General features: G+C 47.9%; 1 long non-coding RNA gene across 1 annotated transcript; it reads right to left on the bottom strand.

Moving 5' to 3' along the window:
* Positions 1–37948: 37948 nt before the first annotated feature.
* Positions 37949–54011, bottom strand: LOC125947021 (uncharacterized). The gene is made up of 5 exons (XR_007468076.1): positions 53984–54011; positions 50033–50059; positions 44324–44415; positions 40450–40545; positions 37949–38324 (listed from the first exon to the last, which is right to left on the bottom strand). It is a non-coding gene; the product is annotated as an uncharacterized LOC125947021 (long non-coding RNA).
* Positions 54012–72089: the final 18078 nt, after the last annotated feature.

The raw sequence follows: 72089 nt of genomic DNA on the forward strand, positions 1-72089 counted from the left end.
CATTCCTGCTAACCTCCAGGCCGTCGACCACACATTACGATCAATACGCTGTATTTCTAGGGCTTGATTGAATCATGAAACTTATAGGCGACCTTTGTTTATTTCTTTAAATTCTGATGCATTACGTGGTAAAGCAACGATATGATTATGAAACACGCCGTAGTGGGAATCTCCGGATTAATTTTTACCCCCTGAGATTCTTTAAGTTACACCTGATGCACGGTACATGTACGTTCTTCCATTTTCTTCCCATAAAGATGCAGCCGCCAGGGTCGATATTCGGTTCGACGCACTAGGAATTAGCAGTGCAAAGCCAAACCACTTTATACCACGTCAGCGTGTATTATCAACACCAAATATACTCTCGCCCCTTAGCGCCCGGCCCGAGAACCAGCCGATCTAGTTTAAGCCACAGATTCTCATATTACAGCGCGCGCTGAAACGCTGCCTCGCAGTCCTCAAATCGTCATGATGCTGCCGCGCTCAAGCCCGACAGAGAGAGAGAGAAAGAAAAAGCGCATGTTCAAAGAATTTAGCTCGGTACCATTATTGGTGTCATCGCACTGCAAACACAACAATTCATAATTTCATAATTTCCCCAAAGCCGTAGACGACGCGCAACGGAGAACCACATGCATAAGAAACTTGAGCATGGGGCAAAATGTGACTGACACTATGGTGGTATGTTCGAAAAAATTTTCCCGGGACGACTTCTTTATTCCCGGCGAGTAGACCACGGCTTTATTTTGATGTATTTTAAGTATGTTACTGGCACTTAAAATCGTGGAGTGTACTTTCTTTGGAGTGTAATTGATGATGATGAATTTGGTGGTTTGTGGAGCAAGGGCAAAGGAAAGCCAAAGGGCGCCAAGCTGGTTTTTATGAGTTGGCAATGTGGAGAATAAGTTAGTGATCAACGCTTAAGCATAATTTGGTATGGTCAGTTTAGTTTTCTGCCCCAGCATTAGCGTTACTAAGGCCTTAAACAGCAGCAATATTCTCGCTAATGCCCTTTTGTCCGCAGGCACCGGTAGCAGGATGATAACCAGCTCGGAACGTCTGAAGTAGAACGTGGAACAAATTATGCGGCGAGGTGACGTATAGTTTTAATTGCATGCTTTAGTTTAACGGTGTAGGCAGAATATGCTGTTTTCTCATACAGCGCGTTGAGTTGTCAGTTTATTTGCTCGCAATAAATATAGAAGGAACTGAAACTAGCGGTAGTTCCACATTTGGAGCATTCGGCCTGGCCACAGAGCCGCTAGCTTGCTTCCCGACAGTGTGCAAACAGGCAAATTCCACAGGCTCAATCTATTTCAAATTATATTCAAATTTCACACTGTATTAAAATTCCATTCGTTTCCAAGTCATTCATTTACACTGATACCATTGACATTGCTCAAAGAAAAACCTTCCCTAAATTTCGCAAACCTGTTGGATGAAACGCAACTTGGTCTGATTGGTTGTTATTTACTTCTTACGTTTCACTGGCGTTTGAGAATTCTTACGGGGTCAAAGAGTGTCTGCTGTGTTCCCAAGCCTGAACGCCACCTCGAACACTGCTTTCCCCGAACATGAACAAGCGTCAGTCACCAGACGCAGACTACACCTTATAACACGGAACTATAAAGAAAAAGGTGCACCCCGACTCACAAACGGAACTCTCATTTGTGTTTCTACGTAGACACACTGACCGGGTAACTTAACCGCTTTCAGCCTCCATCTATCAACGCACAATATCCGTATTTACCGTTTGCTAGAACGACAGACGTTACGTGCTGCCTATAGTCAATCGCGTGATGCTATGTGATACACTGCCACGCGAGTCACAGTGCGAAGTTGCCTGTGAAGATCGAAAGAGTCAAGTATCTTTCCTGTAGCAGTGGAATGACGCCACGAGCAAGTGCTTGCACCTTTTGGAGGCCCGCTACGCACAAACACTTCGCTTTTTATAACCTCCGGCTCGCTTGAAAGACAGTTTGACTTTAAAAAAGCACGGTGAGGCTCGCTAAGTATGCCGTAAGTTTGTACGCACAGCGTCACGATTTTCATGGTTTATTTGATGATATATTTTATACCGATCAAAATAAGGTAATCAGCAGCAACGGCTCTTTCGGCTTCGATGAAACACCTCCATTCTACGCCACAAAATCGTGGACACAGAATGGCGGAAGTGGTCTTGAAAGTTGGCAGCCAAGTGCGGGGTAATTGAAAGCGTAAATAGACAAACAGAAGTCATCAGAAAGATAGTGAGAGAATAACACACATCAAATTGGATGCAAAGAACGGAAACAAAAAAGCACCATGGAGATTTACACGAATGAGAAGAAAGAAATTAGAATTGAAAATGTGTACGATAATTTAAATGGCGGTGTCTTGGTATTTGAGGCTCGAGCTGGTTGCCTCATGACAAAAACATGCCGGAGCAAATACTGGCCACAAGATCAGGCATCTGTATGCTGCAGCAAAAATCCGGAGACCACTCAGCACATATTAATGAAATGCGAAGGTATTCACCCAGTGAGACCCATAGTAACGTATACCTTGCAGAGACGCTTGGATTTAATATGGACAGAAGCACCAGCCTGTCAGCAGTGGCGATAATCAGGATACGCTTAAAGTATTCGTGAAAAAAAAGAAACAGGAACGATATTGATACGACCGGATCCGTTACAGGCATATGTAGCGGCAGAAGGTAGATAGCGATGTTTTGAGGAACAAAAAAGCAAGATCAAGGAGATGCACACAATAATGCTATAATGAAAAACACGTATAGCGTACCTGATCATATCAAGCAGGCTAGGTAACTATTTGCAACCGTTCCACTTCAAATGGGTTGCCAAGAAAACATCATCATCATCGTTCGGTCTCCCACAGACGTGGCTGATGCAGTACAACAAGGCCATTTGTGGGGCGCCCGATACTGCGCCTAGAAATCTTATAGCGTCCTCTTTTGCGGTCAGAAACGTAGTTTGTTTTGATTGTTGCGCACATATAATGGCGGTCTAAGCAAACCTCAACCAAGCAATGCGTCCTGTAAAGCCAGATACCTGGCTGGCGGGCTGCTCGTACCCTTACTATAATTTGTTAGGTGTGTGGCGAGTGTGATCAAACCACACATCTTTCGTCGGCAAGCAGGGTGCCCATTGGATGTCGATTCGACAATAAGTAACGCGCAACATCCTATGGACCGATAAATTATGGGCGTTATGTTAAGACGCCGTTAGGCATGGGTGTGCATTAAAGTGCAAGCGGTTGTAGTGAACTAGTAGTTTCGTTATACCTAATAATGAATAGGGAATGCAACGGCCATCTTATAGAGTTCTAGAATGTATTCCAGGGGAAGCGAAGCGCCCTTGATGACTCTAGAGAAATAGTAGGTTTGATGAAATAACAAAATTTGCAGCCATTTATGCTTGTGTCCGATGTGGAATACACGGTAATTGATGATAGCGGAGAATATAACTTTTCCTGCCGTGGAAGGAAATAGGCTGATGGTGCTTAGGGCAATGGGGACAGTGTTCTGTGTTTGTTGGAAATGTTAGTTCTTGCTTTTTTTAATCGTTTCCCTACGTTAGCGCAATTGCTCTACAAAACGCGTCGTTGCAATGCACTTGATATATATTGAAAATTGTAATAAATATTCTACATAGAAAATGCGCGTAAATTATTTCGTAAGAAGGCCTTCCCAGTACTCTTATTTCAAGTAAACAAGATGATGGAGCTCACGGTATTGGCACTGTTCAAGATGAAAGGTTTGCATCGAAATTTAGGATGACGTGAGTAATGGAGGTTGGCAGCTGTGGAATGAGTCAGCATTGCACTAACGCCTTATTTACAATTCTATGATGGCATGCGCCACCTCAAGAGAAATCCAACAAGCGTCCTATGCTTAGATACAAACAATGTCCCAAGACGGCAGAGCCTTCGAAGCACAAATATTTGTCAATTTGTATCAATAACGCAGGTGCCAATGGTTGTATGCAAGCTCAGACAAAAAATAACAAATAATAAACGCTTTCACTCTTATTGATTATTAGCAGTGAAAACGGCCAAGTCCGCTGTTCTGTCTAAAATCATAATTGGAAGAATACGAGCACTGTAAGAATTTACACTGTGTCGCTCGTAACTTAAGCCAAACTTTGAATAATGCTAATGCAACGTAGCTAGACAGAACCAAGGTAGTGTTGTTTGCCGTCGTTTGTAGATACTTCGATTTTTTTTGCATTCCACCTAATTACATATGTAGTCTCAATTATTTAATAAACTTGTCAAATATTATAATTAGATGAAGAGTGTCAATGAGAAAATTGTAGAGCAACACCAAAATGACACGATAATGTTTTCTGTTGCTGAATACGTTCAACATAAGAGCGCTTTAACGAGCGTGAAAGAAGTCTGCGAATATAAGCAAAATTGCCACGCGACTGGCCTCTCGAGGCACCTTACGTGTATTCGTGGGTTTCTTTCCCGATCGGAGAAACACTTTTATGGAGCACGTATTGAGCAACAAAAAGTTACATCGGGAATTTTTCATGTTACTCCATACTTTTCTCATTGACACTCATCTAATTATAATATTTGAGAAGCTTATAGAATAATTGAGACTAATTATGTATGTATGCACAATGCAAAAAATAATATTAGTATCGCCAACATACGGAAAGCATTACCTTGGTTCTGTTCAGCTACGTAGCATTTGCATAATTTAAAGTTTGGCTAAAGTTACGTTGGACATCCTGTACACACACCTCATACATGTGCATTCAGTCAGTGTGCCACCTAGCATATGTGTCTGCCACGGCGAGGGTAGTAAAGTTAATGATGTCCTGGAGACCACAAAAGAAAGGCATTGTTATCAGAATATTGCGCTGCCCCTATGTACTGGCAAAAAAGCAGCGTCGTATCTATCAGAACTTCGCTAAATTGTTGTTATCAACTGGTGAGAAATGTACCAGTCCTCTCGCCCCTGTGCTTTAATTCCAGCAAGTTGCACACCTATCAATCCAAGCCCTTGATTTTGCTTCGCTTTCCGTCCATTCAACGGAAAAACAAGTGGAGTGCTTCGATGCTTCTGAGGGATTGCAACACGCTTGTTGCGTTCAAAAACAATTGTGATGGCGACACTCAGAACCGTGACCTTTCCTTTCTTTTTCAAGCAGCTGATAGCAGGTTATGTGAACGCGGTAGAGATAAGGATAGAATGTGCTGTCCACATGTGCAGTGCACGCACGTCTACATGACCCTGGCCTGTTCACGTGCTTCTCCCCCTGCGCTATCATAAATGTGACCTCTGATACAGAAGCATACACAAATCTGTGACGTGAAATATTGGCAAATGAGGCACCGCCAGGAAATTAGCATACGTTGGTCGGTACAGATGAAAGGCTCCACGAAAGCAAAGCGTACAGTGGAACGCGCGGCACATGAAATGGCGTACATATGCACCCGTTCTTGTGTAGAAATTGATGAATTCATTTATTTCCTCAGTTGTTCGATTCTTGAGATCATGAGGTGATTTTTTTTGAAGCAGGAATGTTTACTCGCATTAGTTCGCACAGTTCATGGCTTGCCTATACCATGAGCTTAACCTTACAATTGCACGCAGGAAATATTCGATCTAAAACCTTTTCCTATCAAGAGCTAGCGGAACCCATCTCAGGATGACTGTCGAAGGTAATGCGTCTAGCATTGACTCAATATAGCTACGTAGCCTATTGCCACAGCCCAAACAAATGCCGCGGAGGTTTCTCTTTGGCGCTTCCCTAAGAATACTCGTCGGCACCCTGCGGCTGGCCTCCGAAATACGTGACGCGCTGGTCGTGCGAACGCTGAGAAACGTGTCCTGCGGCAACCGCGCTCCTCTTTCGCGGTATTTTCTCGACACGCACAGAGATCTAGTGGCGCTGCTGACAAGTCCAGGCGTGGCCTCCGAGACGAGGGACGCTGCTTGCCGGTGTCTGCGAACGCTGAGACTTCTTCGCTCGCTTGACGCAGACTCAGTGGCATATACACAGTAACCCAAGTTGGCGACAGGTTCATTCAAAAGTAGCACATACCCTGTGCATTTGTGACGCTGGGTGCGAATGCGCCTGGTTACTTTTCTGGAGGAAACCATGAGACATCGGTTCGATTTCACTAAGCATTGCAAAAATTTAGGGCATTTTTATTTGTATAGCGGCATGTTTTGGCGTCAAATACGTTCATTGAAGAGCTGCAAACACCACCTGGCACATACCGAGTGACCCAAGTTGGCATCAACGATGTCCATTGATGGCCCGCACATACCTAGTGGCACCCACTGCTCCAAGTTAGCGTCAAAGACTTTCTTCGAACAGCGGTACCTACCCACTCCCACATCTACAGTGACCCATGCCGGCGTGAACGACGTTCATTGAAGAGCGGCCCATATGTAAACATTGCCGAATGTTCTGTATCCCAATTTTGTCCGATGATTGTTTTCGAACCTTGTTGTCACAGCACATCAGCCCGATGCGCTACCAACTCGACCAAGGACGACCCAGTGACCCAGCTAGGCCAAAAAACAGGTGGATACACATATTGCCACATCCAATGTGCGGCGCATGAACGAAGAAGAAGCTCTCGTGTAGCTAGAGAGAAGACGGCGAAACCGCATGTCTTTTTTAGCCTTAAGTCTTGTTTTCTTAAAAGTGAGCTTCCCCCTATTCTTGATTTGTGCTGTCCCTGCATCGCGACACTGGTGGAGGTGCTGGGTAAATGCTCGGAATACCTGTCAGCAACCACCCGTCAAGTCCACAAAGACTTCGACGCGTGGGAACACCCGTTCACCGCGTGAGTCGCCGCCGGCGAGGCCTGAGCCCAGAGTGCGGTCCCCTACCAGCCAGTGCATCCGTGACCGAGAGGCAGGCCCAAAACATGGCAAACTCAAGCGTGACACAGGTGACCCTTGTGAAACCGCTAACTCCTGTGCCCTTTCATGGCAAAGCCTATGAGGACGCAGAACACTGGCTCGAGTGGTTCGCGCGCGTAACCAATGTTAATGAATGGAGCACCAGCGACGGACAGAGGTTAGTCAACGTTTGCTTCGCTTTCCAACCGAGCTCGAACGTGGTTCACAAGCCGCGAAGGAAACTGGACACCTTGGGACGGGTTCCGCCGAAAGTTCCTTGGTATGTTCGGAACCACCGAAAGCCGAGAACATGCACAGCGACTCCTGAAATCACGGATTCAGAAGCCTAATAAAACTCTTGTTATGTTCGCTGAAGGCATGATGCGCCTATTTCGTTGAACCGATCCCGATATGTTGGAGGCTGGTCTTCACTGGTCTTGTGCGAAGCCTGCCAACAGCGACTGACGAGGGTTCCTTACGCTAGATGATACGCGAAATCTTGCAAGAAGATGTCAACAAGCTCATCGGCACGCCTACTGAATGCGCAATCGCGTCCGTCACTGAAGTTGTGCGCCAGGAGCTAACGCAAGCGCTCTCGCCGCCGCCTGAACCGAACATCGGAACCCGCCAGCCCAGTTATGCAGATATGGTCCGTCGACCACCACCTATCGCGCCGACACCTCAGTACTACCAGCGACAACTGCTGACAGCGCCCTGGTACTACAGGGAAATGCCGACGCGACCACCACTTCGCAAGGCCGACATATGGCGCACATCTGGCTACAGGCCCCTGTGCTTCAATTGTGGCGAAGCCAGACATAGTTGTCGTCATTGTGCTAATCGCGTAGCAGGGTACCAGGGGTTTCATCTTCTGCTCCTCATAGTCTAAACGCTCCACCCAATGTCGATGCGAATATGCCTAGCTGGCGTGAAGATTCCTATGGTTTCCGGTCTCGCTCCCCTTCTCCTGGACGTTATTCTCCGGCAGCTCAACGCAGTACCACTGACGTGGCCAGAGGGAGGTCTCCCAGCCCACGCCGGGGAAACTAAAAGCAGCGACCTTAAGGGAGAAGGTTGCAAATCGCCGAAGAGGCGAAAATCCCCCATCACCATCGAACGAAGAGCCGTTAAGCTGCAATAATTTGACGAAAGACTAACTTGTTAGCGCCGAAATCAGCATTACCATCGATGGTCACGACGTGAAAGCACTGGTCGACACTGGTGCTGATTTTTCAATTAAAAGCATCAACCTAGTTGGGGAGCTGAAAAGGTTATAATGGAATGAACGGGACCGCAGATTAGAGGAGATGGAGGCCAGTTACTGACACCTACAGGAAAGTGCACTGCAAGGATCAATATAGGGGATGCATAATTCGTCGCGACTTGTTCTTGTCGCTGAGTGCTGCAAACAGGTCATCTTAGGCATGGATTTCTTGCGCGAATACGGTGCCATCATCAATATACCGGACGGTGTACTGACATTCTTAGCGGATGAAAGACAACATGACCGTACCACCGTTATCTTGCCACCTTGTTTCTGTTGAGTGCGCCACTCTTCAAAATGAAGACAGCGTCGCTGAGGCTGTATCCACGCTTCTCCTCACCCAAGGTAATGTCATAGCCAGAAGTCTCGTTAATGTAGTGGATGGACAAGCCGAGGTTCTTCTGGCAAACTTTAGCAAGGAACGACGACACATCATTGAAAGTACTACTGTCGCTTACCTCGACGAGACTGCTGAGTCCTGCGAATGTTTTGGAGTGCAAGAAGGAGCGCAAGATGCTTCAACAACGCCGCTTGTTCTTGACGTCAGTGCATTTTTACCGCCACCGCAGTGGCAGCATCTTGTTGATCTTCTAAACTAGTTCCGACTGCTTCTCGTCGACCTCATGGGTCAATCAAACGCCACTGACGAAGCACCGCATTACGAGTATAACGAAGGAGATGGCAAGACCAATTCGGCAAAACCCGTATCGTGTAGCCCCGAAAGGACTCGAAGCCGTCAAAGAACAAGTGAAGAAAATGCTGGGTGATAACGTTATCTAGGCGTCGAAAAGCTATAGGGGATCGCCGGTATAGTGGTCGTTAAAAAGAAAGACGGTAGTCTACGCTTCTGTGTGGACTACCGCAAGTTGAACCGAGTAACGAAGAAAGACGGGTGCCCATTACCACGTATCGATGATTTGCTTGACATGTCAGGCATGTACGCTATTTCTCGTAGATGGACCTCAAAAGTGGACATTGGCAAATCGAGGTCGATGAACGAGACCGAGAAAAGACCGCTTTCGTGACGCCTGAAGGGCTTTACGAATTTGGGGTCCTGCCTTTCTGGTTATGACAAGCTCCAGCAACATTTTAGAGACTTATGAATACGGTTCTATCTGGCCTGAAGTGGCAGACATGTTTGGTTTATCTGGCCGACGTAATTGTCTTCTCGCAAACATTTGAGGAACACCTAAGATGGCTGCTGTCGGTATTACAAGCGATACGGTCTGCCGGCCTAAAGCTGAAACCGGAGAAATGTCATTTCGGTTTCGAGAAAATTCAGTTCTTTGGCCATGTTGTGAGCCATAGAGGTGTTCGTCCTCACCCCGAAAATATCGCGGCCGTCACAAAATTTCCAACGCCAACCGATAAGGAGGCAATCAGGCGTTTCGCAGGAATCTGCACCTACTACAGCAAATTTATTGCCAATTTCTCTCATATAGCCTCACCGTTAACGCGCCTAACAAGGGAAGACGTTGCCTTCGTATGGGGGGATGAACAATAAACAGCATTTGACGACCTCCGACAGCGCCTGCAGACTCCTCTTCTACTGGCTCACTTTCCCGAGAACGTCCCTACCATGATTCACACAGATGCCAGACTCTGCGGAGCAGGTGATTGCTCAAGCAAGTAGGACGCTTTCGCGGGCAGTGTCCAATTACTCAACAGAAAAGGAATGGCTCGCTATTGTATGGGCAGTTATGAAGTTTCGTCCATATCTCTAGAGCCGTTCCTTCGACGCTGTAAGTGGTCATCACTCTCTTTGCTGGCTGACCAACATGAAGGGCCCGTCTGGTCGGCTAGCACGGTGAAGTTTGCGGCTTCAAGAATTCGACATGACGGGGGTGTACAATTCCGGACGACAGCGCGCCGACAGCCACTATAGATCAATGGTGGAGCACAAGGAAGCCATAGAAGACAACGACATGGCTTTTATAGGAGTTGTCGATACAGCTACTAGTTCCCTTCAGCAACGGAACACATCGAACTGCTGCCACTCATTGACTTTAAAGGGCCGGACTACGGGCGTGCCTAGGACATTTGCAAAGAGCTTACCATCATTCTGCTTGCACAATGATATTCTCTATAAAAAGAACGTTTTATCCACGGGAAGCCTATCCCTACTCGTCGTCCCTAAGTCTATGCGTGGGGACATACTACAAGGCTGCCACGATGAACCTACCTCCGGCCACCTCGGGTACACGCGCATGCTGACCATAGTCCAACAGAAATATTACTGGCCAAGGCTTCCAGATATGGGGCTGACGCGCTGGAGTTTTGAATGTACTGTGGTGCCGCCTGGTGGCGTGCAACGAAGTTGACTGGGTAGGTTAAGATGGACGGCGTCCCTTGGGTTACAGAGGTCTCGCTCGCTTTTTGCGTTGTATTGAATTCTGTGAGTAGTTTTCAGACTCGAAATGTGCTTGAAACGTACGCACGACCTTGTGCGCTACCGACTGCATCGTTGAACATGGAAAGCGAGCTCTCTCTGTTTCAGCAAACCACGTTGAAACCAGGGGGACCTGATGATGACGCTGAGCAGCGCGCCGTCCCGAAGCGCGGTAGCCGCCGTTATTGTTGCGTCGTAAGTTGTCATGAACATAAGGGTCGTAATCCGGATGTGTGACTCTATCGGTTCCCCGGAAAGCCGTACGAAGCGGAGCGATGGGAGCGCTGGATGCGCGCTGTTCGATGCGTGAAGTAAGTGCGCACGAGAAACGCTTTCTGCTACGTATAGATGTAAGGTATTTACAACCTATACCTATAGGGTAAGCAACGCGGCTCGTTCACCTGCTGAGCGCCCCGAACGAATTAATGAGGTTAACCAGGCAAGGTTAATGAAGGGCTCCGTCAAGGCCAGCGAATACGAACCCCGAAGTAGTTTCGGAGCGTGCAGCGAACACGGGGCAGATTGCAAAACCACGGCTGTCAGCAGCGAACTTGCGAACTGCCACTGCGCACATACACAATTTGAAGAATTTTGTGGAGACAAATGTTTAAAATTACGTGTAACTGCAATACAGGCTGCGAAAGTGATTGCGCGATTGACTGTGTGTCAGAAATGGCATAGACCCACGGCAGCCCGAATTCGGGCCGCCGACGGCCGCAGCCAGCATTCGTCGGTGGACTTTTCTTAATTCCGTTTCGTCGTTTCTTGTAGATCATTTTGTACTTCTTAAGAGCAATCTACTCGTGCCTTCATTGTCGCTAATCGCGCGAACATGCCTAATAGAACTTTCCTGTATTTCAATGTCGTATTCCATTCGCTGAACTTGCAAGTGGCAGCGCGCCGAAATAGTCCCTGCCATCTCCTGCACGTCGTAAACGTACTGGGCGTTCAACAGCTTCCTGCCTTTGCAAACAGTGCTTGGTCTAGAATTCTTGCAGCCCTGAAATTCGCCGAAATCCACACCGTAGCAAAAGCGAGAGCGGCGGCTCTATTGCGCTCCTGAGCTTTCAGCAAGCAGCAAACGGCCACCTTTCCCCCTACTCAAACCCAATGAACTCGCCATTGTGGGTGTAGCTAAATAACGACGGGGATTAGACCACTACCCGGACGTCTGACTCGTCATCTGACAGCAACTGCGCGAGCTGCGCCCGTGGCCGATGCGCGTGCTCGGCGCACCTTATTTTTTGTTTGCAACATACTCCCGCGGCCGACAAAATTGCTAAAGGCTGCCAGCTTCAAGAAGGTGAACTTTTTGAACGGAACTCCTTATCAAGAAGCCAGCTTCAGGCAGCATGCTCGAGCGATGCCGTCGCGACCAGGAAGCAGTGCCGTCACCCAGCATCTGGGATAGGCGGCGAATCGTTGTCGTGCACCAGGACGACGTCTCCAACTTGAAGTCTTGGTGGCAGATTCGGTGTCACCTCGTGTGCTGAGCTCAGAAGCAGCAAGTACACTATTGCACGCCTAAGTGCAAACACTGGACACTAGCCACGGATCGCGTAGCTATCACGTTGAGCGGCAGTCAACTGATGGCAGGAGCAGTTCACGTGAGAACCTGACGAGCAATACAGAGGGTGACTTGGTAATAGATCGAGGTGATGATCTGAGTATCAACGTTTGTGGTGGCTAGAATTGTAATGATCAGCGTCAGGTCCCGACGTTGCCTGTGGTAGGCTTAGTTCTGCGAGTTCCAAGTACGCGTCCTTTCGTTTGTAGGGTATGTCTTGAGCATCGTAAGGTATCTGATGCTGGCTTGTCGTCATCCGCAATTCGACTCGTTGCTGCATCGGCAGTTGCCTTCCATCGCAGGCGCCCTTGTGACTCGACGCGGGTTTTGGCACCAAATTTCTAGCAAACTAACGACCGGCATTAGACCCGGAGCCGGACGTCTGACTCGTTCGTCATCTGGCAGCAACTGCTCGAGCAGCGCCAGTGGCCGCTGCGCATGCTCGGCGCACCTTCTTTATTTTCAACATAGGGCGCTGTATAGCGGCGCTTTGGCCGCGCCGCCTCGGCTGCGAGTCTTTCCCATCGTGAAGCATTGTGTACGCACGTGCATCCACTGTCAAAGACGGAAATCGCCACCTTTGAAACCAGATGGCACATTACAACCAGTGCAAGTGCTCGCGGTGCTTTTTGCCCAAATTCGAATGGACCTTCTGGGGCCATTCCCGACTGGATAATAGTGGCTACCGAGAACTGGATAATAGTGGCTACCGATTACCTAACACGCTACGCAGAGACAAAGGCTTTAACAAGCGGTACCGAAGTAGAAGCAGCACGATTCTTCATTGAAAACATAATTCTGCGACCCGGTGCTCCCTCAGTAGTAATAACGTACACAGGTACTGCCTTCACGTCTAGACTCCTCAAATCAGTGTTAGATCTCAGCGGCATGGCTCATCGAAAGGCAACAGCTTACCACCCGCAAACTAACGGCCTAAGAGAACGCCTAAACAGGACCATTGCAGATATGCTGAGTATATGTACGCAGACGTGGATCACAAGAATTGGGATGACATGCTACCATACGCCACATTCGTCTATCATACGGTGCAGCAGGAAATAACACAAAAGGCGCCATTTAGTTTTCTGCACGGCATCGATGTGGCTACGACGCTCGAAGCGATGCTTGACTGCAATGACTTCACTGAATCCGACACGGGCGCTGAAGTTTTCACTCAGTGTGCTGAAGAAGCGAGGCAGCTAGCTCGCTTCCGTATTAACCGGCAACAAAACTTTGACTTACAGCGCTACAATCAATGACACCGATATAACACCTACCGACTAAGTGAGGGTGTGGATCTGGAGTCCTATCCGCTGACGGCGACTTTCTGGAAAGCTAGTGAGGCGATACTTTGACCCATATGAGGTTGTACGACGCCTATGTGACGTTAACTAGGAATTCATCCCTGATAGCTCCTCGAGAACTCGACAGTTGTGCACATTGTGCGCATGAAATCGTATTCAACTGAATGAAGTGCACCGCAGCTCTTCTAATGCGTCATAGTGGAGCATCGGGACGATACATTCTCCGGAGGGAGGCAAATGCCACATTTAATGTGCGGCGCATGGACGAAGAAGAAGCTCTGGCGCAGCTAGAGAGAAGACGACGAAGCTTACCCCTTAGCCTTCAGTCTTGTTTTCGTTTAAGTGAGCTACCCTGTATCCTTGATTTCTGCTGTTCCTGCATGGCGCCAATATAGAGAGCTAGATACATAGATAAACACATGGATAGATTCATAGCCCCCGGTAACTGTATGAAGTCCTCTAAGAATGCGAAAGCATTATACCTTTTGAGCTCGATATCAGGCAAGCTATATCACATATGTTGCCTGAAAAGAGAGATTCACAGAAAGTAGGACACCTGACCCTATCAACAGGGGTGAAACCGGGAATGACGATTGAGCGAACGTCCGGTAAAGGAGGCTTGTTTTGACCAGACGCGTTAGAAATATATACCATTCCTTAGAAAGTGGCCATGTGTTGCTCGGGGCGCCACATGGGAAATGACCGCCATGGGAGCGGCCCAGACATCACTTTTTTTCCGTGCTCACGTTGGTTTCGACGGGAATTCAGGGCGCAGGCTCCTTTCCCAAGCGTATCACCCCTGAAGGAAGCCGAACGCCAGGCCGGGGTACGCTTGTACCCTTTTGAACCAGTGGGTGCCCGGCGGCGGTGGGAATCGAATCCACAGCCTCCCGCAGCCGATGCGGGCGTTCTACCACTAGGACACGGCTGCGGTTCAGTTCACCTATACCTGAAACAAACCTGATGATATAGCGTTACAAGTAGCGATTTTCAGCCATAACTAAAAAACTGAAGGGCTTTAATGCGGCACCGCTAGTTATCAATACTTCTTTTTGGGCGAGTTAGATGGCCGTACCACTAGTTAGATGAACGTACCGCTAGTTAGATGGCCCACTTCCTTACTCCTACCATCCAAGTGTAGGTAGGTACAGGCAGGGGGTGCAGGGCGCAAATAGAATACACACTCGTCAGTTTAATGTCCTATGAGTATTTTCGATGGTTGGTACCGCGTTTTGTCAATCAGAATTCTCATGAATATGAACATGTCATGTGTGTCATGTAGGTCATGAAACAGCTGCCTACGTCTTGGTGCTCTCATGACCGTTTCGTTAACTTGGTTAGAACTAAAATTGGCATAGTATGACAACAGTGCATGAAGAACATAAATGATGGGTCGTGTTACGAATGTCATGACATCAGTGTCATGTAGGTCATGAAACATCTGCCTACGTCTTGGTGCTCTCATGACCGTTTCGTTAACTTGGTAGGTACCAAAATTGGCATAGTATGGCAACAGTGCATGACGAAGATAAATGATAGGTCATGACAATAATGTCATGATATGAGTGTCATGTAGATCATAAACAGCCGCTTAAAATGGCAATGACTCAACGAAAAAAACATTAACACTCAAAAACCACTGAAAGGTTAGGATAAATCCTGATTAGGATAAATCCCAAGTCCGCCACTACGACGTGCCAATAATCATATAGTGGTTTACGCACCTACAACCCCAGATATTAAGTTTGTATTGACTTTTTTAAACGCAAGTTAAGCTAACCGATTCGTACAAAAAAGACATTTGTAGCGCCTCAGCATGCGGCGCCCGTCAAGGAAGAAGAAGTTGGCATTCTACCGCGCGGCAGGTGCAGAGCGAGTTTAAAAAGCTCAACGCTGTCAGGGCTGGATCTTTCTCGTGTTAGCTCCGACAGTTAATGGTGACCCGATAAAGAACAGGCAACCCCAACCATCCCACATGGATTCCGCCGACTCTTGCACCCAGCCTACCGGTCCTGACGCCCAAGAGGACGCCAGACCTAGCAGTGCTGCGGTGGCTGCGATCCAACACGTCAACCTGCCACCATTTTGTCGAAACAGCCCCTGCAGATGGTTACTGCAGGTCGAGGCGCACTTCCATCTACGGCAAATCACCAGCCAACAGACCAGGTACTGGCATCTGGTGTCTCCTTACCTCCGGACGTAGCCGAAGACTTCGCAGATATTTTAGCTTCGCCACACCCGAGCCATCCCACACGTTGAAGGAAGCTATAATTTCCCGCAAGTCCGAATCTGAACACAGCAGACTCCAACAGCTCATCACGGCCACAGAGCTCGGTGACCGTCGCCCATCCCAGCTCCTGCGACGCATGCGCCAGCTCACTGGCGGGACCTCCGCCCCTAACGAGGAGAAGCTGGTGCGTGAGTTGTTCCACCAGCGCTTACAGCAGAGCATGGTCCCGGTCTTTGTCGCTGCAGGAGATGTTCCAATAGACACGCTCGCTGAAATGGCTGATCGAGTAGCAGACTACTCGCGGGCACATAGCCTCAAAGCCGTGACCACGTCGCCACCGGCCACCGCTACAGACCCCTCGCTCGCGATCATTGACAACCGCTTGGACGCCCTTGTCAGACGTCTCGATGACTTCAGATACCTGCGCATATCGCCGATCGCATATCGCCGATCGGCGTCCAGGTTCCAATTCCACAGTCGCTCCTTGACGTCTCCACGCTCTCCGGGACTTCAGACAACCGACGCGCCACGGGACGGCTCGTCCTCGACCATGTGCTGGTACCACCGCCGATTTGGGGCCTCTGCTCGCAAGTAAACTCGCCCGTGCTCCTGGTCGGCAAATGCGACGACCGGCCACTGACGGCGGCAAGTGGTACTGGTCGAAAGTCGTGCCACCTTTTCTATGTTTCCGATAAGATCACTGGCGCTTGCTTCCTCGTCGCCACAGGCTTCCTCGTCGCCACAGGAGGCCGGTTAGCGTCATACCGGCCTCCTGTGCAGATCGCCGTCGCAACGAACAGACCTGCCCACTCCAAGCGATCTACAACTCCGCCATTCCCACATACGGCCAACACTCTCTTACACTTGACCTTGGACTATGCCGTACGTTCCGCTGGATTTTCATCCTCGCTGACGTCTCGCAAGCTGTTCTTGGAGCTGACTTCCTGAGTTTCTTTTTAACACGAAAGTGTTTTATGCCGGGGTCCATCAAGACTTCACTGACGTATTTCCGTCACGGAAATACGTCACACGAACATACACGAACATAATACAAAGAAAGAAACCAGAAGAAAAAGTTCCACAAACATGCAAAATTTGGAAATCGAACCCACGACCTCTCGGTCCGCGACGATAGATCGCCGAGCGTTTAACCCATTGCGCCACAAACGCATCTGCAGAGAGCTACACAGACGCGCCTTATATATCTAACACTCCTCCGTGTACCCGCGCTCTTGCTCGGGGCGGTGCCGCCGCCTACGAGCAGAAAAGTTGTCGCAGTTTCACCTGAAAGGCGAAGCATCAATTGCGATAGCAAACTTGTAGAGAGCTATACGGAGTAATGATATTAGCTTTATCAGCTGTATAAACTTCGACATGCAGCAGCATCGGCAACACGCAGAACTGTTGTCGACGCCATCGGCGTTTTGCCCGCGTTCGCTCAAAATTCGTGCGGCGTTGGTGACTGTTGCCGGAGCCTCTGATATAAACAGGCACTGCGTGCCGCAGCTAAAGGTCGCCTCCATTCCCTCCCCCTCCCCCACGGCCTCTCGGTCGTCGGAAGAAGGCGCGTTTGCTCTACATACATGGTGATTGTGAAGGAGAACAGAGACGCCTACTTCTGCAGCCCTTAAGCGAGCACGGCGCAGAGCGCGCGTTTGTTCTCCGCCGTGCGTTCACTCCCCGTGAAAGACGCGCCCCTCGCGCCCTTTCACTCGCACATACAGCGTTCGGCGCGCGGCGACGATTTCTTCTCCAAATGACGTCATACGGAACCTCACGGCGACGGCGACGCCGACGGCAGAAATCTGCTTTTGAGTGTCCATATAATTGCTATCGCAATAAAGGAGAAGTACTGCATTATGACACTAACGCGCACCGACAGTGAACGCTTCGGTGGTCTCAGCACTACGACGCCTCGATGCCAGCATTCGAAGGGACGCTGGCATCAAGAAGTGCTACCGACGCCACCTAGGTGGCGTTCACCGTACTCAGCACAGCGGAGCGTGGCCTCCGCAATTAGCTCTGAAAATGTTTCTGAAGTTGATCGCGGAGGCTGCAATTACGACGCGCTGTACGCGCTGATTTGACTCGGTGACGATTCAGTTACGTGCTTTCTCTTGCGCGTTGTATTAGTGTGTCAGTTACGTGCTTCGTCTTTCGCGTTGTGCTAGCGTGTGCAGCGTAGTGCAGCTTCCTTATGCACGACGGTTGCTCATGGTCATCGACGTTGGTAGTCGTGATGGAGGAGACGTGCCACCAGGCGTCAGCGTGGGTGCATCAACGCCTAAGGGCGCTTTAGCCACAAAACACCAATAGACATTATATATCAATGTGCAATAAACATTACACTACTTCAGTGAAGACACGTTTCACTTTCGTGTTCTATACCGATTCCTATATAAGAGGGATCAACCACATTTTTTTTTCAACCTTGCTGTGGACATGCATACTCATCGCCTCATCGATCTCAACACGCGCCTATCCATCAACGGTATACTCTGCACTTCCTCGTCAACGAGCCTTCGAGCTCTCACAGCCACTTTGCCGTATGCAATAATCCTTGCTGACTTCCCCAACATCACGAAGCCGCACACCAGAGAGTCACCGGTGAAGTCACCACATTGTGACCACTGGACCTCCCGTTTTTACACGGCCTCGTCGACTATCTGGAGAACGCCTCACCATCGCCCGCCATGAGTTTGAGCACATGCTTGAACTTGGCATTGTGCGGCCTTCCTCCAGCAACTGGGCATCGCCACTCCACAAGGTGCCGAAGAAAGATCCTGGCGACTGAAGACCATGTGTGGATTACCGCGCTCTCAATGCCCACACCTTACCAGACCGCTACCCACTTCCTCACATACAGGATTTCACATCAAATTTGGCTGGGTGCACGATCTTCTAAGATTGACTTAGTGAAGGCTTACCACCAGATTCCTGTAGAACCCGCTGACCTTCCAAAGACGGCCATCACTACCCCATTTGCCTACCTTGATGACCTCCTGGTCGCGCTCATCGGGCCCGGAGCATGAACACCACCTGCGCACCCTGTTTCACCGTCTGGATGATTACGGCCTCGTCATTAATCCCAATAAGTGGGTGCATCTTTGGCTCCGCTACAATCGAGTTCTTAGGCCACCTTGTCACTCCATAGGGCATCCAACCGCTCACCAGCAAAGTGAAGGCTATCCAAGACTTTCCGCCCCAGACATCAATGAAACGACTCCGAGAATTCCTGGGCACACTAAACTTCCATCGCCGCTTTCTTCCGAAGTGTGCCACTTTCCTAAAGCACTTGACCGACCTATTAGCCATAAAAAAGACCCGGCTGCGCCACTGGAATGGACCGACGACGCCGCATCTGCAATCGCCACTGCCAAAAAAGCTCTGGCAGACGCCACCATGCTCATACATTCCGTTCCTGATGCCCCAATTTGTCTCATCACCGATGCATCGAGTGTGGCAGTTGGCGCTGTTCTCGAGCAGCACGCATCAGGTTGGCAGCCCCTTGGTTTTTCTCGCAAAAACTCAAACCACCGGAAGCAAAATACAGTACATTTGCCCGAGAACTCCTTGCAGTGTACCTCGCCATCAAACATTTCCGCCATTTACTGGAGGGCCGGGACTTTTACGTCGTTACAGACCACAAGCCCTTGACGTTTGCCTTCCATCGCAATCACGGCAATTACACTGCAAGGGAGATCCGTCAACTATGCTTTAACTCCGAGTTCACCGTGGATCTCAGACACGTCCACAGGCCTGAAAATGCCACCGCTGATGCACTCACACGCATCGATGCCTTGTCGACCCAGCCACCACTATACATGGAAGAGCTAGTATCTGCCCAGAGCAACGATCCTGATCTGCATAGTCTTCGCTCTTCATCCACGTCTCTATCATTCACGTAGTGCCTGCTTCTATTTTCTACCTCATTAATAACGTGTGAAACGTCTACTGGTGTTCCTCGGCCCTTTGTGCCTACAGTTTTTTGTCGTGCAATTTTTGATCAATTGCACAACATGAGCCATCCGGGTATTCGTGCGACCCAGAAGCTAGCCACATCTCATTTCCTTTGGCCAAGCATCAATACTGACGTCCGACGCTGGCGCGAACCTGCCTTCAGTGCCAGCGTGTTAAAATTCACCGTCACACGGTCACAGCACAATCCCCCTTTCGGCCTCCCGACGCAAGCTTTTCACACGTCCATCTCGACATCTTCGGCCCTCTTCCACCATCAGAAGGGTTCTGTTACCTACTGACATGTGTGGATCGCTTCACCAGATGGCCGGAAGCGTTTCTCCTTTCCGACATTAAAGCACCGACAGTGGCTAAGGCTTTCACAAACTGCTGGGTATCACGCTTTGGAGGCCCCTCTGTCGTCACCACCGATCGCGGTCGTCAATTTCAATAGGCGCTTTTCACCGCACTTGCCTCTATCTTGGGCATTCGACACATCCACACGACTGCCTACCATCCTTCAGCGAATGGCATGGTCGAACGGCTTCATCGACAACTGAATGCTGCCCTCACTGCTCACCAGCCAAGAGAACGTTGGCTTGATCACCTCCCCTTCGTACTTCTGGGCATCCTATCAGCATTGAAGACGGATCTCGGCGGCTCATCCGCAGAACTAGTCTATGGCGTGTCCCTGTATCTTCCAGGGGAATTCTTTGAGCCGTTGTCACCCCCTTCCACTCATGATGCCTCCATGTACATTCGAGAGCTGCGTACCACGTTTCACGACCTTGCTCCTGTAATTCCTGCCGACCGACACCCCCAGTCTGTCTTCGTCAGCCAGGATCTGCATGACTGCAGCCATGTCTTCGTTCAGCGTGACCAAATACGGCCATCACTCACACCGGCCTATGATGGCCCATTTCGCGTACTCCATCGTACACCTAGGACGTTCACGCTGGACATCAACGGCCGTGAAGAGGTCATGGCTGCCCATCGACTAAAACCTGCTCACATTGCCGCTCCCGTGTCCGCGGAGCTTCTATCTCCAGTCTGGATGACCACATCCAAGCACGTTCACTTAGTGACTCCTACGGCTCACGCTCTACGGGGGGGGGGGGGCCCTGTAGCGTCTCAGCATGCGGCGCCCGTCAAGGAAGAAGAAGTTGGCATTCGACCGCACGGCAGGTGCAGAGCGAGAATAAAAAATGTGGTTGATCCCTCTTATATAGGAATCGGTATAGAACACGAAAGTGAAACGTGTCTTCACAGAAGTAGTGTAATGTTTATTGCACATTGATATATAATGTCTATTGGTGTTTTGTGGCTAAAGCGCCCTTAGGCGTTGATGCACCCACGCTGACGCCTGGTGGCACGTCTCCTCCATCACGACTACCAACGTCGACGACCATGAGCAACCGTCGTGCATAAGGAAGCTGCACTACGCTGCACACGCTAGCACAACGCGAAAGACGAAGCACGTAACTGACACACTAATACAACGCGCAAGAGAAAGCACGTAACTGAATCGTCACCGAGTCAAATCAGCGCGTACAGCGCGTCGTAATTGCAGCCTCCGCGATCAACTTCAGAAACATTTTCAGAGCTAATTGCGGAGGCCACGCTCCGCTGTGCTGAGTACGGTGAACGCCACCTAGGTGGCGTCGGTAGCACTTCTTGATGCCAGCGTCCCTTCGAATGCTGGCATCGAGGCGTCGTAGTGCTGAGACCACCGAAGCGTTCACTGTCGGTGCGCGTTAGTGTCATAATGCAGTACTTCTCTTTTATTGCGATAGCAATTATATGGACACTCAAAAGCAGATTTCTGCCGTCGGCGTCGCCGTCGCCGTGAGGTTCCGTATGACGTCATTTGGAGAAGAAATCGTCGCCGCGCGCCGAACGCTGTATGTGCGAGTGAAAGGGCGCGAGGGGCGCGTCTTTCACGGGGAGTGAACGCACGGCGGAGAACAAACGCGCGTTCTGCGCCGTGCTCGCTTAAGGGCTGCAGAAGTAGGCGTCTCTGTTCTCCTTCACAATCACCATGTATGTAGAGCAAACGCGCCTTCTTCCGACGACCGAGAGGCCGTGGGGGAGGGGGAGGGAATGGAGGCGACCTTTAGCTGCGGCACGCAGTGCCTGTTTATATCAGAGGCTCCGGCAACAGTCACCAACGCCGCACGAATTTTGAGCGAACGCGGGCAAAACGCCGATGGCGTCGACAACAGTTCTGCGTGTTGCCGATGCTGCTGCATGTCGAAGTTTATACAGCTGATAAAGCTAATATCATTACTCCGTATAGCTCTCTACAAGTTTGCTATCGCAATTGATGCTTCGCCTTTCAGGTGAAACTGCGACAACTTTTCTGCTCGTAGGCGGCGGCACCGCCCCGAGCAAGAGCGCGGGTACACGGAGGAGTGTTAGATATATAAGGCGCGTCTGTGTAGCTCTCTGCAGATGCGTTTGTGGCGCAATGGGTTAAACGCTCGGCGATCTATCGTCGCGGACCGAGAGGTCGTGGGTTCGATTTCCAAATTTTGCATGTTTGTGGAACTTTTTCTTCTGGTTTCTTTCTTTGTATTATGTTCGTGTATGTTCGTGTGACGTATTTCCGTGACGGAAATACGTCAGTGAAGTCTTGATGGACCCCGGCATAAAACACTTTCGTGTTAAAAATCAGTTCGAAAACTCAAGCCTGTCAGGGCTGGATCTTTCTCGTGTTAGCTCCGACACATTTAATCAATCGGGAACAAATAATTTTCTTACTACAAGCCCTATGTTGTTCCAAGAAAGCCAACTTAGTAACCCATGTTGGCAAATCCACAGGAATATCGGTCCAATAATTCCAGCCTTCATGAACGGCAGCGCTTATATTGTTTACTGCTCGTGCAAGGAGGGCCAGCGTTGGATCTCTATCCGAATGGTCCAACCGATATTCGATCTGCGCTGCTAACCATAGGCCATGATTGGGCCAGGAATCAGAACGGCACAACCCATATGGGAACCATGCTGTTAACCTTAGGCCATCATTCGTCCAGGAAGTGCCAATACGTATCGAATGTTGGTCCGAGTTGACGTGTCGCCTGGGATACTATGCCAATTGTGGTACCTACCAAGTTATCGAAACGACCACGAGAGCGCCAAGACGTAGGCGGCTGTTTCATGACCTACATGACACGCATGTCATGATATAAATTCGTCATATACTCTTGTCATAGTATGGCAATTTTGGTACAACCAAGTTAACGAAAGGACCATGAGAGCACAAAGACGTAGGCGGCTAGATAGATAGATAGATAGATAGATAGATAGATAGATAGATAGATAGATAGATAGATAGATAATGTCAGAGCAGCAAATGTTCAAGAAATGCTTCGCACTTAAAACATGTATTGAATACCTGAGCCATTCAAGCAGGCTAGCTGACTATTTGTCGCCGCCGCGTTTCAAAGGGGATGCCAGTAAATCATCATCATAATTAGCATCGCATGCTTTATTGGTGTTTTCACGGTATTTGGAGAGCTTACGGCAACTTCGGTGCTGTGATGGGCATCTAATGTGAAGAATGCGGCGTTTCGGCGGCAGTAAATTGCGTGCAACCGTAGACGTCAAAAGACTCAAGGTCAACACCACTAATGCGACAGCGAAGGAAGCATATTTTTCGAGAAGGCAACGCGACGTGAATCCTGTATGCCTACGAGACAGCACCTAATTAAAAGATGATGCGTCATGGAGGTCTGCTTGCGGAATATGCCAAATGCTGCTACCGCAATAGGGATATCACTGCTCGGAGTGTTTAAAGCTGTTTCAGTGCTTATTATGTGTCCCAGCGCCTATTAACTTAGAACAACAAAATAACTGGGAAAACGTAAAGATAACTTTAGTCCTTTCCCCATCAGCCCCACTGGGATAAACAACGCAGCCATGATATAATTGCTTATAATGCACAAGCGATATGTCTCATCCAACTTTAACAAACGTTTGAAAGAGGCAGAGCTCCAATATACATGACCCATGAAACATTGTTTGTATTCGTACTAGGTATATCATCTAAAGTGTTATTACCGTATTTTGCTGCAGTAAAGTGCGCCCTCGGTTAAGGCACCTACTCCCATTATAGATTGCGAAAATTTCAAGAAAAAGCATATCCAACGCCCACGTTGTAATCTAAGTGAAGCTAAGCTGATGTAATGCGGTTAATGAAATGCTTGATGACTGATAGTGATGCCTGCAATTTTACAGCGAAGCTGTTAAGGGCTCAGGTTTCGACCGTCGTGTCCGGCAATAGAAAAAAAATGTGGTTGATCCCTCTTATATAGGAATCGGTATAGAACACGAAAGTGAAACGTGTCTTCACAGAAGTAGTGTAATGTTTATTGCACATTGATATATAATGTCTATTGGTGTTTTGTGGCTAAAGCGCCCTTAGGCGTTGATGCACCCACGCTGACGCCTGGTGGCACGTCTCCTCCATCACGACTACCAACGTCGATGACCATGAGCAACCGTCGTGCATAAGGAAGCTGCACTACGCTGCACACGCTAGCACAACGCGAAAGACGAAGCACGTAACTGACACACTAATACAACGCGCAAGAGAAAGCACGTAACTGAATCGTCACCGAGTCAAATCAGCGCGTACAGCGCGTCGTAATTGCAGCCTCCGCGATCAACTTCAGAAACATTTTCAGAGCTAATTGCGGAGGCCACGCTCCGCTGTGCTGAGTACGGTGAACGCCACCTAGGTGGCGTCGGTAGCACTTCTTGATGCCAGCGTCCCTTCGAATGCTGGCATCGAGGCGTCGTAGTGCTGAGACCACCGAAGCGTTCACTGTCGGTGGTGGTAAGTGGTTCTTGAGGGAAAGGGAAAGGTTGGCGCTATCTTCTGCAGCCCTTGAGGGAGCACGGCTCAGCGCCAATGTCGGTGCGCGTTAGTGTCATAATGCAGTACTTCTCTTTTATTGCGATAGCAATTATATGGACACTCAAAAGCAGATTTCTGCCGTCGGCGTCGCCGTCGCCGTGAGGTTCCGTATGACGTCATTTGGAGAAGAAATCGTCGCCGCGCGCCGAACGCTGTATGTGCGAGTGAAAGGGCGCGAGGGGCGCGTCTTTCACGTGAGTGAACGCACGGCGGAGAACAAACGCGCGTTCTGCGCCGTGCTCGCTTAAGGGCTGCAGAAGTAGGCGTCTCTGTTCTCCTTCACAATCACCATGTATGTAGAGCAAACGCGCCTTCTTCCGACGACCGAGAGGCCGTGGGGGAGGGGGAGGGAATGGAGGCGACCTTTAGCTGCGGCACGCAGTGCCTGTTTATATCAGAGGCTCCGGCAACAGTCACCAACGTCGCACGAATTTTGAGCGAACGCGGGCAAAACGCCGATGGCGTCGACAACAGTTCTGCGTGTTGCCGATGCTGCTGCATGTCGAAGTTTATACAGCTGATAAAGCTAATATCATTACTCCGTATAGCTCTCTACAAGTTTGCTATCGCAATTGATGCTTCGCCTTTCAGGTGAAACTGCGACAACTTTTCTGCTCGTAGGCGGCGGCACCGCCCCGAGCAAGAGCGCGGGTACACGGAGGAGTGTTAGATATATAAGGCGCGTCTGTGTAGCTCTCTGCAGATGCGTTTGTGGCGCAATGGGTTAAACGCTCGGCGATCTATCGTCGCGGACCGAGAGGTCGTGGGTTCGATTTCCAAATTTTGCATGTTTGTGGAACTTTTTCTTCTGGTTTCTTTCTTTGTATTATGTTCGTGTATGTTCGTGTGACGTATTTCCGTGACGGAAATACGTCAGTGAAGTCTTGATGGACCCCGGCATAAAACACTTTCGTGTTAAAAAACTCTCATTAGTTGTATGCTGCATGTGCGGATGAAAGCGCGCGAGGGGGAGGGATGCACGCTTTCACGGGGAGCGAACCCACGGCGGAGAGCAATCGCGACTCCCCAGTGGAAGGGGAGCGTATTTCTATTTGCGCCCAACCGCAGAGGCCGACCACCGGCGCCGCCACGCACCACTCGCGCGTACCATGTTTCTAGCGCACGGCCGGGCTCGACTCGCGCGCGCCAATCGAGCCCGGCCGTGCTAGCCGCCGCCGTTGGAACGGATAACACGCTGGGCTGGTGGCGACTAGGCAATGCTGTTAAGGGATCGATGGTACTCCTAAATAAACGCATCACTGTTTTGATGATCCAAATATAATCTCACTATCACGGAGGGAGCAGTCTACCTGACTGGAGGAGGAAGAAGAAGATGACCGAGGCGTGCAGACGTGCTTCGCATTGGCTCCGTGACTTTTGGAATTTTCCAAGCGCCCAAAATTTCCTGGCGCCGCTGGGATCAGCGGAATATCTTCGTAAACATCAAGGCGACTCAGCGAAACCACACCTTCAGTGAGCCGCAGTTTTTACGACCAACGAGCGTCCCATTCGTTCGGCCACGCCGACAGGAGGGTTAGCCCTAACGCCCAACGCTGGCGTGCGGGAGGCCGGGGACCCACAAGCAGCCGCCGCATCGTCGGTGAGCTGCGGAGGCGACCCAACCCGCAACGCTACGATCACCCGAAACCCAGGCACCATGGCCCATCAGCCCACCACCACGGAAACTATGGAAATTGCATCGGAGAGTCACCCGACACACCTGCCTGACAAGGCCCTGCACGGGCCGTCTGCGGTTCTCTCTGAGCAGCTCCACCATCAAGAATCCCAGTGGCAAACGGTCGTTTCCCTTCATCGGAAACACCGCCTGGAAAAACAACAAACCCCGGGCAAACCACGGCATCGAAAACCCAGGCGTCAGTCACCGACGCGAAAGCCAGTTCGCCAGCTACCTGCGAGGAGCGTGGAGCCCGAACACCCATTTCTGAAGACGCAACTGCAAGGAGCAGGGCTCGCCGACGCGCGCCTCCGCTCCCACGCACCGACATGAAAATCATCGTCCGCCCGGCCCCGGGCCTCATACTTCGAAAACTACAGACCCATCAAGTGGCCAGGGCGATCGTCCAAGCCACCGGAGGGGCGCCGACCTGCAAGGGGGACGATTTCATCACCCGCCTGCGACCCGGCTCGAATATCATCATCGTGAGCACCCCTCACGAGGGTACGGCGGCCACCCTCATGAAAATTATGAGCCTCACGTTCCACGGACGATCACACCCTGTGAAGGTGTATCTATCAACACCCGAGGACCTGCTTAAAGGTGCTTAAAGGCTTAAAGAGACTACAGGGACACTTAGAAGACAACAAGCACCTGCCAGACACCATGTTTGGTCTCCGCACAGGCTTGTCCACACAAGACGCTTTACTCCAAATCAAGGAAGAAGTCCTCAGCAACGTTCCCCGCAGCGGCGAACATGCCCTCCTAGCAATCGACATCAAAGGAGCTTTCGACAACGTCAGCCACCAAGGAATCCTAGAAGGGCTCGCCAACACCAACTGCGGTGAGCGAACGTACAAGTACGTTCAGAGCTTCCTAAGCCACCGCACGGCAGAGCTGAAGATTGGGGAGATCCAGACTGCAGTATACCACCCTCCCAACAAGGGCACACCACAAGGAGCAGTTATCTCACCCACGCTCTTCAATGTCGCCATGATCGGCCTCGCAAGAAAACTGCAGGACGTAGAAGGCCTCCGCCACGCCTTCTACGCAGACGACATAACACTCTGGACGACAACAGGGTCCCTTATTGAAAAAGAAGAACGGCTGCAAACTGCAGCTGACCTCATCCAAGAATACGTCAGCCAACGGGGACTACAATGCTCGCCCGAGAAATCTGAACTCATACGAGCCTGGCGAGGCCGGGGTAACCACACAGTCCCCACAGACCCAACACGAAAAATCGAGGTACACCTCTACGGGAGCCTCATACCAGAAACGTCATTGCTCAGGGTGCTGGGCATGTGGCTGCAGTCTAACCAGCGTGCTACACACACCCTTACGCTCCTCAAAACCAGTGTCAAGGCGATATCACGCATGATATCCCGTGTAACAACGAAGAATAGAGGCATAAAGGAAGGGGACACACTCCTACTGGTCCAAAGCCTGGTGGTGAGCAAAATCACATACAGCCCGCCCTACTACCATCTCACACAATCCGAGACGAAACAGGCCGACACGCTCTTGAGGATGGCTTTCAAGACCGCTCACCGCCTGCCGATGAGTACATCGACTGAGAAATTATTGGCGCTGGGGTTACACAACACCCTCAGTGAACTCACAGAAGCCCTTCACGTCTCACAACAACAGAGACTTGCGCGGAGTCACACGGGCCGGCAAGTCCTACAAACATTGGGCTTCAAAGCCACAACTACACGAACCGAAGGAACCTGCACGATACCTCGTCACGTCCAGGACAGGTATCACATTGCCCCAATACCACGCAACATGGACCCTAACCTCCACTCCGGAAGGAGGAAAGCGAAGGCCCAATACAAAGAGAAAACATTCAGGTTCGATACCACGGCCCGTTTTACGGACGCCGCTATGTACGGAACGAAGAAAAAGGGCGCAGTGGCAGTGGTCTGCGACCGCCGAGGCCACGTCACCTTCAGTGCATCGACCCGCCCCTGCACGATCACGGATGCGGAAGAGCTGGCCATCGCGTTAGCCATCCGCGAAGGCCAACACGCAAGCAAACCACTGACGATCCTCACGGACTCCCAGCAGGCCTGCCGCAACTTCCTACAGGGAAGAATGGCAAGACCTGCGGCACAAGTCCTAGCCCAAATACCCAAGGAGGACACTGACGACAATACCATCATAACCATCATTTGGATACCGGGTCACGCTGCCATCACGGGTAACCTGTATGCCGACAGAGCAGCTCGAGAATTTGCACATAACCGAGCACTCATCACGCCGACTGTAGATGACCCTGACGCAGTTGACCCCGAGTATTCAGCAATCCTGAACTTCCACAGAGGGAGTCGCTTGCGATATCCCCCACCCCATCGAATACTAAAGACGGAGGATGCCGCTGCCTGGCGTAGGCTCCAGACAGGCACTTACACGAACCTACACATATTACATCGCCTGCACCCCACAGCCTACAGGGACGAATGCCCGTGGTGTGGGGCCACACCAACCCTATACCACATTACGTGGGAGTGCACGCTACACAACATAGAACACCATGACACGAACACCACGAGGGAGCAATGAGAGGCACTGCTGTCTAGCTCGGCCCTCGACGACCAGCTCAAGCTGATCCAGAGAGCAGAGAAGATGGCAAGAGCCAGCGGAGCCCTGGACTAGGGGCCCCGACCATTAGCGATGCCCCATTGGGGCAAGACAAAACTATCTTTGAATTAAAGTTTATCTATCTACCTGTCTGGAGCACTATTTTTAGATGCGAAGCATCTTATGCTCGGGGCTATGTCACTCCCTCCCTCCCTACCTCCCTCCATCCATCCAACTGCCGTGCGTCCACACCCCTACTGCGAATACGCATCCTCCTCTCCTTGTATCATCTCCTCTCCTCTCGGCATTCAGGCGCATCCTCATCCCCTCCTCTCCTTGTCTCATCTCCTCTCCTCTCGGCATTCGTCCTCTCCGGATTTCGCAACGAATGGCAACACCTGCGGCTCCGCGCGCGATAATGCGAAGCAGCTTAGGTTAGAGGCGCGACGGTAGGTGCCCCAGAGGCACCGGCAATAGTCAACAACGCCGCGCGCGTTCGGTATGAACGCGGGCAAAACGCCGACGGCGTCGACAACATTTCTGCGCGTTGCTGGTGCGGCTGCATGTCCAAGTTTATACACCTGATAAAACTACCACCTTGAGTCGACCCCATGGCTGCTTCGCATACTACTCAGGGTTCCCCTACGGGTAGATGGCGTAATCTTTTTATTTGGGGTGTTGCTACGCTGCGCTCCGCAACACCCCAACCACCGCCGCTTCGCGTCGGCGCCCGGCACCGTGGCACCGTGGTTCAACCGACCACGCTGGCAAACAGGGACGGAAAAAAAGAAAAGCGTGATACCAAAAAACGAATTCTAGCCAGGGCGGGATTCGAACCCACGTACGCCTGGTCTCAAAGACGGGCATTGTAACCACTAGGCCATACAGTCTTTTTTTGCTGTTCTCCGACACAGTACAACAAATGAACACACAACAACAGACAGTACGCCAGATTGCTCAAGTGGCCAAATTGCCACAGCGGCCGGGTGTTGTCATTTTAAAATTCCCAGAGCACTACCAAAGGCTCCAGCCTTGACAGGCACTCAGCAACATCTGTTTGTGCTTTCAATATCTCCAGAAACCTGTGCACACTTTCGCGGAAATACATGCGTGCTGGTCTTGCGTCTGGGTCACCAAATTAGCCAGCCATTCGGGAGCGCCATATACCGCGGAGGCCCATCAGCATAATCTGCTCAAACGGAAAACCATCCTCATTATCTGTTGACTACGCCATATAGCCACGCTCACAAAGCATGCATTCATGCGAACCATATGATTGCGTTCGAGCGCCCTCGGCGAAAGAAACCACCTACAAGCATGGTACACGCGAGCGGCGCATGGCAGCACCAGTGGTCGAGCACTGAGCTTGGGAGCAAATAGAAATACGCGGAAGGGTACTGGTGGGCGAGGAGGACATCGAGGCACCCTAGACTGTGCGTGTGCGTGCCCGCTAAGGCCCTCGGTCTCCCTACCTCCGCTGCCTGCAAGGTGATGGAGGCCATTGCTCTGGCACGGCTCGAATGGGTGGCCCGCGCCTGCGGGTTTCTCGCGGACCAGCAGACAGGCTTCCGGCGCCGAAGGTGCACTGCGGACTCCATCGCAGACGTCGTCTCCACCCTGGAGGACGCCAGGGCCAGCGGAGACCTCGCCATGCTCCTCCTCATCGACGTCAAGGGGGCGTTCGATGGCCTCCCACATGCGGTCGTCCAGCAGGCTCTGGACCTCCTGGGCATTGGCGGCAACCTGCGGCGGTTCCTGTCATCGTTCCTGAACGACCGCACCCTCAGGGTCCGCGTGGGCCATGCAAGGAGCACTCCCCGTCCGGTGGCGGCAGGCGTACCACAAGGGTCAGTGGTGAGCCCGTTTCTCTTCAACCTCGCCCTGGCCCGGTTGCCTGCTGCACTGCCGACCGACCCTCACTACAAGGTGGAGTGCTCCATGTACGCGGATGACATCGCCCTGTGGGTGCGGGGACCGCCACAGTCAAGCCGCCATGTGCGCCTGGCCCTCCAGAGAGCCCTGGACACCACAGCCGCCTACCTGGGAAGCATCGGACTCTCGGTTTCGACGGGGAAGACGGTGGCCCTCCTCGTCCACCCGAGAGCAGCGGTACGGCGCTCAGCTCCCCGGCTGCAGCTGGAAGGCGTGCGCATCCCATGGAGTACGACTGTGTCGTACCTTGGGCTGCGCATCGACCACCGGCTAACCTGGCTACCGGCAGTCGGGGCCATGCAGACCCAGACCATCAGGGTCCGCAAGGCCGTGTCGCAGCTCCTTGCCCGTGGAGAGGGCTGCTCGGTGAAGTGGGCCCTGCGGCTCTACGAGGCGGCGGCCACATCACGCCTGCGGTACGCCCTTCTGCTGGTGGCGCTGCCACCTCGCCGCCTCGAAAAGTTGGAGCTGCAGCACCGGGCGGCCATCCGACTCTGCCTGGGCGTCCCCCGGAGCTCCCAGATTGCCGCTACCCTTGCGGAGGCTGGAGCATGGCCCCTGTCGCTCCTCTTCCTGCAGCAGGGGCTGAGGCACATCGACCGCCTCCACCATGCTCCTGATGGCGGAGGCCTGCTTCGTCGCCTCCAGTCCCGGCCTTCCTCAAGGATGGGTCAGCTGTGCCGCCTCTACGAGGAGGTGGTTGGCAACCCACCGCCGAACGCGGTACAGCTGCCCCCACCGCAGAGGCCTCCTGTCCCCATCGCCACGGAGCTGCCCGGGATTTCGAAGAGGCGCTCGCCCGCTTGCGCCCTGCAGCAGACGGCCGCCTGCCTCCTGGACGAGACCCTCGGAGACCACCTCCTGGTGTACGTCGACGGTTCGGTGGTACCGGACACCGGCTCTGCCACGGCGGCCTGCACGGCACCAGCCCTGCAGAAGAGCAGGCAGTGTCGACTGCCCAGACACGCCAGCTCGACTGCAGCGGAGGTGGCAGGCCTCCACCTAGCCGTCGACCTACTCTCCGAGGAGCTTCCTGGGGTACCAGCGGCCATCCTCTGCGACTCCAAGGCAGCCCTCCTCGGCCTGCAGAGGCCAGAAAGCGCCAGCCTTGGAGTCGCACTGCTGTCTACCCGGCTGACAGCGCTGCAGGACGCAGGTCACCCGGTGTCCCTGCACTGGATCCCCGCCCACGTAGGGATCCCGGGCAACGAGGCAGCCGACACCCTGGCGAAGGACGCCCACCACACCACTGTGCCCCTCAGTCGGGCCGTGACGGAGGGCGACTTTACAGGACTGAGGCTGCGGCGACACCTGGCGACCCACCACCCAGACAAACGTGTGGCACTGGGATGCCCCCCATGACCACTCCCCCAGCGAGGCCTGGCTCGCAGGGAGACCTCGCTACTTCTCCGGCTCCGCATCGGCTGCAGCTGGACGGCAGCACGCAGCTACCGACTGGGACGAGCGACGTCCCCGGCCTGCAGCTCCTGCGGGGAGCCGGAGACGATCGAACATCTCCTGCTGGCCTGCCCGGCGTACCTCCAGCAGCGGGGCCCACTCCTGCAGGAGTTCCGCCGCCTGGGCCTCCCCTCTGGCAAGGAGGAAGATCTACTCTTCCCCGGCCGACACCACCTTTCTGCACTTCGAGGCGTCGTGGAGTACCTTGACTCGTCAGGGCTCTCCGCACGCCTCTAAGGACATTTCTACAAGCGGGAAGGCCTCGTGGCCTCCCATCCCATCCCGGGCCTAACAGGTCTGGCACAACACCCCTGCAGACTCTGCGGCACACCAAGGCCTTCCATCTCGGCCTGATACGTGCCGCCTATGCCTGCCGGTTTTGCTTCGCCCGGCCATGGTGACTCCACTCTATCCCTTCTTTCGCTCCGGTAAGTGGTTCTTGAGGGAAAGGGAAAGGTTGGCGCTATCTTCTGCAGCCCTTGAGGGAGCACGGCTCAGCGCCACTTTCGCTCCCACTTACCCCTCCCCGTTGGCGCTGAGCCGTGCTCCCTCAAGGGCTGCAGAAGATAGCGTCAACCTTTCCCTTTCCCTCAAGAACCACTTATCGGCTAAGGCCCTGAGTAGTCCTAAAGGGCTGCAGAAAATAGCTCCTCTTTCTCTTCACAACCACAATCCTCTCTCTCTCTCTCTGCTGCGGCGCATGCGTGCAGCCCTGCCGGCCTCTGGCGCCGACTCTGTCTTGGCTCTCGCCCGCCTCTCCCCTAACAGTGCCGACAACGGCGTTTAGCCGTTTGTCACGTAGGCAGCGTTTTCACAGCGGTTGTGTGCGGTCACACAAAGAACGCGCACAACTGTTGTCGTCGGCGGCGGCGTTTTGCCCGCGTTCGCACCGAACGCGCGCTGCGTTGCTGACGTGTTTATAAAGAACGTGCCAGCCTTTGCCGTTCCCGTAGCTATCATAAGGCCGTGGTCCCTGTGGTCACTAAATAAATGAAAACCACCGGTTAATATATATTTCTCATTTATTTAATAGTTCAAATAACCAAGTACACCATCAAATCTTAATAGTCATAATTGAAAACACATAATTCCCACCGTAGTACAGCTTCGCTGGTCTTCCATCTCCACCCCAGTGGAAGGGCTGACAATTTTTTCTTTATTCCATGCTATGGGACGTGTGGTGCCATGGAATGTTTATATTCACCCAGCACAAAGCTGGCAAGCTTATTGTCGCACAATTTTAAAACTTACTTGCTAGTAATACGCTTTCAAGCTACCCCGAAGTTTTGTAGCCTATGCGCCGAAAATCTCTTCCACTTAAAGTTTGTCAATTTCTTTTACAAGACCTTGTGCTGCCAAATAATAAACAGCAAAAAATTATACTCCTTTTAATACGGCTTGTTTCCTTCTACGACGGAATCCGCAAGCTTTTTCTCTGGTGTCATAAGCGTAAGCATTAAATATTGGCTTGCCACACATGGTAAGAAGTGTAAAGCTGCAATGACGCAGAGGCCTGTCCATAGCTTCTTCCATCACCCACAGCATACAAAAGGCCTGGCCTGCAACGAAAAAAAGAAGTAGTAGGGCCACCAGACTACTAATATTGTCGTTAAGAAAAAGTAGCGACTTGCTTACATGGAGGAAGAGTGAATTCAGTCTAATTTCGAACTCATCATAGGGTAGTAAAATTACGAAATTTATTTGGCACATAGTAACAATATTATGCTCAGGATTTGTAATGGGGGCGAGAATGCATTGCTTTTATATCACTGCAGTGAAACGGAAGGCCTCCGCAAATGCTGTATTACGCTGTATTGTACGTGTACATCTAGCCGTGTGCTGTGCCTTGGTGTCGGGGTTGGCGCTTTGCTCATTTCTGCTTACTAGTGATGCAGTTGGTCTCTTCGATTTCAGCAGCATGTCTACTATATTGTTACGTTACGGGAGTCGTATATACTGAAGATGTACATTTAAACTATTTACAAGACAGGCAACGATGTACAAACAAATTGGCTTTCGAGACCGATTTCGCCTCGACACGTCAAATAGTCGTCTTCTAACATTGACACCATTCTTGGTTTCGCCGTAACAATGTAGGAGTTTCAATCTTTGCACTCCCGCACAGCCCGTCTGCGCCTAATGTCGCAAGGATACTTAAAAATTATTATAACGTGTTCACGCAAAGCGAATGCCTCAAGAACGTTTTCGTCGGAAACACCCCGTTTCTCCTATTTCTAAGAAAGCGGGTTAGCCTGCTCATATGATGTTATTTGCCTAACTGAAACTTGGCTTTGCAACGACTTGCTGTCCAAGAATTTCTTTCCACCAGACTACACACAGTTCATAGATGTGACCGTGTGTATGATGCGCGTGTAAAATACGGTGGCGGTGTGCTAATTGCCATGCGGAACAATCTTTGCATTCGCTGGCATGCGGACCTTCACATGATACCATAAACTGTGTAGGTTGAAATTCCTGGTAAAAGCGGCAAAAATGTGTTACTCTGCGCAGCTTACCTTCCTCTAACATAAGTAACATGTAATTTTCTGAGTGCATAATTAACTTCGTTGAAGGTATTGATGTAGCACATTATTAATGCCCTTATAGCTGGCGATTTCAATGTTATGTCTATTGCTTGGGATCCCTCACGGGCGTCATCCATCTTTTTCGTCTCCTCGCTGTGATGCGCTGTTCTTTTTTATCGAATTTCTTGGATTGACGCAGTTTAATACGGTCCCAAATGCCGCTGGAAATATTTTAGGTCTGATTCTGTGTAATTTCTGTGTTGCTGAGTTTTCTGTTGCTGTTAGCACTTTAGTTCCTGTTGACCGTTGGCATGTTCCGCTCGAATTCGCAATTTTTCTGGAGGCGATTCATGTGTTCAGCGAGTCTGTTCGCTCATCTTTTTTTTTGCAGAACGGCGACTATCTAGGCTTTTACCACTATTTGAATGATACCGACTGGCCTAAAGTTTACAGTGCCACAGATATCAAAAAAGCGGCTAGCATGCTTACTGATAATGTAAAATGTGCCTTGAAAGCCTTCATTCCCTCCAGAGTTTCGTCATGTGCGCTATCCTATACGTGGTTTTCTAAGGAATAACGCGGTATAGTTTGTAAAAAGCTATCATAGTAACTTCAAGAAAACAGAATCATCGGGGTGGTACGAAAAATGTATTGTCTTGCGAAGCGAGGTCAAATGAGTAATGCGTAGAGACAGTGATGCATACATTAAGTTTGTCGAACAACACGTAAATACGATCCCAAATGCTTCTGGACCTATGTAAAAGGTAACAGTTCTGAGCGGACTCCGATTAATGTAATAAATCATCCTTGTCGTGGCATTCCTAGAAATTGCGACAATATGGCCAATGCATTCACGGAACATTCTGTTTTTTTTTTTAATACAGCGCATGCTCCTAGCTCTAGTGACTGGCAGTATAGCTTCAGTGACCATTTCAACGTTTCATGTTTTTCAGTACAAGATATCACGGCCGTCATAAGTAAGTTGAACCGAAAGCATTCTCTTTCTTACGACCAAGTACCATGCTTTGTTATAAGGCTGTTCTATTTTTGTTCCTCTACTTACGCACATCTTTAATCTTGCTTTGAGTAAGAGTGATTTTCCTTTTTGTTAGAAGAATGCAATAGTTGTGCCAGTTCATAAAAGTGGCAGCATTTTTTTCCAGCGCATTCAACATCCCAAATGTAATTGATTTCTTAATTTCCTTAAAGAGAAGACCAATAACAGGAGCCCACCGTGACAGTAAATTACTAATGCATCAAGAACGAGAACCAATTCGTAGTTCTACACTTCTTTCTTATAATAACCTAAAAAACTAATACTGCCTCCCCCAACAAGCGTTGTATTCGGAAGCTTTGCGCTGTTGTGTGGCCAGAAGTGAATCATTTTAGGTGCCGAGCTTTCTTGACATCTACATGATTCATTTTTACAAATACAAGCAACTGTTTGAAAACTGCTATGGTGTAGGCTACGTCATGCAACTTCTATTGTGCGTAGGCACGGTTAAATAGGCTTCACTGGAGGTGTTAGAAGAAGTACACCTCGAGGTACTGCATTCTGGTAAAACCACATGTCCACGAAAACATTAAAAAAGAGGGCGGGGGGCTGCCAGACAGAACGATGGAATTAACGGTGCTTTGTTAGCTGTCACGTTGTGCACACTGGTGAATGTTCCTGTTATCATTGAGCAGCTAATTCGTAAAAATTGTTTGGCTAAAGTTATATTTACTTGCATAATTGTGGAAGCTCGTAGGTGAAATAGCACATCCCATTCTAAAACATCATATTCAGCAGTATCCTGCTGACAACCTTTCGCCACCTATTTTTTCCGCGTTTCAAATTTGTGGAACAAAGCGCAACATAAATGCGAAGCGAAGGTAGTCCCGCCCGATTCGCACGCGCGACAACAGCGCTTTTAAAAGTGGTTTCAAAGAATCAACTATAACCAATGGCTGACTTGTTGCTAGTGAGAACTGAGCAAGGCAACGGTATAACATGTGGCTGCTGCCACGAACACGAATGGCTGGCTCTCTTGTAATCGAGAGCAGATGTAAGCATGAAATGGCTACGTCGTGGCGTCTTTTGCTGCTTGTAGTGCCGCCGCATTCAACCACTTTTCTTCTTCCAACAGTGCAGCGTGCTCAGCGTCTGTCTCTACTTTTTCGTTTTGTCGGTCGAAGTGGTCGGCTGCAAATGTGCGGCCTTAGGCAGGTGTCCACGGCGGACCCGCCGCAGTGGCTCAGTTAGCTAAGGCATTGCGCTGCTGAGCACGAGGTCGCGGGATCGAATCCCGGCCGCGGTGGCCGCATTTCGATGGAGGTTAAATGCAAAACCTCCCGTGTGCTTGCGTTGTAGTGCACGTTAAAGAACTCCAGGTGGTCAAAATTAATCCGGAGCCCTCCACTACGGCGCGCCTCATAATCAGAACTAGTTTTGACACGTAACACCCCAGTAAGAAGGTGTCCGCGGCGTGCCGGTCGCTGCCAGCTTGGTCACGTAGACCCTGCATCTTCCTTTTCAACGTCGCTATTGCAAATGAGAAATAAAACTTCAGCGTACTAGAAGTTACAGCTTGTGTGATATTGGGAACAAACGTTAGGACGAAATTGGAAGCAACATTTTTTGTAACTTGTCTGGGCAGTAACTATAGTACGTAGTGCGGTCCTGTACAAATGGGTGGGGGCCAGAGACCGCATTTTCTTAACTTTTGACTGGTTGTCCGCATGATCTCGTTTTGTTCCCTAAACGATGCCCGGATGTTCTCGTTTGAGTGCCCGGATAACGGCTCTGCCTTTTGTCTCAAGGTCACTTGAAGGTCACCAACAATGGGAGCTATAAGGATTTCATGTTTAAAACTGCTGGCTGCATAGTCGTATCTGGCAGACATGTTTTCTTTAAACAGCTTGACCCGCGTTAGCTACGACACAGGGTAAATTTGTAGCTTTTGTATGGCTACTTTAGCCAGATTACGGTTCTTTTACTGCCACTCACACAGATTTTAGGAGGGAGCTGTCTCATAGATCAAATATCTTGCTTCTTTTGTTTTCTCTCTTGTCCAAATTGTACGGCGTTAGAGACTGCCGGGAATTTAAATGTTCCGTAAATTTCTGTTTTTCTATATTACCGATTTCCCACTTCTCCTCAGGCTTTATAATGCCGTCATGTATATAAGCAGTAAACTCATGCTTTTTGATGCATTCCTGACACCATGTATATTTATTCAATTATGATTATACATGTGTTTTATTGGCGCGAGGGACTTGTGTGAGCAAAGAAAGCCAAATTTATCCGATTAACTCCAAAGCCGAACTGCTATAACAGGCAGAGACATGTTCAAGAAGAAGGTAGGTAAAACTACGTGTTTCTTGTGAAACGTTAAGGCAGCTTGCCTCAGTACAACAGCGCACACATGCCTTTCTGTAGACAGTGTGGTATGGATGAGGTATCTCATTATGATGGTGCCACTTTTGGTATGATTCATCTGCTTGAGTTGTGCGCCTTCTCCATAATATTACACATTACACTTTCGCTGTGCTCATAAGCATAAGCATTATAGGCTGGAGTTCCGCACATTGACAGAAGGATAAAGTTGCAATAACGTCGAGGGTTCCCAAGAGCTTCTTCAATCACCCACATCATGCAGAAGGATTGGCCTGAAAATAATAAAACATACCAATAAATTAAGAAAATTCCAGAGAATCGCTCGGGCACTGCAGAACTCGAATCACCAGTAAATTGCTTTCTCAGCAATGAAGCAAGTTGTTCTCTATGTAAAATAACTGTTTTCACATGTATATGAGTGTTCTCCGAAAAGCTTGATTGCGCTTTCTATGCACTTGGATTATTTCACATAGTAAGGTGCCAATGTTTGCTCACTTCAGGCCTAAAACTAGTCGACGGATGATCTGATAGAGAGACAAAAACTTGAATGACAGGTGCCTAAAGCTGCTGTAACTTTCGTGCCTTTGTCCTAATTTGTCCATGCGGCTGGCCCTTGAAACTGAACGGCTTCGTCTAGTATCGTCGCAAGCTTTGAAATAACGTGTGTAGATAGCCCCCAATGTATACACTTTTTCTGTCTTATGTACGTTGCATTCTAGCATTACAATTGCGACTATACGGGATAGTGATGGGTGCGAGGCGACTTATATTACTAAATTTGTAGAAAAGTATATGATACCAAGAAATATAGCAATGAAATTAAAAACATTTATTTTTAAATATTAGATTTCATCATCAGCCTATATTTTATGTCATGTCCACTGCAGGACGAAGGCCTCTCCCTGCAATCTTCAATTACCCCAGTCTTGTGCCGACAGTGGTAAGCTCCCAGTAAGGATTTGGCAATGCCTGCCGTATGCACTTCAACCCAATTTGTCGGAGTCATGAGGGAGGCAGTGGCCGAATATTGCACCAGGGAGGCCAATTCCGGTTCTGGTGACAGAGTGACTTTGATGAAGCTTAGTGGGACTGCCTAGTTTCGTTGCACCTGAACTAGTATAGTCCCACTAGCTCTCGACAATATATATATATATATATATATATATATATACATTTTTGCCGGTGTCAGGCACCACTCCATGCCTCAAAATGTAGTGGACTGATGCAGGATTCGGACTTACGACCTTCAGATTTGAAGTTCCACGCCACCACCGATAAATATTAGATTTATAGTCACCTATTTATATGAGTGCGTACGCTTATTATCTGGTGGAATTCACAGGAGTGTTGGTTTATGTAAAGCTCCTTGTTTGATCTACGTACCTTCACTAATTTATAAGAAAATGCATCGCCCCTTGGCGCCCTGATTTCTTCGGGAAGCGTTAGAACGTGTTGGGTAGGTTGCATGTTCATAGGATCACGCATGCGATAACGCTGGCTATTTGGCGAGCATTTCACTTGCACCAATGGGACGGTCAGTGGCACTGGCTACCACCACTATAGTAAGATTAAAAGTGAAGATAGATCACTAGCCAAAATAACGTATATACGGACATCCACCACCATACATCAAGTAGGAAATTTCCGCGAGTGCTATGTTGACATTGTGAATGGGGCTCCTAATGTTGCCCAACTTAATTTTTTTCTTCATTTTGTGCTATTACGAATAACTGTTATTGCAAGTTTAACCCGCGCGGACAGATTAATATTCAGCATTAGATCTCATCTGCTTACCTATCTGGTGGTGTCGTTTCAAAAATATAAACGCACACGCGCAGGGTGTAGCACTTCCTTCAAAGTGGCTGCCCAGAGTAACACTCCACAAAACTCACGCGTTATTATTCAGACAATCTCTATGTTTGCAATAAATCTTTATTAATACGTAACACCGTATTACTGTCTACACGGGGAAGCCATAAATAAGCGTATACAATTATGAGGACACGTAGAGAAGTCAAATATGTTAGTTCGTCGCTGTTTTGAAATTGTACCGCACGTGTTCTAAAGAGCAGGCTCTATTTTTAACAGAATTGCAGGACGTGATAGGCGGCAAAAAGACGTGGGTGGTGTTTTTCCTTGATAATAGGCCGCAGTCGTCCGATTGTTCTACCAGGTTTATCGTTTGGTGTCTTCTCGTGCACGCATTCCATTTTAAGCCTCACGTTAATTTCCAGTTGCGCAGTGGTAGTGAAGGTTGTTGTGGATCACTTGGCACGGAAGCTGATGTATCAGCCAAGTGTTGGCATTTCTGACTAGATTCAGTAAAAATTATGTGTCAGAAGTGATGCACAAATTGTAAATAAAGTTCTTGCGCGAGGAAAAAGAAAGCCATCTTACCGAATGAACCGTAATATCCAATGATTAGGCATTTCCTGTCAGCGAAGAGAACTGGATACTTTCCGTGGTGAAAGAAATAGTGAAGGCCAGAAAATGCTGTATAAAATGTCGAGAATACATGCGCCTGTTAGCTTTGCTTCATCAAGTACATCAGGTTATCCAAATTACTGTAATATGTTTTTTTTTTCTTTCCAGCATAACGTTTAGAGGGGTTTTCTTGTCATAAGCGTTAATGGGGTAAACGTCTTGCCAGTTAAAGTAAAATATTTCTACATTTTGTCATTGAATGACACCAAACATCTTAGACGAATCTGACAAGTTTCTCTTCAAATTCAGAGTTAATACACACGTTCACAACAGTTCGGGGACTTATAAGCTTCGTATCTTTGGTTCTCTTTACGGAATACCGCGTCACCGGGGGCTCGCACCGTAGTGGCAATGCTGGTAGCAACATCATGTGACGCGTTAGTCCGCAACAGTGCACTGAAAAAAATGTGCGTTACATGTTTGTTTTTTCTGTTCTTTTATCACTGCATAATTAAAAATAGTAGATGTCGCTGCCAATGATCTACAGCCGAAGCTTTGCGAATTATGGTTCTTCACTGAGCTAATAGCGGCGTCCGTACTGTGGTCCAGAAGGTAGCGCTATCAACGCAATGGCTCTCCGATAAACCAATATTCCTTAAATATAATTGGTATACGCATAGGTTACCAATGAGATGCAAAGTTTATCGCGAGTGCAGATAATTTGCTGTATTTATTAGACAAAAATATTTCACACTTTTGAGAACCCTAGTTTGTGTATTTGTTCAGAGCTGTTATGGTTTAAATGCCCACTGCGGGGTTAGCAGGTTTACCGCACACACTGCTAGACTCGGCAAGTGCTGTCCTTGAAAAATATAGAGGATGCGTTTTTATTCCACCATCGCATTTGGGCACCTTGCTACAACTAAAATTTTTACTAAACTAGCTTACAGATAATAGGCATGCATGAGTTTGATTTTTCACGAATCAGGATTGCAAAAAGCTTCCCAGCTAAAAAAGAAAGAATAAAAATCTGCAGTCCCTCCCCGGTCGTCAAAATAGGGGTAAGCGAAGCTTGTCGTTAGTTTCTTCGGTGTTCCTCGAAACGAATTGCACTGATGAGTTCGATGGGCTTGAACCACAACCGGTCACACACACTGCAGCTGGCTCCGAAGTTCCAGTTCAGAAACTCGCGTTGAAATTTGGCCGTCGCACCGCGGAAGTTGGCGCAAGGGTTGCCGAGACGTGCACCACCGTTGTCGGGTTCCTGGAGGGCAAGACGACGCTGTCGCAGGCGTTCAGCTTCGTTTGCTCTAAACTCAGGGTCAGGGACTCTTCGCTGACGTTTGGCCTCAGCATCACGCTCCCATAATTCGGGTTCCGCGGCTCTTCGCTGACGTTTCGCCTGTGGTTCGGAAGCCCTCACGCTAGAATCAGCACGTCGACAACGAGCTTTTTCCCAAGTGAGTTCGCGGCGCCGTTGCTCAAACACAGACTGCTCCTCGGCAGAATGCACCACGCAAGGCCTTCCCATCCGGGTGCCGAGACTGATCTGAGGCGAGGGAAGCCCGGCGGAGCCAACATCCTCTTCCAGTTGGTGTTGGTGGTGCGCACGCCAACCCCTTTCTTTCTCTTGCTTTCTCCGCGACACACCAAACGACCCTGATTGGTCGCGCGCGTCACGTGATCTGGCATCGGTGCAGCTGCTCTACTCTGGGAGCAGCAGATCTATTAGCTTGACCCCACTACCACCGCCGATACTAGTTTGTTTTTATTTTTATTTACAATAGCTCTCAGGGCCCTCATGCGAGGGTATTAAATGGGGGGGGGGGGGGCAAACTCGTGCATGCAAAATACAGCACTAGGGCTCGAGATACAACAATATTAACACATTGATTACAGTGGAAATATGAAGTTTAATGCAAACATGAAATATACACAAGAAATAAAACTACATGAAATAAACACACACAAGGAACATGAAATAAATAGATATGCACAGGGAGTATATGGACTACTGTTTGAAATCACAAGAGACTTTATTCACGGTATGTTATTATGTAGATGTAACAAAAATTGGAGGGCTCTTAAGCTTCGCCTTTAAGAGTGGAACGCGATAGCGTCGACGTGATAGTGGTTCCAACTCGGCACGTTGTTTTAGCAATGTTACGCTGGTGAAGCGTGAAAAAATGAAGCTTGTGAGGGGGCAATAGACTTGTGAGGCAATACAAGCTACGCTTAAAAATGGCCTGGGAAAATGAGCCAAGCTGGGCACATGTTTGCCTGTAAATTTTTCCTGTACCATTAAATGAAACCAACGAGAAATGATTTGCTTTTTTATTTACTCGTTTCTGTATCTACAAAGTAGTAGAGATTGAAATCCGAAAGGCGAAATGCACGTTACCTGAATGAGGACGACCAGCCGTTTCATATTGGAGTCAGTTCTCGCATCTTCCCTCAAGTACAAATAATACGTCGCTGCCATATATGTATTGCGCGCGCCATCTTTGCTTTAGTAGAACCTCCAAATATAATGTCACCCAAGCAGCGCTGCAAAGGCTTATGTCATGACATATAGGGGCTATTGAAAAATTTATTAACCCGAGTGACACAGAAGCCTGGGTACTTTGTCCAGTTGATTAATAATATCAGCCCATAGAAGCAAACAATCTTCTTTGTTGCTTTACACTTTTTTAGCAATTTCATTTAACAATCAATGATTTTAACAATCTTCTGTAAGGGGTTGATGTCTTTTTTTCTTTAAGAGAATCGTGCACTTTATGTTGCAACTACTCCGGGGTTTTCGACCACCTGCTCTTGCTGACGGACACGCAGGCTCATGACTTTGCTGACGTCACGCCCAGAGGGGAGCACGCGATTTTTTTTGTTGCTTGTGAGAATGTTCGAAGTGGGCGTGTAGGTGACACTTCGTAAAATGTCGAAGTGCGAAAATGTACTGTCACTCCCAGCACACGCAATACTGTGAATGCGAAGGGAATCCGAGGGTGAGCCAAGAAGGATGTGGGGCGATGCGAGACCATTATTGGAAGTCACGTGATAAAGTGCTAGCAAAGCTGGTTGGGAGAGATGAGTGCGCGGTACGGCGATCATAGGAGCGCTTTTGAGGGGCCAAGGCGGTGAACGCCAGTCGCCTTTTCTATCGCAGCCGTGCTCCGCCCACGCCCTATCTTGGAGGTAATCTCCAAAGGGCGGAAAGCTTGTCTGAGCTGATGCGGCTGGTGCGCTGTCTGTCCTTGCAGCTAGTGCTGGCGACCACGCACTCCGAACTTAGAAGATGCGTTGAAGGAAGAGGCAGCCGAAGCGTTTGCTCCTATCTGCACTCTTCATCACGGAAGCCTTGTGACAGGGAGTGTTCACAGTCATGGAGCGAGATCTGTTCATGTTTTCCTTGGCGCGAGTGACGCCATGCTTTCTAAGTTTACTTAGGAAAAGAATATTTATTGTAATTTGCGCTGTCTCTAAAGCTATAAAAGTTTGTGTAGTTGTGTAATACTTTTCTATCACTGTTACTCCTTCGCATTTCTGCCAGTGCTGCGACTATATTTTGTGTGTTCCTCGCTGCATGTTCCCCTGCCCAAGTTGTGTAAGGTGATTGCGCAGCAATTTTTATACATTACGGGTCATTACGTAAAGTGGCGTCAAAATCACCGTAGTCATTGCAGTTGACTAAATCGTATGGCTAAAGGCTCAACGTTTTTTCGTGAATCTGTTCGATCCTTTGTGCAGGACACCTCCATAATAGTGAATACCGTATAGACAGCTCTAGTCTAGAAAGAAGAAATGCTTATTCAAGTCTTATTGCTAGCAGAATTTATTTTATTGTACTTACCCATTGATGAAGCAGTTTGCTCGCTCAGTTTCACATTAATATACCACTGACTGTTCTGCGTAGATTCTGGAGTCATTTGCAGCGTTAAGTTGCTGCAAAAAATGGTATGTACGGTTTTGTGTCCTGCTTATGAGTCAGTGAATATTCTATTGAGCCGTCACAATAAGCTATTATTTCTTCTGGAGTAGCAATATATGAGTATTATGGCTGAAATTGATATACATGTTATTGAAAAATTATGTCTGAATTTGCTTTATAGTGGCTTAATTGTATATCTTAACTCTTTAGGTTAATAACAACCCTGACGCAATCACTGCTATGAACCAAAGAACAATTTATTATAAAATAAAATTCACAGCGCAAGCTTATTTGCAACCGAAAGAATAGCAAGAAATACCGTTTTCCAGTATATCCTGCACAAGCTTCATGTAATGTCACTATAATACAACTTGGCACACAGATCGACATATATCGAGTATGATAAGATTAGCGTCATAGAAAATGAAACATAGTATGATGTAGACGCCGTTACATCAACAAACATGCGGGCATGCGGTACTTCTCATTCTTTGAGGACGTGTTAAAATTAGTGATAATTGGTAGATGACAACTAGACCTAGCGTTTATGAGCAACCATGGTTTAATAATGGACGATTCTGCGGTGTTAACCTTAAATCATTATGTGCAAAAAAACTTTCCATGTGTGGCTCTTCTTTCAAGATAAAAATAGTATACCAACCCAATTCAGTTGTTTAATTACTTTGTCAACCAACGCTACCTTCAAAATCAACTTCGACATTTTAATAGTATTTCAAGTTCTACCTAGTAAACAATGATTAGTACGGATAATAAGACCTACGCCTCTAGCTCTGTACCGTAAAATAATTTAGGCGGTAGTGTTATGCAAATAGAACAGAAGTTAGCGAGGCTGCTAATCGCCACTTTGAGTACATTGCTAGATTGCACATTCGCCTGATTTGCGTTGGATTCCCAAAGGCGAAAACCGTGTTCAATTGTTATTGGATTGTCTAATTTATTTTAGTACAAGTGGTTCTAAACTGTTGTACCGAATAAATTCCACATATTGTACACGTTGAAAAACACCAAGGCATAGAAACGTTTTTTCTAACTGCGGTTAGAAAAAACGTTGATGTAGTACATCTGTCATACAACATATTCCATTATTATTAAGTCTTCATTTTTGCCCCAGCGTTCTTTTTCCAGCAGAAACCGAGTGTTTCTATACACTGCAAAGGTGTAAAGACAGAGTACGCAAAATAAATCTAGCAAAACTATCTGCCTCTTTCAATATTGTCCGCGTTAACATAAGCTGCTGATCAGACATTGTACCGGCACCTAGAATAAATCATCATTAAACATAACCTTTGAGTAAAATGGCAATGGGCTACATAAAAGGAAATCAAATAAGGTTGTTTTCCTTAACAATGTAGAGCAAACGACACGAAACATGAAAAAGTTTTCTAAGATGATATTTTTATTGATTTAACCAGTAATTCGGTATAATAAACCATGACATTCTCCATATCGAACTCGTGAAATATAGAATTTAAAGCTCCGCTAGAATCGAAAAAAAGCTTTACTAGCTCTGAAACGTCTATATTTCTTAATAGAACTACGCACACATGACTACTGACAAAAAGTTATCTACCGTGTGTGAAAAGTCCATGGCTATTCATAAGCTACGTTAACGACTTTCGCATTTGGACACTTGAAGAGCGTATTCTTTACGCGGATAGCGTTAACATTTTGTGCAACGGCAACTAATGAGACAGAAACGGTGCCATTAGGCAAACAATGCCCGAGAGAAGCTCTGTATGTGGATAGAGGACAATAAGATATTGGGAAACTTACGCAATCCAAATTATGAATCGTTTGTGCATAAAAGCATGAGATGGTTCGCTACTATTTGCATCCCATTTAATGGTAAGCTGCAGCAAAGAGCAATAAAGACTAAACTCTATGCGCGTGTTCTCTGCGTTGTTTAAAGGGATACGGCCACAAAAGTTGGCGAGTGGTTTTTTGCATCAGGAACAAAAGTTGAACTGTACAAAATGACGAATACAACAAGCTGCCTTGAAAAAAATAAGAACGAGAAACGTCCTTTTTTCGATTTTATGTTTTCTGTTGTACCTTGCGTCCAAGCGGCCGCCGGCAGAAGCTGAAATTTGACGTCATAACACCCACCCGCGCGCACGCGGCCAAGGTCGGCAACAGCCGTCGCAGTGTTTCCGGGGGTGTCGGTCCCTTGCAGACTTTGTTTAACCCCTATCGGCGATCTTCACACGTGGTCCGTCGGAACATTATCCCCGTCGGCGCTCCACACAGGTGGTGCGTCTTACATGGGCCTTCCCGCGGTCGTCGCTCGGAATTGACGCGTTCGTCGCGGCGGAAGGAAATGCCCAGACATGGCTGTGATAACAGCATCATTGGTCGTGGCACGCCGTCGCACACGTTTTCCAGAGACGAGAACCTGTGAAAGCATTGGATACCTGCCTGTCAGCCATCACGCCCAGCCTGGAGATCTCTAAAAAATGACTTCATTTGCGCGGACCACTTCGTCGAAGATGATTATGTGACCAGCCCGGCTGTGCTGAAAAGCCTCGGCATGCTGCTCAAAAGGCAACGCCTAAAGCCTGACGCTGTGCCATCGGTCTTCTCACGAAAACGCAAGGTAGAAATGATCAGCGGCACGTTTGAAAAAAGGAGTCGAAAAGATGTCGGTACTGTTTTCGTTCACTTGCAGCCTTCTTGAGCAGTGTGAGGGCGAGGCTGGGGTGAGATGCCAGAGGCTGGGCAGGAAGGCAGTAGTGTCTTTAAAACTGTTGGCAAAGCGTAGTAGAGAGAGAGAGAGAGAGAGAAAGAAAGGGAAGTAAAAAGAAAAGGAACCAAAGCACAGTAAAACAATGCAAGGCTAGCGCGCGCGACACACACACACAGCTCTGCTTCTCCACAGGATAAAAGCGGAGAGACTGGGGAGGACGCCAGACAAAATTCTGCCATCTTTCGGGCGGCTGGCGAAGTGGACGTGAGAGCCTCGGGGGTACTGATACCTCACAGCGGTTGCTCACGCCGACAGCATATATAAACTACTATTCAGTCATCCACGCAGTGCTGAGGTACCCCGCAGCTGCCTCGCCTGCGTGCGCCCTTGAGAAAGCAAGTTTACAGAGGAAATGACAAATAATTCTTGCACAAGTATGTGGTGCAGAGCGAAATCTTCGCGCTACGGTTCACGAAAACCTGACCGGCACTTCCACGGCCGCCTGCTCTTCTTCGTCGCTTGACGCGGAAGGCTCAAAACCGTAAGCGGTAATCATCATCATCATCATCATCATCAGACTAGTTTACGTCCACTGCAGGACGAAGGCCTCTCCCTGCGATCTGCAATTACCCCTGTCTTGCGCCAGCGTATTCCAACTTGCGCCTGCAAATTTCCTAACTTCATTATCCCATCTGGTTTTCTGCCGACCTCGACTGCGCTTCCCTTCTCTTGGTATCCATTCTGTAACCCTAATGGTCCACCGGTTATCCATCTACAGTAATATATCGTAAGCGGTAATATATCTTGCGAAATTGGAATGGTCCTCGTCTTCAGACGTGTACTCATCGCTGGTAGAGGCACTAGAACTCGAATCCATGCTCGCGATGGCGGCGTCGGTGCGCTTCGAATGACCGCGGCCGGCCGGCTGGCTATCCGACGAGGGTATCTTGACGTCATGCCTTCCAACCCCCGCGGGTCGGGCGTCGAGGCGCGCGCTCAAAAAAACGCCAAAAATAAAGCCATCAGCTCAAAAATGAGCTAAGTGACTACTTCATTTCGGTGTAATCACACACTGAAGATTCATTTTCAGCATTCTCGTAAAATTTTCAGATTTTGTGTCCCTATCCCTTTAAGCAACCAACATAGCTGCTAAAAATTACGTACATCTAGACTTCACCTATAAATTGAGCAATGGCACCTATTATGACAAATCGTTTTTTTTTTGCATATCTATTTGCCGCAAGAAAACTATGGAACAAACTACTGAACAGAACTATCTCAATCATATCATTTCACACATGGAAACAAAGTCGTCATATCATTAAATTTTAATTACACAACATCGCTCAGAATATTTAAATTACGGTTATATTTATGCATCTGCATTGTGTGGTTTTTTTACTAATCTCATACTTACGTTCCTAATATGCGAATCCCTCACACAACTCCTAGAGGGCTTCCAATGTTCTGCGTCTATACGCTTTGCTTCGGAAATAGGCGATAATGATGACAAACGATGACAATTTCCCATGGGAATAATTAAAGGTTTAAAATAATAATGTTTCACTACAACTTAGGCAAAATAATCACACATATCCATCAATGACATAAATACAGGTACTTAGGTAAATATTTTGGCCCCTCACGCTAGCTTCTTTTCGGCGATTTATCCAGTTGGGAGCTTGTTTACTGTGAAAGCGTCAGGAGCTGACAGCGCACAATGTCACCTTTTTAAGAAGAAGAACATATAAATTGTCCAAACATTGTCTTCACCACATTAATTATTGTTTCTTGTGACGTATGATATAAACTAACAAAAGTAGTACAAGTACGAGTATACTGCAAGATAGGCGCAATTTTTTTTAAAGAAGACTAAGGATAGGCCTCACTAAATGCCAGGTTTGAGGTAAAGGCAATCTATACATTCGTTTGAACAAAGTAGTCGAATTTCAAAGAAAATGAGTTCATAAAAAGTTAGCCATAATGATCAGAAACCCGATCCATGAATACTAAAATATGCTCCATTAGGCACGTATAATAGGCGTTAAACCTGTCATTTAGGAGATATATAGGCACCAAATGCAGTCCTATACCTCAAATATTAATAACTATCGCTTCGCATGTGAGGATACAATATATTCTCTAAGGAGAATATATTGCGTAGGCCAAGTTGCGTAGGCAAGAAAAGCTTTACCTGAAATCTAGTTTCACTAGACGCCATGAACTAGTGGTGGAAGCAGTGAGAAACAAGCACAGCCTCGAAATCATCCGGTACCATGTTGCGAACTTTTTTCACAATAATATTAGATTTTATGCAGAAAAGGAAAACCCTGTTTCCATTGAAGTTAGCGTTACTTGATTGTAGTTTGAACCGTTCGATGATACTGTGCCTTCTGCAATTGCAGAAGGTTAGCCGGTCGGAACCTTTGACAGTTCTTTCACTACGGAAAATTCAGGTTTTTTGTCCGAAACAGATTGAAGTTTTGCGCTAACTCTATTAGCAACAGGCTCATTGGGGAGGGTGGTCAAGCCTTCGTGAACGGCATAAGGAACACTACATTCCGGGTTCGAGTTGCGCCCGAGCATTGAAGTTTCTTGATGATTTCTGCTAAAAACGGGAAGCGAAGTACGCTAAGTCACCTTCGAGTATATTGTCGCGTACAGCAGATCGAGCCCTTCTCGCTGCTCTGCTATCCTCGCCTGCAAGGCTCTTAAGTGGAAGCTTGCGATAGTTTGCATGCCCTCCCTCACCCCTTCTAACGGTGACTCTCACTCTAGTGGTTTCAATGTGACATCAGTCATTACCACAGTAATATTTATAATTTTGTGTCATTCCCGCAAAGGGACCCAGTGACGCTTTCGCGGAGACATGGAAAAGGTATCTTGCAGCACGAATAAAGAGCAGAACATGCTAATGAGGTACGTACAAGAACTTCAGGGTGAGTTGTTGATTCCTGAAATCAGAAACATAAAAAAGTTAGAAAACTGGTTCTCTTAAGGAGCTCCTTGTCACGATTTTATAATGTTTTCCCTGAGAGTAAAAAGGCTACATCAAGGAAGGCTATTATGATTAATAATGATATAACACTGTTAAATGTAAACATTTTGCGGAGGTGCTGTTTTGTTTTAGCGCGATGTTAACAGTTGTGTATCGCTGTACACACACATCTCGCCTTCCCCTCATTCAAGCTGAATGTGTTACTGTTTTTATTAGATGTATGTATATTGCAATTTTCACTGCGTGTATATTGGCCCCCTAAGCAGGCAATACGCATAAACAGACTCAACGGCAATATGTCATATGGCCTGTTAAAAAAACTGGTCGCTTTAATTCCCACACGCAACAAACTGGTAGCGTCCGCAGAAAGGAGGTTGCTTTCGCATTATATATATATATACATATATATATATATATATATATATATATATATATATATATATATATATATATATTATCAAGGATACCCGTAAGTAAATAATGTATACCGCGTGGTTGGCTTCATATTTTAGGGGCTACAATACGAACGTCCACGTATTTCGGGAAAGATGCTGCAAAAGAGCGGTAGCTCGTGCCTCGGCTAGGAATACCAAAGAGGTGTTTTTGAGTCTGCCAACACCAATGCAAAAACAATACAAGCTTCGCCACCACCGACACATCTGAAAGGCCAGCACTTGCTTGTGATTAGGCAAACATGGTGTGTTTGTCATATTAGCATTGAACATTCAGCGGCAGTAGCGTTGCAGTCGCGTCAGTAATGTGGTAGACAATGTCAAAGAATAATAGAGGGAAGCATGACAACTGCGATTGTTCACCTAGGAGGGAAGCGAATTACTATGATCTTGGCCCTAGTTTCTATAAGTGTTCTAGCAGCTTTATTTACCGCACTTTACGTGCCTTGATCACCCTAACTTTTAAGCGAAGCTGTATACGCTCACTTGTGTCGGGGTCGGTGTAGCGTACGTGGTATCATCATCAGATTGTCTCAAGCGTCGACGTCTTCTTCCGCAGCTGGCTCGTTGGCTCCCCTGGGGTTGCGCTCGTACTCGTGCTCGGCACGGGCTCGGGCCACTGCTTCCGCGTTCGTCGTCGTCTTCCAACGCTGGCTGCGTCGCCGCTTATCATTCCCGCGTAGAATTTCGCGTCTTACATCGTAATGGGGAGGCCGCGCTTACGGCAGTATGAACCATTGCTTACGGGGGCTATGAGCCATTCTTTGTCTTAAGTGACGGACAGATTTCCTTTTGAAGCAATTTAATTTCGAAGAATCGCAAGTGGCAATGGACGGCGAATTATGCTAACCATTCCGCCGAGCATATACACCCTGCCACACCTTAGGGGATTATTGTAAACCACATCGCTAAGACAACCGGTGTGACGTGTGCCGTGCTACTTGGAGCATTAAGCCGGCAGATTATTCGTCATCAAAGGGCGAAAGTTGGCCAGTTTGTATGGAGCAGGAAACATAATTCCCACATTGTATCTAGCTGCGATCTTCTTTATATGATGTGGCAGCTTATGAACATACGTTGTTACTTGCGTATTCATTTTATCTTTAGGCTTCTGCACTTTTGTTCCCGTGTTTTATCTTCTGCAGGAGGCTTTCCCATACACACGTAATAACGGAGGCATAAAATTGAGCCTCTTTTAGGCGCCTAATCCGATTACTAAAACCTATACCAAGATTGTGCTCGCTTGACTGCATTAATGCCGAATTGAGGCATATGTTAGCAATTCCCCTCTTGATCAGTTTTTAATGTGCGCTGTCCAAAGGTAGAAGGCATTTCTTAGTCCTTAGGTTATACATCCAGCCCATGTAAGCCTTCATGATGCTAATTTTGAGGTCCAGAAATTGAATTGATTTATTGTTTGGCATTTCCCAGATGAACTCAAGTTTGCCAGATTCTGTCAAGAAGATGTTAGTTAATTCTGACACAGCAACGTCAAGGCTCGTCCCAGATTTAAAAGCACAAGATACTAATCCACATATTTATAAATCCTAACTACATTAAAATGGCTGATTTTGGCACTGATGTACTTGCCAGTGGTTGAAAGATAAATGTTGCACAAAACCGGAGCTACAGAAGCGCCGATGCATATACCGTCTTTTTCAACATAATAAGAATCCTTGAAACATGTGGTGTTGGACCGTAAGTAGACCTGTAATATCTCTAAAAATTGATGAGAACTCATGCCAGCATTGTTCTGCAAGTCAACTTCAACCGAGGCTTCGATAGTTTTCCAAACTGCGTTCATCAAGACAAGCTGGGGCACGGAATAAAATAAATCTTGCACGCCAATCGAAAAACCAGTTGTTTCGGTTGCCAACTTGATTTCCGCCAAATTTGCCCACTAATTTAACTAGGCCACTACGGCGGGTACGACAAAGTTTCTGTTACGGTATGTACCAACCATCATCCACACGAGCCGCTATGGTTGCATTTCCCGTAGACTTAAGCGCCAGGGTTTTCTCTAGTATGGTTTGTGTGAAACACTAGAACCAGATCCAGGTAGTGTTTCACAGATTAAAGCCAAGAAAGACAAAATGCTGACGTCTGTTGTTTACTCTCTTCGGAGGTCAGTCAACACCTATGCATCCGTCGTCTCACACGCCGTCACAGACTGGTGTCCCGGGTTTGACGGTCTTGACGGTTGCCGGTATCAGTAACCGTTCAGGTGACCGTCGCTACGAATTATCCAGGCGAGGACCCTCCCGACCAACGCAATGAGCATTCCTGTTCCTGCGTAACATTTCCATCTGCCGCACTTAAAACATAATCTCGCGACGTTGTTTCCTGACGCCGAATCACCCTTTCAAGTAGCTGCCATACGATGTCAAGCGAAAAATTCATGGCACAGTTCAGCGCGCTCACCGGCTGCCATAGACGAAGTGGCGGATTTCTTGAATGCACCAATTTCTGCAACCGCCCATGGTGACATAAAGGTAATTCTGCTGCGACGCAAAATAGGTTCTTAGAGTTTTCGCGTCGAGCTGTTTCTCTTATTTGAAGAACTTGGGAACCGCCACTGTTGGAAACTTCGTTGCTGCATTAGACAGCTGCTCGGCAACAACGCGAGATTCTTTAATGAAGCCTTCGTGCGCGAGTTGTTCCTGGAACAACTCGTGCCTAGCATGCAGATTCTGGAAGCTCTCCCCAACAGCTTCCACTAGGTGTTTTTGTCTTTCGACAAAAACATCGAATTACCCAATCTGCCATCCCAACTATCACATCGTCTCCAGGTAACAAATCGACCGCACAGTGTAACTTTGCCTACTCTTCGCCACCGAAATCTGCTGTCAACTCTCTGTGTGACCCCCAAGAGAGCGTCAGTCTGTGCTGCAGAGGGCATCGCACGCCAACTCGTCGTCTGCGCAGCTGTATTTCTAACAAAGCCTCAACCACCACGCGCGCTTCGTAGAACCCCACAATGAAGGTCAGGCACTCTGGTGAGAAAACGGCATTAGCAGCCCTTTCCTCACCATAAGGTTAGGAAAGCGCTGGTAATGATCAGGTTGTCTGGTGGTTACGAATTGGCGATTAACGTTGCCAGCTTAACATGCAAGAAAGAAGGAGGTAACAAAAACAGAAAAAAAGAGGACGGAGCGCAGAAGTAAAAATGAAATTGTTATGCCAATGCATATATCGTCTTTCGTCTTCTGTATTCAAGAGAACATTGTAGTTGGTTGGCGTGGCCTCCACCCTCCTAAAGGTGGGCGTCACTCTAGAGAATGCAGTGTGATATTGATCATTACCATGGTAACATTTCTCGTTTTGTGTCCTTCCTGAAAAGTTGCCCAGTGAAGTTCTTGCGGAGACATGAAAAGGGTATCTTAGAGTTCGAATAAGGAGCATGCAGAGCATGTTTATGAGGTACGTACGCAAAAGTCTGACCCCGTCTTTTATTCCTGAAATAAGAAATACATGCAAGTTAGGAAACAGGTTTTCTTAAGACGTTCCATGACACAATTTTACGATATTCTTCCTGGGAGAAAAAAAAGCTACATCAATGAAGGCTGTCTGCTCAAGATAGTTGTAATATCATTAAATCTAAAAATGTTCTGGGGGTGCTCTTCTTAATACGCGCAATGTTGACGGTTCTGTATAACTGTATATACATTTCTCAACTTGCCGTCGTTCTAGCTGAATTTATTACTCTTTGTATTAGCGCATGTATATTGCAATTTTAATGGCGAGTGTTTTGTCGCCTGAATCAGTCAATGCGCACATACTCCAATGGCAATATGTTCTATTGCCTGTTAAAATACAGTCCATTTCAATAAAGCACGCAGGAAACTGGCCCCATAGTAAGCAAGGCTGTTCTATTTGCATGATATATATATATATATATATATATATAGAGAGAGAGAGAGAGAGAGAGAGCAACGAAACACTTCACTAACTAATATGTATTGCTTCGTTAACTATACCGCGGGGGGCAGAATTATGAACATTCTTGTATTTCGTGAAATATACTGCTACAAAAGTATGGTATGCTCGTGCCTCGAAGAGGAAGACACATGGAATGTTTTACAGTCACTGCTAACAACAATGCAAAAACAATACAAACTTCACCGCGACCCACACATTTGATAGACCACCTCTTGCTAGCGATTAGGCAAAACCCAGTGTGTGCGTGTCATATTGGCATTATACATTCAGGCCATCAGCATTCGCGTCACATCAGTAATAGAACAGACGCTCTCATTGTCACGGGCTGCACCCGGTACCCGTCAGCACCAAAGAGAGTTTACTGCAAAGAATAATAGACGGAAGCATGGCAGTGCAATCATTCGTCTAACAGGGAAATAAATTGCTCGGGTCTTGGCGCTAGTTGTTGTAGGAGTGCCGGCAGCTTTATTTACAGCACTTTATATGACTTCAGTAGCCTAAATGTTTAAGTAATTGTATATTTGTAAACATAAAAGCGATAAGGCTCTGCCCATGTTCATAATTACTCTGTGTAATGAAATATATAATGCAATATTTTGTCTAAATTCAACTGATTCTAAAGCTACAATAAGGTCATCGAAAGTCAGAATGACAAAGTATAAAAAATTAAGCATAAATTGTGTTGTTTTACTGGCCATAAACACGAATGGAATTTTGAGGCATGGCTTAGTGGCGGACTGGGTAATTACCACCCACCAAATGCACCACCCACCAAATGCAGAATAGAGGAACGTTTTAATATTTCATGTCCATCGATGGGCACCCCTGTGGCCGGGAATTGATTCTATAGCCCTCTAACGCGATAGCGTAACGCCGCAGTCACTAAGCCACTATGGCTGCTATGATAAAGGTTAGGGTACTGCATGTAGAGCCTCTAGAGTCTGTAAAGGAGTACGTTTATCTAGGTCAATTACTCACAGGGGACCCTGATCATGAGAAAGAAATTTACAGAAGAATAAAATTGGGTTGGAGTGCATACGGCCGGCATTACCAAATCCTGACTGGGAGCTTACCACTGTCATTGAAAAGAAAAGTGTACAATCATTGCATTCTACCGGTGCTAACATATGGGGCAGAAACTTGGAGGTTAACAAAGAAGCTCGAGAACAAGTTAAGGACCGCACAAAGAGCGATGGAACGAAAAATCTTAGGTCTAACGTTAAGAGACAGGATGAGAGCGGTGTGGATCAGAAAACAAACGCGGATAGCCGATATTCTAGTTGACATTAAGCGGAAGAAATGGAGCTGGGCAATCCATGTAATGGGTAGGATGGATGACCGGTGGACCATTAGGGTTACAGAATGGATACCAAGAGAAGGGAAGCGCAGTCGAGGTCGGCAGAAAACCAGATGGGATGATGAAGTTAGGAAATTTGCAGGCGCAAGTTGGAATACGCTAGCGCAAGACAGGGGTAATTGGAGATCGCAGGGAGAGGCCTTCGTCCTGCAGTGGACATAAAATATAGGCTGATGATGATGATGATGACGATGATGACTGCATGTACTAACCATCATCCACACGAACAGCCATGGTTGCCGCTCCCGCCTACTTTAGCGCCAGAAGTTTCTCTAGTAATGCTTCTGTGAAACACTAGGCGCTAGAACCAGCTAGCGTTTCACCGATGAAAATCGCGCATGACACAATGCTGACGACTCCGGTTTACTCTTGTTTCACGTCAGTCAAGACCTATGCATCCGCCCTCTGATCCACCGTCAGAGACTGGCGTCCCGGGCTTGATCCAGACAATACATCTCTTTGGCATCGGCAACCGCGGACGTGACTGACGCTACGAATTCTCCAGGCGAGAAACCTATTCAGCCGGCGCATTTCCGCCTGCCGCACTTGGAACAGAATCTTTCGACGTTGTTTCCTCATGCCGAATAATTGTTTCAAGTAGTTGGCATACAATATCCAGGCAAGAATTTTCACGGCACTGTTCGGCACGTTGCAGTTGCAAAACGATGGCTCTCAATAAGGTCTCTGGTCAGGCTGGAAACGTCATCTGAATGATCACCCACATCTTCAACCGAAGAAGCGGGCTAAAGCAGGACAATCATATCAAAGGTTTCCAGGCCTTTTTCCTAAGCCGCATTAACTATATATCCCCCTACCTTAATTGGAGCAGGGCGGAGAAGGCCAAATTAGACGCACTTATAAGAACGGGCCTCAAACGTGTGCTAGGACTTCCCAAGTCCACGAGCACGGAGCGACTACAGAAGGTAGCGCTCCATAACACGATAGACGAAATAGTAGAACCCCACTCGGTGGCGCAGGTTTATATACTATCGTCCAGCAGGGCAGGAGTTCGAATACTAGACGAGGCGGGCATTCGGCCCAGGCACGACCCGGAGGATAAAGCCTGTCTATAATAAAAATTACTCCATCTCCCGCTAAAGGGAACCACGTGTGGATGCGAAGCAGCGGGGAGATGGTTAGTTTGAGCGGGAGATGGTTTCGCGGCAGCGGCCCGAGCGCTCATCGCGGCGCTGCACAGGAGAGAGAATGAGGCGCGCGCGCTCCGTCATTTTCATACCGCGGAACTACCGTGGCGCCCCAGCGGAGTATGCAGCTGTCGCACCATCTGTCGTTCGCGCCGCTCCGGATTCCTAGAGGAGAGAAAGGGGGAGCGTAGGAGAAGAGAGAGAGGGGGGACGCACATGCGCTGTGGGGGTGTGGCACGCGGGCGCCGCTCCGTAGAGGATTCCTAGAGGAGAGAATGGAGGAGAGTGTAGGAGAGGGGAGAGAGGGGGAGGGGATGCGCATGCGCTGTGGGGGTGTGGGATGCGGGCGCCGCTCCGTGGAGGATTCCTAGAGGACAGAAAGGGGGAAGCGTAGGAGAGGAGAGAGAGGGGAGGGGACGCGCATGCGCTGTGGGGGTGTAGGACGCCACGGGAGGGGCGGACAAAGTCGCCCGCAAGAAATGCTTCGCATTTAAAACGTTAGTTCCCTAATCAAGGTAGACTCCATTCCGCGCAACATTCACCCAGTACAGAACGATGGTAGGAGACGCGCGAGAGCTCATGCACTCCCCAAACAGATCACTCGACAGGGACTATACGCTCTATTCGTAGACGCCGCTAGATACGACAGCGGAGACGCATTCGCCCTATCGGTAGTGGACGCGAAAGGCAATCCGGTTAATGCGGCCTCTGTGCGCACCAATTCTGCTCACGAGGCGGAGGCGGCGACTATCGTCCTAGCCGTACACAGTGCACATTCTCTCCGCTTCGTCTTCTCGGATTCCCGTGCAGCCGTTAGGTCCTTTTCGGCGGCGCGCGTATCGAAACGGGTGATATTTCGGTCAAATCGGCACGGAAGCATATTTACGCATTTCGTGGCTCCCGGGCCACCTGGGGGACTCGGTCCAACCGCACAGGCTGAACCCCAACGAACGGGCTCACCTGGCTGGCGCACTATTCATCGACCCACGCAGCCGTCAACGGCCATCCTAATAACCAGACCGGCAGCCAGAAAGTCCCATCATGCACCTTTCACGAAATCGTCTTACACTACCACTTGAAAGAAGGTAGTTCTCTCCTCCTCACCCAGAACTAACCAAACCACAAGCTAGCACGCTCAGAATGCTAAAAACCCTGTACGTACCCCACTCAGTGGTCCCTCAGCAGGAAAGACCCAGACGTCCCTCAGTCGTGCCCCAAATGCGGAGCGAATTCAGGCTATTTTGATCATATGCTCTGGCTGTGCCCAGCCATAGAAAACTCTATACTTGTCCCAAAGGAACAGTGGCGGGAATTCCTCGGAAGCAACCACCACCACATCCAGCTCCAGGCAGTCCAGAGGGACCACGACATCGCAACGGGATTTCGCCTCCCGGTGCCATCGTGCGCGGAGCCACCGAATTGACCTGAGGGAGCCTTCGGCTCGCCCTGGCCACAGAGTCTCAGGACCATTTAAAGTTCTTGTCACCGTCACTGTTAAGGCTGTCATTGACGATGTGGCGCATTTCTTGAATGCTCCAGCTTGTGCCACCGCCTATTGTGACATTACGTACAGTGCCGCCAGCTCATCGACTATTTTCTAAGTGGTTCCGTTAGTTACCCAGCCTAACACGATTGCCAGGTTGAACGCCACTGGACCAACACGACGTGTGCCACCACATCGTAACATACTGTCCATTTCTCTTAATTTCGCTTGGCTTCGGAGGAACTCAATATCGCTCGCGCGTAGCTCGAACACACGTTGGCACAATGTATCACAAGCTCTCCTCCATGTTGGCGCAACTCCGCTTCTCTTGCGGCGAAGAAGATAGGTGCTTAGCGCTCGTGTGGCCATTACTCGGCACCGTACAACATCAAAGTTCCTGATCGTTATCCACTCTCAATTACTGAGGTCATTAAAGTGGCCCCGCATAATGCGATGGCTTTTTTCAAAGTCGGTCACGCTCGCACCTAACAGCAGCTGCCTGTCGCTAAAGTGAACATTCAGAAAACTACATCACTACAACCTTAGGCCTTTATTTATTCTTCCGGATAACCTTCGGTCTACGAAACGCTGGTCAATGAGTTTGGTTCGCCTTTAGTTTCCGTTTGGTTGGCCAAAGGTTCGCCTTTTAAGCGGCAGCACATGCGGCTAAATGCAACGGTCGTTTGTGCGCGGAACGTTTGGAAGCACTGGAATCACAGCGCGCAAGCGGGAATGTCACGTGGTATTTTTTTTTCTATTTCGCAAGCATCTGCAGTAAGCGTCATCTTAGAGTGCATCGGCATAATTTTAAACTGTCGCTAAAATTTTCTCGCACACCCTGTATTATGACCGTTCATTCATCACCTTTGTATATAGAATGCCACATTTCAAATATAAACAAATGCCTCCTCCTAGTTTAGATTATCTGTTTACATAAAAATGTGTATAAGCCACAAGTGGCCTGACATTGCCGGGACTAGTAAACCACGTTTCAGTCATCAAAATTACTCGAAAATGTAGCGGCAATAGTTTAGTAAGTGCGCAAAACTCTAGTCTTTTTTCTCGTAGCAGACTGCATGTTGAGGCGTCACCCCTTCTGCAAGGGGTGACGCAAATCGGTCTTCATTTTACTTCATTTCATTTGATTTTTTTTTCTGAAAATGCCCAAGAAAAGATCTACGCTATAATATTGGTGCACTTCTGTTACACAATAAACAGAAAACAGAAAAAACAAAACAGAAAACCTGAAAGAACAGTGGTACAAAATGCAACAAAATTTGAATTAAATGAAGGACAGAAGTCAGATTATGAGCAAATACAAGAGCTGAAAATATCAAGATCATAACGTAAGGTAATTTGTTGTGTAAAAGACGCGGTGGAGGTGCAAGATGAGTTGGATAGAAATCATATGGTTTCAAGCACTTATGATTCATACACACTTGATAACACATGTAAGATAACACATGCAATACACCTGAGTTCTGTGATTGCATACGCTAACTTTGCAAGATCTATCCGTCGTGCATGCAATGAAGACATATGAGCCATCGACCTAGCGAAGTAGGACTTTACCATCTTTATGCCTGGCATATTTGCACCTACCATTCATGTCCCTTCGTTTCGTTACAAACAATTCTCTTTTTGCCATAGTCAGCTTTTCCGTGGTAAACAAGGAACTTTCTCTGTTTCTTAGCAGCTTAAGCAGTGAACTGCAATGGACGCGCTCTTTTTAGTGTAAGGAGCGCACAATTATCAGAGGTTCTTGACCATCTCTGGAAAGGATTCTACACATTGCGTCAAAGAGTCTACTGAGTCATCGTGTACTTCGATTCTACCTGCAACCTCATTTCCAGTACCCAAAAGGTTTTCGTGGCCTTCTTTTTGGGAGCGGATACATCTTAAGGTAGAGATGTCTGATTCCCCACTCAATATCGTAAAGGTCTCGCGGATCTTTGCGACTTCCTTCTTACCTTTACTTTTTTCAGAGCTTCAACGCTTTTATTGAGCTTTTGTATATGTTTGTATATGTTTGTAGCGTTTGTATATGTGCAAGTTGCGCCAGTTGATGAGCGACGCTTCTGCGCGAGTTTGTGACAAGTCGTGTTTTGTTTGACAGTAGTACTGTTCTTTCGAGGCACGTTTCGTAAATGGCAGGCATTATTATTCATGTCTCTCAGGATACTTTGGAACAACTTTGAGTTTTAGGAAAGTTCTCTTAGGCAGAGGGCAGAGTTTGTCTCCTCTAATCGTGGTAGAGGCAGATAAATTTTGGAGTGAATTGCTGTTTGCTTTCAGGAAAACGTGACAGCTGAACGCTCGAGAAAAGATAGCCTGAGTGGTGTTTTTTTAGTAATGGTATACTCTACAGATTTCATTTCCCTTCGACGTATTATGTAAGGGTATCCAGCGCACTACATTTTCAGGCAGGGAGTGGCGCCTCACACCAGCATAAAAAAATCGCCGAGAGATAGTGGGGCTTTACTAGTCAAGGTGCAAACAAATTAGGAAGGCCCACTAAGCATCAACAAAGTCACTCCCTTAACACAACAGGAATTGGCCTCCCTAGTACAGTAATCGGCCGCTACCCCCTTAATGACTCCAACAATTTACCCATGGCCCTAAGTCCCCAGCGGCTGCTGAACACCTGACCAAGGCGGCGGTCAGACCTGCTACGTGGCAGAGGGTGCTAGGAATCTCTGGGTCCGGACAAGCCGCCAGTGGAAACTGAACCTGGAAACGTACAGCACGCGCACCCTATGGAGTGATACTGAGGTCTAGGATTTCTCTCAATTTGAAGAAAGAAATAATAAAGTTAGTCATGAAGAAATATGCCAACTTAGACGCAGTAAGGATAAAAGCAGACCAATTCAGGCTGGTGCTCGCAAACAAATCTGCAGCTTTAGAACCGGATGATAAAGACAACTTAAAGGTAATGAATGAAACCGTAACTAGGTTGATCTCAGAAGCAGCAGTTGAAGAGGGAGGTACGGCACCAAGGCAACCCGTAGGTAAGCTCTCCCAAGGAACGAAGCACCTACTAAAGAAACGGCAAAACATGAAAGTGTCAAACTGGAGAGGTCACATAGAATTCGCTGAACTTTCGAAACTGATCGTCAACAAGAAACTAAGAGATATCCGAAATTATAATGTGGAAAAGATTGAGGAAGCAGTAAAAAAATGGATGCAGCATGACATCAGTGGGAAGAAAACTAGGCATAGGACAGGGCAAAATGTATGCGCTGAAAGATAAGCAGGGTAATATCATCGGCAATTTCGATGACATAGTAAAAGTAGCGGAAGAATTGTTTACTGAGATGTACAGTCCCCAGAGCAGCCAAGCTACTTTCAATAAAAGTAGTGATGAACAGGATACAAAGGCCCCTTCTATAACTAGCGAAGTTAGAATGGCCTTGAAGACATGAACAGGGGAAAATCGGCTGGAGAAAATGGAATAACAGTCGATTTAATCAAGGATGGAGGAGATATCATACTTGTAAAGCTTGCGGCCCTTTATACGCAACTTCAAGTGTACCAGAAAGCTGGAAGAACGCCAACATTGTACTCATCCATAAGAAGGGAAACGTTAAAGAATTGAAGAATAATAGACCCATTAGCTTGCTCTCAGTATTGTATAAAATATTCACCAAGGTAACTTCAAATAGAATCAGGGCAACACTTGACTTCAGCCAACAAAGGGAACAGGCTGGCTTCAGGAAGGGATCTTCAACAATGGATCATATCCATGTATTTAATCAGGTAATAGAGAAATCTGCAGAGCACAATCCACCTCTCTATATGACTTTCATTATTTATCAAAAAGCATTTGATTCAGTAGAGATACCAGCAGTCATAGAGGCATTACGTAACCAAGGAGTACAGGATGCACACGTGAATATATATGTAAATAGCTACAAGGATGGCACAGTGACCTTGGTTCTCCACAAGAAAAGTAGAAAGTTACCTATCAAGACAAGAAAAGTAGAAAGTTACCTATCAAGAAAGGGGTCAGGCAAGGAGACACAATCTTCTCAATGCTATTCACTGCATTCTGACAAGAAGTATTGAAGGTTTTAGACTGGGAAGGCTTAGGAGTGAGAATCAACGGCGAATATCTCAGCAACCTTCGGTTTGCAGGTGACATTGTCCGATTCAGCAATAATGGGGACGAATTACAGCACATGATTGAGGACCTTAACCGAGAAAGCGTAAGAGTGGGGTCGGAGTTTATTAGGCAGAAGACAAAGATAGTTTTCAATAGCCTGGCAAGGGAGCAAGAATTCAGGATTGCCAGTCAGCCTCTTGAGTCTGTAAGGAGTACGTTTATCTAGGTCAAACCCTCACAGGGGACCCTGATCATGAGAAAGAAATTTACTGAAAAATAAAATTGTGTTGGAGTGCATACAGCTAGCATTGACAAATCATGGCTGGGAGCTTACCACTGTCGTAGGAAAGAAAAGTGTACAATCATTGCATTCTACTGGTGCAACATATGGAGGAGAAACTTGGAAGTTAACAAAGAAGCTCGGGAGCAAGTTAATGACAGCAGAAAGAGCAATGGAACAAAAAATGTTAGGCGTAACGTTAAGAGACAGGAAGAGAGCGGTGTGGATCAGAGAACAAACAGGGGTAGCCGATATTATAGTTGACATTAGGCGGAAAAAGTGGAGATGGGCAGGCCATGTAATGCGTAGGATGGATAACTGGTGGACCATTAGAGTTACTGAATGGATACCAAGAGAAGTGAAGCGCAGTCGAGGACGGCAGCAAACTAGGTGGAGTGATGAAGTTGGGAAATTCGCAGGCGCAAGTTGGAATTAGCTAGCGCAAGACAGGGGTAATTGGAGATCCCAGGGAGAGGCCTTCGTCCTGTAGCAGACATAACTATAGGCTGGTGATGATGAAGATATGTTCTAACTCTTCCTTCACTACATCTAAGATTTCGTCACACTTTGTTGACATCATAGCTATAGAAAGCTAAATTCTATCTACGTTTCTTGATAAGGGCCTAACGATCTCAGCTTCGTATCCATGCTTAGCAGTGCTTCCACGACGTCATAGACAGTCACTCGCGACCGCGTTGGCACGTCTTGACGACCGGCCGCTTTCGGAGCAGACAGTTCTGGAACGCCGGCCTATACAGTCGTCACACAAGTCAGTCAAGACACTCTTGAAGTTTCCGCGATCGAGTGGACTATCTGACAGACTATAGTTCTCACAGACGTTTTCAACGTGCTCTTTTTTATTCCTTGAATTTTTTTTCGTGACTGCTTTTTCTCTTCCATATTCTTTCCTTCTTTCATTTTCCCCTCCCCCAGTGCAGGTTGGCAAACCAGAATATTTTCGGGTTAACCTCCCTGCCTTTCCCACCACGTTTCTCTCTCTCTCTCTCCAGGACGTCAATATCCAGACTATAATTCTTGGCGCTCGCTCCTCTGAACCTGGCCGTGAAACAAGTGGGACATTCGCATGTGCTAAGCGACTCTTCCATCGCATTAAACGAAGCTGCGTTCGCTCCCTAGCCTATGCCTGCGTGGTACCTATTTTCATGTTCCAAATCCTTGCGGGAACCAAAAATAAGCAAATATTAAACATACGGGAAGCAATAGTTTTGAAACATACCTACATGCAAGCTACAAAGAACAGTTCAAATTATTCAAAGCAGAGAAATGGTGGCAGCAAGGCAGCGCCGGACGCGTACCCAGCAAGGCCAATATAGGAAAAAAGTACTACCAAACTGTAAAGTTCGCGAAAATTGACCGATTAGCTGTATGTCTATCCGGCGCCGACGAAGCAGTGTAAATGAAGCAGTGTTTCCAGCCCATCGCCATTCGAAGATTCCGACGAGAATTCAAACAGTGCTCGCTAGCCACTAAAGTGGGTGGTGCTTTGAGATACAGGTGTACCCCGGTACGCTGGCACTGCATTTGGCATGAACAAAGTGTTGCAAATGATGGCTTTAAATGAAGTGAAGGCCCGCCGGCATAGACGACACAGACGCTTTTTTGCGGCCAGTTTCGGTTTCAAGGAGCCTGCCAAGGGGCCTGCCAAGCTCCCACGTGAACTCCGCTACTCAAAATTTGATTGTTGGGATAGGTAGGGTCGAGGACGGGCCCCAAAGTACTAATTTTCTGTAGCCACCTATTGTTGATAATTACAAAGTTAATTACCGTAACTTCACTAATTAGGCACGTAAGTGAAGAAATTGCTCTGTATCTAGAGGCCGCCAATTCGCACACTAAAATGGTAGACATAACGTGACCAAGATTTATATTTTCTAATATTAAAAATTTGGTGCAGCTAAAAAAACACCCTGCATACCGTGTAAATAGCCTCTTTTGTCTGTGTCTTTCCACATGTAACAATATGTCTGACTTTCATACTCTCTGCCAATCCCCACCTAGTGCAGGATGTAGAAGTGTTAGGTAGGATAAAGTGCGGTGACAATAGGATAGTGAGGTCTAGGATTTGTCTTAATTTTAAGACAGAAAGAGTAAAATTGGTCAAGAGGAAACATGGCAGCCTAGAGGCAGTCAGGGAAAATCCGACCAGTGCAGGCTGTTGCTCGTAAAAGAAATATGGAGCTTCAGGATAGAGAGATGAAGATAACATAGAGGTAACGAATGAAACCATAGCTAAATTGACCTGAGAAGCCGCAATTGAATAGGGAGGTAAGTTACCAAGGCAACCAGTAGGTAAGCTCTCCCAAGCAGCAAAGGACCTGATAAAGAAAAGACAAAGCATGAAAGTGTCCAACTCAAGAGATCAGATAGAATTCGCTGAACTGTGAAAACTGATCAACAAGACGAAAGTTAGAGATATTCAAAATGATAACTTGAAAGAAATTGAGGAAGCCGTAAAGCATAGACGCAGCATGAACTCAATGAGAAGAAAGCTTGGCATAGGACAAGGCAAGACGTAGGCGCTGAAAGACAAGCAGCGTAACATCAGCATTGTAGATGACATAGTAAAAACAGCGGAATAATTCTATACCTGTGCAATGTACTAATTCTATACTGACCTGTAAAGTAGCTTGGCTGCGCGCAAGCTACTTTATTTCAAAGTAGTGATAAACAGGATACAGATGCTCCTTCTATAACTAGCGATGAAGTTAGAAGGACCTTGCCAGATATGACCCGGGGAAAATCAGCTGGAGAAGATGGAATAATATTAAGGTGCCTGACTGGGCTAGTTGGTTATTAACACTGATAATACACAACGCGAGAAAAAACACTTGTCTTATGTTTGAAAAGCTTTCGGACCTTTATTTGTAATGCCTCATGACTTCAAGTGTAACAGACAACTGGAAGAATGCCAACATTATACTAATCCATAAGAAGGGAGACGTATAAGTGGAAAATTATAGGCCCGTTAGCTTGCTTTTAATATTCTATAAACTATTCACCAAGATAATTTCCAATAAAATCAGGACAACACTTCATTTCAATCATCCAAGAGATCAGGCTGGGTTCAGGAAGGGATATTTTACAATAGGTCACATCCATGTCATCAAAGAGGCAATCGAGAAATCTGCGGTGATCAATAAATCCCTCTATATGTCTTTTATGCATTACGAAAAGGCATTTCATTCAGTAGAGATACAAGCAGTCAGAGAAACATTGCGTAATGAAGGAGTACAGGAGGCGTGCGTGAATATCTTGGGAAATATCGAGAAAGATTCCACAGCTGATTTGGTTCTCCGCAAGAAAAGTAGAAAGTTACCACAAGAAAAGTAGAAGTTAAGGAGAAAGTTCTCCCCAAGCAAGTGGTCAGTCAAGGAGACACAATCTCTCCCATGCTATTCACGGCATGCTACAGTTTCAGATCCCGTTTAGTTTTAGTTTATTATTCATTCAAGATACATACTTGGTTTTTAGTAGTATACAGGAGAGGGTACGAAAGTCAAACGACTCCAGCGGGACGTAGAAGAAGTATTCAAGCTATTTGACTGGGAAGGCTTAGGAGTGAGGATCAATAGCGAATGTATCAACAACGTTCGTTTTGCAAATGACGTTGTCCTGTTCACCAACACTGGAAGCTTACAGAAGAATGCAATTGTGTCGGAGTGCATACAGCAAGCATTGCCAAATTCTGGCTGGGAGCTTACCACTGTCGTTGGAAAGAAAAGTGTACAATCATTGCATTCTACTGGTGCCAACATATGGAGGAGAAACTTGGAAGTTAACAAAGAAGCTCGGGAGCAAGTTAATGACAGCAGAAAGAGCAATGGAACAATAAATGTTAGGCGTAACGTTAAGAGACAGGAAGAGAGCGGGGCGGATCAGCGAGCAAACTGCGATAACCGATATTCTAAATGACATTAGGAGAAAAAAAATGGAACAGGGCAGGCCATGTAATGGTACAGTAGATCAGTAGATTACCGATAGACTACTAGAGTTACAGAATGGGCGCCAAGAGAAGGGAAGCGCAGTCTAGGACGGCAGAAAACTAGATGGGGAAATTAGGAAATTTGCAGGTAGAAATTGGATTTCACCTAGCGCAAGACATGGGTAACTGGAGATCGCAGGGAGATGCCCTCGCCGTGCAGTGGACATAAAAAGTGGCTGATAATGATAATGATGATGGTCAATTATATCGCAAAGGTTACCTGTTTCTGAAAAGAAGGTTTGTAGTTCTGTTGGGTTATTCTTCGCAGGTTGCACATTGAGATGTAGAAAATTATCTATCAACAAAGGGGTGAGGCAAGGAGACACAATCTCTCTAATGCTGCTCACTGCATGCTTAGAAGAAGTATTCAAGCTCTTAGACTGGGAAGGCTTAGGAGTCAACCTTAGTAGCCACCTTAGCCACCTTAGTAAACCTTAATCGTAATTATGTCACCATAATCCCCCCTAATCAACCCTAATCCTCCCTAATAAACCTTAATCCACCTTAATCAAATTTAATCCATTCTAATCCAGCCTAATCCACCTAATCCTCTTTGATCCACGTAATGGGTCGATTGCTGGGTAGACTACCTCCACCGCGGGTGGGCCCGGTATTGCACGATCTTAGGGATCGGCCCAGTGCTGGCTCTGTCGACGCGAATTTTTCAAGCCAAGCTTGTATTGCCTCACAAGTGTCGGCGGAGGTGGTGGTGTCGCGCTAAAGCTCTATCAAAAACCTGTCGAATTCTCACGTTTCGTTCACTTCGTATATACCAAAATTGGCATGGGATAGTACCGATGTATGACATGACTGATAGGTCAGGCCATCAAAAAAGTCGCCGTTTCGCCCGAGAGGCCAAGCATCAATGGCGATAGCAAATTAGTAGAGCACTGCACGGAGTACGAATAGTATATTTATCGTCTGCATTAACTTGGACACCTTCGCTTACTAACTGAATTAACAAAGCATGGTGTCAGCGCGCACAAGCAGACACGAATAGATCACAGTCGATGACCGAACACAAGCACTGTCAAAACGCAGGCGTGAGCAAGCGCGGCGGCAGCAGCGAGCGAAGGTTCGTGCGGCCTTTCGCTTCAACGGAAACTGAGTGTCGAAAGCACAGCGCATACAAAGGTAGGAGCCGTGTGGAGATCGCTTTCAAGGTACGGTGTACGCGACAACCGGCAGTCGCGTAAAGTACAAGTACGCAGTTGCTGGCAGAGTAGAAGCCACACCCCCTCCCTCCCGACCTTCCTTCGCCCTCTCCTTCTTTCGCCTGCGAGATTCCAATTCCCCTTGCGCCCGGTCGCAAGATACGCATTTGGCGCCCCAGCTAAACGACGCCTCCCGTCCCTCCCTCCTATCCCCCTACGGCCTTTCGCATGACGGAAAACATCGCGTTTGCTCTCCACCCTGCGTTTGCTCTCCCGCTCGCTTTCCCTCGCACATACAGCATACGACACGCAGCGATGATTTTATCACCCTTAGACTTCATACGGAACCTCACGGCGATGACGACGACGCCGACGGCAGAAATTCGCTTGGAGTGTCCATATAATTGCTATCGAAATAGCAACGTCACATGCTCGTCAGCACATCACAATTAATTATAATAAAATTACGTGGGGCGCATACCCGTCATGGCTATGAGGATATGAACCAGGGGCAAGAAACAAAGAATTAAGGAAGGAAAAGAAGGAAGGAAGGAAGGAAGAAATCACGTGCGGCTCATATTGGTGCTGAACATTTCAGCTGCGCTCCCAGGGTAGAGCAGGTGTGGGGAAAGCGGTGCCGGTGCCGGAGCACGTGACGCACGCGACTAATTAGGGTCGATTGATGTGTTGCGGGAGGGAAAGGGAAGGAAAAGGCGCGCGCTTCGCCGGGCTCCCCTCACCTCAGATCAGTCTCAGCACCCGGATGGGAAGGCTTCGCGTGGTGCGTTTCGCTGAGGAGCAGGCGGCGTTTGAGCAACGGCACCACAAACTGGCTCGGGAAGGGGTTCGTTCACGACGTGCCGGTTCTATCGTGAAGATTTCTAAGTCTAGACGAAACGTCAGCGAAGTGCCGCGGACCCGGAGTTGCGGGAGCACGATCTTGAGGCCATATGTCTGCGAAGAGCCGCCTACCGTGAGTTAAAGGCAAACGAAGCGGAACGCCTGCTACCGCGTCGTCTTGCCCTCCAGGAACCGACAGCGGGGGTACACCCCCTGTAACTACGGGAAAGTAGCAGGTCGGCTACACACACGACCAGTTTCGCTTACCCCCATTTGGTCGACAGTGGAAATGCTCGTGATGTTTTTAACACACCCTCTCGCCGCACGCACTTCCGGTCAGACCTGAGATATGTACAACTTCGTTGTAAAAACAAAGCTTATTACATTTTCTACACTTACTAATACTCCTCAAACCTTTACACAATATACAATACGGGTATAGACAGAATACAAAGTTTCAAGTACCTGGACGTCTGTTACAACCACAGGTCTAACTTGGCATACACCCATTGAATATATAACAAACAAGGAATTCAAGAAATTCGGATTAATCAAACGTCGTTTGTATCCTGCCAACTCACAAACGAGCCTTCACGCTTAACATCTCTCATTCGGCCTTTTTTAGAATATGCTTTATATAAATAATGCGGCACCCAAGTACTGTTACATTGCAGAACCGCATCGAGTCAGTGCATAATAAGGCGGTAAGATTCTTACTTTCCTCATACCCACCCTATGTGGCTGTATCATTTTAAAAGCAGCATAAACATTTCCGCTCTGAAGGCACGAGGCAAATGTTCGCGTTTAACACTCTTTCATTCTTTATATTGCGGCGACTAATCAACAATCAATTTGCAACTAATTGCATTAAAACAGCACCTGCCATTTCATCCAGGCGAGATCATGAACTTAAAGTGCAACCTATATTTGTTCGCACACTAAAGTATCAATGTTCACCTTTAGTGCAATCCATAAATGAGTGGAACGCCTGACTAGAAAATATTGTTGCTTGCTCTGAGGCAGCTAGTTTTCAAAGGGAGCTTCTGGAACATCTCCATGAATAACGGTTGTTTGTATGTTTATGTATTTCTGAGAACTTTATAAAGTTTCCTTTCTTTTTTTTTCTGATGCTTTGAATCGTGTATATTTAAATGTGTCACTCAACCTTTATATTATAACACTGTACTTGCCATTTCCAGGATTCATAGCAGTGTCTTTTTTTTTCCTCTGGTGCTCTTATTTATGCTCCCATTTGTAATTGTGTAATATTTCTCAAGTTGCGCCTGATTTAGTTATGAATAGCATCCTTAATGCGTCGTTGAACTGCCTTTATACCACAGTGTCTTCCTTTTACCCAATTCATACCTTTTTTATTGTTTGGTGAGGTTTTTTTTTTATATTTGGACACAATGATTTTGTATTGCACCCTCCTCCACCCCCTATGTTATGCCCTTCAGTGCCTTTAGGGTACCTAAATCAATAAATAAGTAATACAAGACATGCCCACGATTGTAGACATGACCACAACTTTTGTGTGAACAAAAGATCACCGCCCCTTACAGTCCGTGAAAATGGTCGAACAGCAAAGCTGTGTTAGTTACACTGAGTGTTACACACTAAGAGCAGGCATGTTCCCGCTAATCGAAGAGTCTTTACAGGTACCACAGCTCTTGAATTCTTCCACCGATGTAGAAGGGAATTCCTTCTCTAACACATCAATGCCCTTGGAACGCTGCACGTCGTTGCGCACCGACTCGAGTTGCGTCAGGTTGTGCTCGAACCGGAGCCTGTCGCAGACCTTGCAATTGTGACCAAAGTCTCGATATAAGATTTCCCGCTTGAAGCGAGCAGTGGCTCCACCGTTCAGGATGGTTGCTTCTCTACGTTGAGGCCGTTCTAGAGCTGGTTCACGGAGCTCGCGTTTTTCATTCCGACGCCGCCGATGTGTTTCCACATCTAGAGTGCGCAGAAAGCTTAGTTGTAGCTCGGATGGAATGTGTGAACCACTAATCCAAAGCTCCCTATATACAACTAACGCTAACGCGAACTCCTCTGACACCCCACTCTCCGTTGACTTACCTTTATCCTACACCGCCATTAGTTGGTGCACGTCACCCTCTCACCCTCCAACGCGAGTATTGGATGACGCAACTTACGTCACACTCCTCCCCGTTCTTGTTTTCATCTGCACACTCTGACAGCATTCTCACAGGGGAAAGGGATGAATCCAATCCCTTTCCCCTGTTGCGCTCTTCTTTTCCTATCCTCTCCCGCTAGGTCACGTGGCCCCTCTTTAGCAAAGTCTGACAACGACGGCACACGGTCCGCATAAACAGCTTCACTGTAAACGGTGAGCTTTACCAAGACAAGCTTGCGCCTCGCTACCGAGCCGCGTCCACCGATTATTCCTGTCTCCATCAACTGCACCGCTTGTTCTAGAGCGCAACTTGCATCACCAGCGTACCCATCTGTCCCTTCCGCCTCGCCACAAGTGTCACCTGCGACATCCTTTCCCTGCGTTGCCCTGCCAAAGCTGTACATCCTGATCTTTTCTGGGGAAATGCGCGTCTGGCAATGCTTTTGGAACTAGTACTGGGTGAGCTTTCACGGCAATGACACACTATCCAAAAGAGAGAAGCTTAAATATCTGATGACGTACCTGTCCGGATCAGGCGTGAAGGTAATTTAAAATATCCGCATCGCCGAGGCAAACTACGATGTCGCCTTCAATGCTTTATCTGATCGGTTCGGCCTTCGCGAAATGCAGGTCGATGACTCTCTGGACCACCTACTCGCAATGGCGCCTATTCATAGTTAATCCGATCTCTACAAGCTCCGAAATCTCCATTATTAGATTACTTTCCGCACAAGCGCACTGGGGGGCCTTGGCGTTTCTCCACACAAGTATGCTGCTGTTCTGTGACTCGTCATCATGAAGGCCTTACCCCATGACCACAAGTAGAGGTGAGGGAGGAAAGAGGTGAGGGATGATACCGCTGCATGCCAGCGGTATTGTCAACGTGAATCGTGACCTCTGGAGCTGAACCCGCCCTCTGCAGTGGCTCTATCAACTGAAGTAAGATCATCGTACACGCGTCCCTGCCTCCTGTTCAACGCGTCAAACCATAAATTTCAGCAAAGCTCCACGACCCTCAATTCAGAAGGAAAAGGAGGCTTCAGGGGCACAGATGTTGCTCCCACTGCACCAAGCGCCACCACGGTGCCAGTGAA

This window comes from Dermacentor silvarum, chromosome 7, assembly GCF_013339745.2.
Source record: "Dermacentor silvarum isolate Dsil-2018 chromosome 7, BIME_Dsil_1.4, whole genome shotgun sequence".
Lineage (NCBI taxonomy): Eukaryota > Metazoa > Arthropoda > Arachnida > Ixodida > Ixodidae > Dermacentor > Dermacentor silvarum.